We start from the raw sequence: 72089 nt of genomic DNA, 5'->3' as shown, positions 1-72089 counted from the left end.
AGAAATGGAGATTTTATAGCGAAAAAAAAAATGTTTAATTGTCATTGCATAGCTGGTGATATAAGTACGTAGTGCTTGTAGTTGAAACAAACGGAAGGTGGAGTTATCACGAGTATTTTTTATAGTAAAGTCAATGAAAAAAAAACAAAAGGACGAAGTTGAATCATATTAGTATTATGATAGTAAATTCAATAAAAACAAAGTAGAATAATAGTCGGTTGGCAAAATTTATGTAAGGTGGTTAGTGCAGTGGTAGATACATATTGGAAAAATGGAGGAGCATGACCACTACTAGTAAAGACTTCATCTATCATAAAACTACATTAGAAGAGAACACCAAAAGTCAATGATATTAATTGGAGCTAAATCACATTGGTATTTTGATAGTAAATTCAATGAAAATAAAATGGAGTACTTCCTCCGTCCCATAGTAGTCGTGTCATTTTGTTATTTTGATACGTTCTATAGTTAGAGTGACTCATAATATGGGACGGATGTAGTATTATTTCTGAATTAACAATGACATCGTTTTATCTATTAGATCTTTAATTTCTATATAGTCTAAATTTGAGAAAAGTCAAAAAACCGACCATACACGACGCTCAATTATTGATATATATGCACGAAGGACCAACGGTTATCCCGAAATGATCTGCAACATCAATAGAAGGGTACACCTAAGGTGTAAAACCAATTTTTTTAAGACAATTATAAATGACCAAATATGGATTTTAGTCTAATTTAAATGACAAAATTTTATTCAAAGTCTGATAAGATATTTTGGTGATGTTTGAAGCCATTTCACAAGAATTAATATTTTTATTTTCCTTTCTTTTCTTTTCATTACTATTTTACAAAGCAACGTAATTTTGGACATAATTAACTAAATGATATATTGTTTTATAGGGGTGTACTAGTATAACAACTAATTTTAAAGTTACAACGTACATCCAACCACGATGCTGCCACATGGCACTGAAAAATGCAATATTGTATTAGAAAAATGCAATACGCATTTGTAGAAGCTATAAATGAATTTCGCGGATTGCATTTTTGTTATATGCATATTGCATTTTTTATCATTGAGTTTTGCATTTTTGATATTGATTGTTTAATTTGCATTTTATATATAGACGAATTGCATTTTTATATGTGAAAATGCAAAACTTAACAATAAAAAATGCAATTTATGTGAAAATGCAAAACTCAACACTATAAAATGCAATTTACATACAACTAAAATGCAATCGTGAAAATGCATATACAACTAGATTGCATTTTTGTGTTTAAAATATTGATGTTTTGTGCACATAGCTAGACAGATTGGATGTACGTTAGACTCTAAATAAGGGGGCACTCTAGTGCTCCCCTATATTGTTTTATACACAAATGAGCGAGTACAAAAATTAAATGTCAACATTTAATGTTTCATTTTCAAATCTCAACTCAATGGCTAGAAATTAACCAAATTGCATAATTTAAATGAGTAACATAAAAGTAAAGTAGCACCATTGTTAATCAACCTAACATCTCAGGACCTAGCACTTTAACCATTATAATCTTCAAAAAATTAATCATAATCACTATCACTATCACTATTCTGCTTCCAATAGCTGAAATCAAAGACGTCGACCATCCTAGAATTTGATAATAATTCATCCCAATCCACATCATCACATTCAAATGGATTGGTGGTAAGCCAATCCAAATCAATGGTAGAGTCAGAAGGGAGCCTCAAATCTTTCATTTGCTTAGAACATCTTTTGCCTAGACAATCCCATTCTTGCAGTTCAAGGCCAGAGCATTGCCGAAGATCGAGTGATTTAAGATGGGGGCAGCCATCGAGGATCGCTTCTAGTCCCTTATTGTTCATCCGCTGATCCAAAATTCGAGACAACGCAAATTAGGCATGGTTTTTCCAATTACTACACCAAGCTCATTGGGGATAGTGTTATCATAATCCCACAAATCTTCGAAGATATCTGGAGTCACACGCCGAGGTTCATTATACGTAAACGATTTCAACATGGGGCAAGAGATGCCAATTATTTCAATATCTTCGGGGCCAATGAATATAGTCCCGATAAGGTGCAACTCTTCCAATTGTGGCAGTTTTTTCATCACCTCGACAAAAGATTCTCCGAATATAGCATAGTCCACAAGTGTAAGGCGTCGAAGCTTACTCGATCTATCAAAAGAGTAGAAGAAAATAAGTAGAAGACATAACAAAAACCAGAAATAGCCATTTCCTTTAGCCACATGAAATTCTTTGTTAACATATTCAACAAGATAAAAACACAAGTGCTATTAATAAGAAAATATCGGATCAAGTATATAGCCTTTTCTTGTGATAGGCATGTTCGAATAAACAAACTCAATAAACGAATTTATATATAGATCTATAACCATAGGAAAAGATTGATCAATATTTATTCCAGAGGATATACAAGATTAACTATACAACCACATCAATTCAAGAAAATAAGTACTCTGCTTCCTTGCGCGCAGAACGAGATTTTATTCAGTTTTATTTTGTATGTTAAGGGGAGAGAATAACTTAAAAGAGATTAAAAAATTTCTATTTTTAATAATGAGTTACCGGACAAACTAAAAAGAAAAACGAGACATTTTCGGTGGTGGATGGAGAGAGTATATACTACCTCCGTATTTTAAAAATAACAACTCTTTCCATTTTCATACGTCTCTTAAAAATATAAACTTTAGAATCTTTCTATTTATATATGTAAACCCACAATCCACTACTTTCACTAATTTTTCTCTTCCTCTCTCTAACTTTATTCAATTTTTTTTCATTCTCTTTCTTACTATACCAATTTTTCATCCACAACCCACAACCCAGATTTCGTAACAGAACAAAATAAATAGTACTATCAAATGCAAAGGAAAGAATATACCGGTCGGCTACGTAGTTTAGCAGCCTATCCTCTCCAAAAGCGGTAACCGTTAACTCGACCAATTGTCCCTGGCTGCGATCTACCGCGCAACGGCAAATGGTCTCAAATTTGCGGTGCGCGGAATCATAATATCGATAATTCAAATCAGCACGCGCACGTGGCGGATCCTTGCAGACTCTCCGCCACGTGGTGCACACTATCTGCGCACTCTCGAATATCTCTTTAGGATCCAGCCGTTGGAGGATATTCGCCGTCAAATCATCGGGCAAATCGATCCACGGCGCCGGCGGAGGGACCGGGGATGAAGTAACCACCGCCGGCGCCGGAAGCTTTCTCCTTTTCTTCGTCCCATGCCGACTTTACTATCGAGGAGAAGTGCGTATGACTGTATATATAATGTTGATTCAAATAATTTGAACACAACAATAAATAAAAAAATGTAACCATCAAAGAGTTTCATAATACCACACGAATAGGGTTCCCAAACGACGCCGTAATCGGGACGCGAAGAAAAACTTATGAAGGGTTAATCATTTATCTTCGAGAATACAGAGAGATATCTGCATGTGTCCGTTGTATTTTTTTAATTTATTTTTTTACATTTTTGAATTGCACGTCCATTTAATTTGATAATCAAAAGAATTTACTCACTCCTGTCCTCATTAATCGACTGCTATTTTTATTTGGTCATTGTATCTTTTTTTAATTTTTATTTTAGTTGAGGAATTATATGCTACATATCTTATATGGGCTCTTTATGTGAACAACTACTCGCTTTGACATACTTTTAGCATTGTTCGTTTTCAATTTATCTATTTAGTTTAATTCTATTACATTAAAAAATGTTATTGAAATTTTTAATTTCACAAAATTCATAAAAATCAAAGCTCTACTGAAAATATAGTCTAGTCCATAGAAATATAGTTTAGGTTATCTTTGGTTGTCGGATTCTATATGGGAAAGTACTTTGATTTCTTAAATTTTACTACCTCCCGTCCCTTAAATATTGACACACTTTGATCCGACACGGTTTTAAGAAATGTAATGAAAAGTGAATTGAAAAAGTCAGGATGTGGGTCCTACTTTTAAAGTATTAGTTTTATGATAAAATGTGAGTAGAAATGAGTTAGTGGAATATGGGGTCCACTACCAAAAATGGTAAAAAGTGAAGTGTGTCAAACTTTGAGGGACGAACCGAAATGGTAAACCTGTCAAACTTTCAGTGACTGGAGGTAGTAAAATATTATGTTTGTTTTGGTTTTTAATCAAACTAATCGAATCCGAGTCAAAGAAAGTTAGTACTTTCCGAATTTAAATCCCAATTTTTCTAGGTATTCTTTTTCAAAATTTTAGGATTCTTACATATTTAATGCAATGTAAGTATAGTTACATATGTCAAGTGGGCGGGCCGCCGGCTCGGGCCCGTGAGCCAGCCTATATTGAGGCCGCCCGTGCCCAGGCCCATGTCTGAGCTCCGGTTGGGCCGGCTTTTTCTAATTTTGCTAAGCTCGCACGGGCCCCGGCCCACTTGCCACATGGGCCCGGACTAGGATGGGCTTTGTTTAAATTTTTGTTTAAGTATTTTAAAGATATCCTAAATGTATTATATGCAAAAATAAAACATATAACTTGTATTTTTATATCACATTAACTAAATCTAAATTTAATAATGTGTAAGTTCATCTATTGACTTTAAGTCAACAATATTTTTCATGTTCTTTATTCTATTTTAAAGTTAGTGTATAACTAAAGGAATAAACAACATTGTTAGTTTTGTTTTATTAGTAGATGATGACATATGGGTAGATGTTGTATTTTTAAAGCTACGAAAATATAAACGTACATCAATTCTACGTACATAATACCCTTTATTTTTTAATTGGACCGAACCGGTTTTATTATTAATTATATTGTTTAATTACTAAATTACCCTTTAATATATTTTAAATCTTAAAAAACTTTAACTGTAGTCATTAAATATCTCATCAAATTATATTCCATATCTAAAGAGTTGAAATGCTGCCCCTCACATCAAAATCTTATCCAGATTTTTTCTTTAATTTTCTTTTCTTCTACCATTCTCTATCCTAGCTATTTTTAATTAAGAATATATATCCAATCGTATCACACTGCTGTTTACTCCATCCCTCCCCCGAATATTCTCTTCAAACTTTTTTGCTAGCTACGGCCTCATAAATTTATTTGTTGATTTCTCATCACCATATTTATTAAATCTCACACTTCATTCTATCAATTATCATTCACACCAAGAACGTGCACAACAGTTCTTCCTTTAATAATAATAAATAAATATATAAATTATCGTACGTAGATGGACCCAGTCAAAGGATTTCCTGTAATTTGATTCAGATAGTGATTTAGCTCCTAAACATCATTTAAAAATATATAAACATGACCTTTTAAGAGAACAAGTAACGACTAATTCTAAGCATGATGTATGATGACGCCGAGCAGTGTTGCAAGTGTAATTAATTTGAAAGTGTAATTAATTAACTAATGGAGTAGTAAGCTTCACCTCATCTATAATTAATTCCAATCATATGTAAATTTATAACTCACTGTAACATCGTCACAAGTGTTAATTCGTAAGAAAACCACAATTTCATGTTTTCAACTTTTAGTTGAAAGTTATGAATTTCATATACTCTTATATGTACACAAGATATATATAATTAAAATTATACATATATTATTGAAATTCACAAAAAGAAAAACAGATGACGAAATTGCACATTTCATTGTTTAGAAAATAAAAAAAATGAAAAAAAGGAGCAAAAATCAGGAACTGTTCAAGAGCGCGTCTGCATGTTCTTAAACGATTTTCCAAACCAAGATGACGTGTCTGTTGCATGTATATCTTCCCCGATTCGATTTTTATGGTTTGAATTTCAATTTTTCCAGTTCAATTTAGTAAAAAATCGAACCCAAACTGAATATTAAACCTTAAGCATAGTAGCTCTATCAACAATACTAAATGATAGGAGTAATAAACAGTTAAAGTAGAGAATTGGTAAAGTAAGAGAGAGTATCTCGCTAACTTTATCATTTTTCTATTTTAACTATTTATTATCTTTTTTTATAAAACGAGTGGATAAACGTGACCGAATTTTAAAGTGGTACAAAAGGAGTATCAAATTAACACTTCTTATCTATCAAATGAGAAATCAAAGATGTCGAAATTAAATATCCAGAATTTAATTGCAATTCATGGTAATCCCAATGATCATTAGATTCAAATGGATTGATAATTCGATCCAGACAAGTGATAGAGTCGAAGAAGAGCATTGCTCAGGACATCGTTCGCCTAGACCCTCATACCACAATCTATGTCGAATTTATACAACTTTTTTTTCTTATTTATCTAAAATCTAAAGCTTATACTGCTGAAATGATTAATAAGATTAATATCTGTTGAACTTTTCTAGTACTAATTTTAAGTGCTCAAATTTGTGTAATTTAAAAATATTTATAAATTAGTCAAATATAAAGTTATCATTGAATTTAAACGAGTTACACCCTAGTTTTATACATTGAACTAACTTCCTGGGAGAAAAATCGTGGCTCCCGACACCTACTTGCACTTCATAAGGTATATGTGAGAAAATGTAAATATTTAAATAAATAAAAATGCCCCCTCAATAAATCGACAGTATTTCGTTTGTTCAAACTTATTTTGTTTTTTATCTTGTTGTTTGCATGCCCACCTTTGTTTGAAGGTCTATAAGTACCATCCTTTAAAAATAACCACCCGGTCTTTTAAAATTATGCAATTTCTACTTTAGGAAACTTTTAATCAACATAAACACCACTAATGATGTGAATCTCACAATCCACTAATACTATATCTGTTTTTTATTCTTTTTTTATCTTTTGCTTTACCAATTATACATTAAAGCTATGTTTTTTCGAAGTTGCTATTTTTAAAAGGTCGGATGTGTTATATTTTAGATCGATTGCATTGTATCCTAATTAAGTCACGATATCGGTGTATAAAGTACATAGAAATAAATGCACAATCCCTTAGACAATAGCACTCCATATATAGAAATTGACACAACTTGCACCACCTCAAAAAAGGCAGTTATAAAATACATGAGAAATAAATGCACAATCCCTTAGACAATATAGAAATTGACACAACTTGCCCCAACCCAAGAAAGGCAGTTATCACACAGCTTTGCAAGTGAGCATTGTGCTATGCAACTTCCATAATTGGGGTACAAATGACAATCCTACAAAACATTATTGAAACTTAAATAACAAGAAATCAATGGAAGCCATTGATTTGATCATTTAGCCACACAGCAGGGTGTGAGATGTAATCTTCCTGGAGCAAGCATCGAGAAGCATATTAAGAAAAGTGTGAAAATTGGGGTGATTGCGCCAAACGCTGGTCTTGAGGGCGGTGCAGAGGCATATGGTCACTTCAAGATCGTCCAGCTGTTCGAATAGGGAGCAACATGGAGTTACTGGGGGAGTTCCGACTGTGGTATTAAGTAATCCATCAAGCAAATTAATACAAAGACCAAGGTTTTCGGTATCACCAATGCAAGCAAGTGGTAAAGAAGCACTAGACAGAGTGAAAAATAAAAGGTTTAGCACTATGAAAAGAGCAAAAGGTATTGTGGTTTTGGAACCCATTATACCTCTTAAGTGAAAATATTTGGCAGAAGAAGTTAGTTGGTGAATTTTGGGTGTGTGAATTTGATGCAAGAAATGGAGATTTTATAGCCAAAAAATAGGTGCTTAATTGTCATTGCCTAGCTGGTGATACAGGCACGTATTGCTTGTAGTTGAATCTTTATAATTTGATAATACTTCAATATTAACACACGGAAGGTGGCAGTGTGTTTTTATTGTAAAGGATCAATGAAAAATGAAGTTGTAGACTTGTAGTATTATGATAGAAAATTCAGTATAAACAAAATAGAATAATAGTCGATTGGCAAAATTTGTGTAAGGTGGAATATATTGTTTTACTTTATTCCCTCTTCATCTCTCTATCTTTTTCATTTTCTATTTTATTCTTTCTTTAATTAATTCACTTAATAATTTTTAAAATCGTATGCCGAAAAAACATCTCCACTTTGCAGAATGGATGGAGTAATACATTGTAATGTTGCTATGTCTAACGGTTGGTGCAGTGACGGATACAAATTCGAATGTGATGAAGAAGAACGACTACCACTAGTATAAACTTCATCTATATATAGTTCTTATTTGTTATAGAACTACATTAGGAAAAAACATTAAATCACAATGTGGGTCATTTTTCAATATATATTACTAGCGGGTAGTGATAAAATGCAAATTTATATATTTCAAGCTCAAAACTCATCAACACGTTTCAATACAATATCAACACGATTGTAAAATTTCAAGATTTAATGTCAACCGATATAACACGTTCATTCTTGTTAATGTTTTTTGTAATCTAGTGACATTTTTCAATGATCTAGATCATAATTTTAAGTTTGTACAATATTTAGAATTTTTTATTTGATCACATCACTATTACTGTCCTGGGTGAACTTCGGCAACTCATTTTAGCACGAAAAAAGATGTTAAGTTAGGTCAGTTAAATTTAGAAAAAATAAAATAAGAAAAATGATAGAATGAAGTAGTTGAAATATAAAAGGACACGAGAAAAGAGAATCAATTATTTTGCCAAATTCAACTAGCTTGAAATGACCCAAAACTAAAATATACCAATTAATTAACTTGACACCGATTAAGTATATTATTTTATTTGAGTCTCGTGTTTATCATGATTAGAATATTTTTATTGCAATTATTAAAAAAGCATCATAAGTCATTGACACTAGGCGCAAATAGGGTCGTGCTATGATAAATACTCTATATTTTATATTTTTACCCGAGGGTCCTATTCGATGATTATAACACCCTAAAATAAAATTAAGACTAAATCTCTACTCTTGGATTTTAAAATGAGTGGATAAGATTAAAGCTCACAAAGCTCAATAAATAGTAGACAAAATATCAACAAAAGGGTAATATCGTCATTATGTTATCATATAATAATTTTAGTGAGTGTTTTTTTATATCACATTGGTATTACAATATCAACATATGACATTAGAATATCAATACAAGGACACGAAAATATCAACACATTTTTATTGAGATTGACATGCTAATATTGAGATTTTCTACAATATATTGAGATTTTTTGTTGCGATTTGTTGATAAAAGCTAACTATCACTGTAAAATTGAAATATAATTTATCAAATTTCATCATCCGAACATCGTCGGAACATATGCAATTGAGATCTCGTTGAAATCCTTATTAAATTATCTTTAATTTGATATATTTTTTGCGAAAAAAAAATTTAAATTGAGAGAGTTACGTAAATTTAAAGATTTGAGATGATTTTGAGAGGAGAAAAGTAGTTAGTTATAATTACTACATATAGGATTTTGACATTAATACCCTTTTAATTTAATTAATAATTATTTAAATTTAAAATATATTACACTTGACATTATATACACTTGGTAATTAGTTAGCAATTGATTACATCCATTTACCCAGATACTACATGAAATAATTAGACATAATTATGTCTAATATAGAGCTGTATATAAATTAAATATATACAAAATCTTTATATTTATAACTCAGTAATATAGAGCAGTACATAAGTAACATGATTAATTATCATAAAATAGAACATACGCAATAATAAATTATTTTAAGATCTAAATATTAATACATATCATGTCAACAATTGCATAAAAAGTTTGCAATTAATTCTACGTATAATAAGGATTTCACTTATAATCGGTGCTCGGATGGTTGCAAATGTCCGAGCACTTGTAATGCTTGGAAATATGTGCTTGCTATTGGACATTTTGGAAATATGTGCTTGCTATTGGACATTTTTTTTGTAGTGTATAGTAATACTACTAATTTATATTATTGAGGAATAGATCTATAGATCCATTTAAATAAAATACAGACTCCTTTTATAATACTATATGCAAATTCTTTCTGTTCAATAAATACATATTCAATTTGCTAGTATATTATAGATTTGCTTTTAAAAACACGGAATGTCACATATGCATTTTGAAGGCGTTAGATCTTAAAATTTTGCTTAGCTTTTCAAACTTAATCATGCCGATGTATTAGCGACCTATATTTTCTAGGTTATGTTGCTTTTGTCATGAACTGATCTGTTTATATTGTATTTTATTTGCTTTGTCGTAGTGAACAAGTTGTACTGGTTTGAAACTGGTGTTTTCCCTTGGCGGGTTCTAGCTTTCAGGGACAGCTCCACATCCTCATTATCAAACTGAGGGATGAACAGATTGGAATATCCACGGTACATATTCTGCTCCTCGTTTGCTCCATATCTATATTCAGGCTACTCCATTACTTGATTTACCACTCCCTTATCTGATCTCATCACGATATGTTTTGTTTCGTCTTGTCATTTGAAGCATAGAGTTTCTTGAACACAGGATGCAAATGTTGCAAAGCTTTTCCCCAAATTTTCAGAGCAAACGAAACTTAGTATGGTCTTAAATAGCAACTTGTCATGAGCTATAAAGAGATAATTTCTTGTGTGTGAGTTGACCTAGTGGTAGTGCGGTAATGCCCGAGGCTAAAGGTCTGATGATTGAAGCTTTAATCTACCAAGAAACTTATGTGCTATGGTACTAAACAATTGTTTATTGCATCTTAATAATCATAATGAGTAACTAGTTTTCCAGATTGCATCTCTTGAAAGATTGCATCTACTTGCTGCAAATTTCAACTGTTTACTTGTAGGATTAACCGTGGAGATTTGGGGATATCAAAGTATATTGCCGTTTGAAAGTTTATTGTGTGTATTAATTTTGCAGGAGTCATAGTAACTAAAGAATCTACCCCAACAATCAAGTCACTCCTGATGTTAATGATGACGATGATGATGATGCTACTAGCTAGAATTTATGATGATGCTGCTGCTGCTGCTGCTAGTTATTAGAATTGATGTCTCACAAAGTAACTTCTAAACTTGATACACTATGCTTCCTTTTGATTCGTACAATATTGGTTATGTTTTGGCAAAGAATCCCGAAGTTTATCTTTTGTGATTGTTATTTTGTTGGTCATTATTTATTTAATTATATAGCTAGAAACATGATATTGTGTATAGGCATGATGAAAAGTGAAATGGTGCTGTATAAAATTTCTGGTAATTCTCCAAACCATAATCATCAGTTACCCTTGGTATAAAAAATTTGCGAAAATGTACACAAATTATTAAGATGTCTTGACAAACATATAATGCCATAAAAATATACTGGAACTAGCAAAATCATCATGATCCATTAGTAAAAACAAAGTTCCCGAATCTAACACAATACTTAACACAAAAAAAAATTTCAAAATCAGAAATAGTTGAAACCATCAGAATCATAATCACAGAAGTAGTCTGATTTCAAGTCCTCCCATGTAATAACATATTCAGGTGGTTTGAACTTGGCGACTGAAATCACTGGTACAGTAAATAGGGAGCTTCAGATCTTTTATACGCTTACATCTTTTAACTAAATCCCATTGCAGAACAAGACCGCGGCATTGCAGGAGATTAAGTGATTCGAGGTGGGGGCAGCCATTGAGGATTGCTTCCAGACCCTCATTCGTCATCTTAAGTCCCCAAGGTTGGAGATGGCGTAAATTAGGCATGCTTTTCCAATGGCTACACCATACTCTTCATCAGCGTCCTCAAATTCTGAGACGATCCTCATTCCAATATTGATTTTCTGCATGTAGACGAGCCTCATCCCAATATTTAATATATTGAAATGATTTCAACGTGGGGCAAGAGATGCCAATGTTCGCAACCTCTTCGGGACTGACGCTGACCACATGATAAGGTGCAGCTCTTCTAACTGTGGGAGTTTTTTTATAGCCTTAGCCAAATCAGTTGCCTTATAATTACAATCCACAAGTGTAAGGCGTAGAAGCTTGCTCGATCTGTCAAAAGAGTAGAATGAAATAGACCAGTTAAGTGATTCTGGGAAAAAATATCTACCCAAAAAGTAGAGGTTACTTCTAAAAGAAAGAACTAATTCACCAAGTGTATTAAGGTTGTACAAAGAGCATTCACATTGAGAGCACATGATCAGGATGATAAACAGAATATCAAAATTCAGTATTGTTAAAGAATAATGATACGCGTTGGAAGGTGTACAACCGCGAAAGCAGGGAAGTTGAATAGAGGAAGGAGTCAAGCCTATAAATATTGAGATCTCCAGAGGCAGAAATCATCTTGGGAACTCGATCTTTTGGGCGTTCTAGCGCAGGCCTCCTGGTGAGGATTTATTTTTCATTCACCTGTTCGTTTATATCGATCAAATAAAGCCGAGCCATTTTCCTCTTATTTACCATATCCATTGTGTTCTTAATTTTCAGCAATTGAGTAATCTATCCTAAGTAATTTCCAGAGCACCTCTTGTGCTCCTCACTTCCACTTGCCTTTACTCTATCAAATAACTACATGATACACACAAGCACTTATCCTAAAATGAGCATAGTACTATCACAGAAACAGTTGTGGGGTTTTTTGTACCAATAACCAAGATGAATATGAGCATAGGTAAGCAGAAAACATAACAAAACAGTAGTGCTACACATATGAGCTCGTAACTGCACTGGCCACAGATTTGTAAAACGTCGACTTTCTACCAAGGCTGTCTGTTACACTTCCGTACCACAACTTCAAATATTGAAAACAGTCATTAATCGACCCAAAATTAGTTCAAACACTACTTCTCAAAGCAAATTTTTTCCAAGTTCCCCCATTCAAGGGATATTTAAATCACACACAATAAATACTAAAGTTTCATTCACATACTTAAGTTATTTCCATTCAAGGAAAAGTAATTACTGAGTTTTCAGTCATTCTCAATCTCATCAATCATCCCTCAAAAAAAATCAATCAATCTCCCCAAGCTCTACAAAACTCAGCATCAACAAAATTAAAAAAAACCAATCACCAGCCTCCATAAAAAAAGTTAAATTACTGCCACATAAAGCGAAGCAATCAATTTGGTGCTAGGACAAATTAAAACACAGAGAACAGAGGATTATGGCAGCAAAGGAAGGTATACCTCTTGACTACGTAGTCTGCAAATCCTTCTTTCTATAACAATATACCTTTAGGTCGGTTTTTCCCCTGACTACGATCAACTGCGCGAGTGTAAAACCTTTTAAAATGGCTGCCGCCGTAACGAGAATACCCAACTCAAGCACGCGCCCTGGGAAGATTCTTGGAACTCTCCACCATGTATGCCATTCCGCCTCTCTCCAGTATATCTTCAGCGCTCAGCCTTTGCAGGATATTCGCCGTCAATGCAGGGGAGGTCGATCCATGGCGGAGGCGTCGGCGCGGCGTGGGGGGTTCTTTCCTGAATTTTCTTTTTCCCTTTCCCTGTTCGATTTCTAGGGCTCCGTTGTGAAATGAAATGAGACGCGATTTGGGTGGAATTCTAAAAGGGGGTGATAATATAGTCTAGTCAATAGAAATAATTGTTTAGTGTTAAAATTTAAACAGTTGTTATTTGTTGATTCTTGAAGGTGGTGATAGATGTCGAAGTGATGGTGGTTTAAAAAACTTTGTTGCGCAATCAATTCTTTGCTATTTAAAAATGCAATAATGTTCAATTATAAAGAATTGACGTCATTCGTTTTCCCGGAAAACAAGTTTCGCCGTCGCGTTTTTATCGGCAATAAAGTGGAAGGATTATAGCCCCTAAACATTTACTTCTTTTTTGTATTTATATTTTTATGTTTACAAATGTAAATAAAAATAAAAAAAAAAAGCCAATTAAAGGGAAATTCTAAATTTTTTTAAAAAAAAGAAAAGGTTACAAAATGAGAAATAAAAAAGCCTAAATACAAAAAAAATAGTTAGAGTAGCCCCAATTTCAGATGAGGATCGATCACCCTTTTGGATCCCGATTTGGGGGGTTGGTCTTTTGGCGAGGGCGGTATGCGCCCCCAAAAACGTCTGTAGTCGGAGGAGACCCCCAAATCCGGTAGGTATGGGCCGGGTCAAAGTGGGACGGGTGGGGCGGGTCCCGGGGTTTCCCGGGCGGCGTGGCGGAGGTGGATGGCCTTCCCCTTTCCCCCCGGGGCCCCGCGCGGGGCGGGAAGGACATCGGTTCGGGAACTCCCCCTGGAACAGGTGTTGAGGTCCATTGGAGGAAACCCCGTATGCTTGATTCGCAAAAGGTGCGGGGCCGCCCTCCCCCTCGCCGCCGTCGTTTGGGGGAATCCCAAAACCCAACCCGGGCTTGTCCCTAAAGCCCCCGGGGGGTAGTGCGAAATCGTCGTCTGAAATTTTTTGGCCCGTTGTCCGCATCCGGACTCCCCCCGCCTTTTCCCTCTCGGACTTCCGTACCCCCCGGAACAAATTTACCTCTTAACATCCCGGTCTTGGGGTTTCCTGGCGCTTTCGTGTCGCGGGTTTGGGCCGCGTTGTATTTCAGCGTGCGCCCCCTGCCAATCCCCTTTTGGTTGTTGGCGTACACCGGATCCCGAAACATCAATCCAACTCTGGTAAAACGATGGATTCGGGGTCGGGTGCGTCCTTCTAGAGCGAACTCTTCACACACCTCCGTTGTAGACAATTTTTGGGCTCTGCCTGCTTCTTCTTGGTGGGGGATGCGGAGGGAACGCGGGGGCGCGGCGGGCCCCGGGTGCGCGGGCGGAGGGGGGGGGGGGAAAGGGGCTCCATGCGGACACCCGCGGCGGTCGGGGCGGGTCTCCGGCGTTGGTGTCGAATGGCCCGGGATTTGTCGGGTTTATCCCGGGCCCGTGCACCACCAAACATCGGCTATTGATTTGGGGTTTCCGGAATCCATTTCTTGAAATGTAGAAAAGTAGTTGAATTTGAGAGTGAAGAGAGTGAAAAATGAAGTGAAAAATGAGAGGTATATATAGGTTTTTAAAATTTAATAAAATTAAAAAAACGGAAACGTGTCGCATCGTCCCCGTCGTACGTGGCGGACGATCCCGGGAGGGGATGGGGATCCCCCCGCATCGTCCGGGGGCATCTTGAGAGTTAACCCATTTTCCCCACCATTGCGGATGCCCAACAATCGAATCAACACGACATGTTATAGATCAAAATGTAGATTACATAATGTAGATGTGATTGTGGTTGTGTTGCGAGATTCTTGGATTTGTATATCAAACCAAAATTTTTAAAAATTTTGAAAATCTATGATAAGTATCTCTGTCCAGATTTGTAGGTTTTTATTTGGTCCGTCCATAATTTTCCCCCTTTTCCTTTTTTCTTTTTTTTTGGTAGTGGGCCCATATTTTCTTCATTCCCACTCACTTTCAACCCCTTTTTTTACAATTCTTAAAATCCATCTCGTCAAAGTAAGTTACAGACGGAGGGGAAAAATAAATTTAATCAAACGTTGACAAATATATAATGCCAAAAATTCTGGAACCAGCAAAATCATCATGCTCCATTAGTAAAAACAAAATTCACCAATCTAACACAACACATACAAAAGTTTAAGACCCTTGTCTTGAAATCTTAGGCCTCACAAAATTTTCAAGGCCAGAAATAGTTGAAACGATCAGAATCAGAATCAGGATAACTGAAGTAGTCTGCTTTCAAGTCCTCCCATGTAATATCAGCATCAGGTGGTTTAAACGAGCGCCGATATCACGGGTACAATCAGAAGGAGCCTCAGATCTTTTATACGCTCAGAACATCTTTTCCCCAAAGCCCCTTCCAGATCAAGACCAAAGCATAGCCGGAGATCAAGTGATTCGAGGTGGGGGCAGCCATTGAGGATTGCTTCCAGTCCCTCATTCGTCAGCTTAACTGCCCAAAGTTGGAGATGGCGTAAATTAGGCATGCTTTTTCCAATTGCTACACCATAATCATTGGCTCATTAGAAAATTCTTCTTCGGAGGCCTCATAAGCGTCCTCATCAGAGTCCTCATAAGAGTCCTCGTCGGTGTCCTCAAATTCCTCAAATTCTGGGCGATAGTCCCAACATACTTTATATGTAACGATTTCAGCGCAGGGCAAGAGATGCCAATGGTTGCAAATCCTTTGGGAGTGAGTATTGACATGATAAGGTGCAACTCTTCCAACAGTTGAAGTTTTTATTACCTTAGGCAAATCATTTCCCCGGAAACTCCGCAATTTTAAGGCGTAGAAGCTTGCTCGATCTGTCAAAAGAGCATAAGACCAGGAAGTGATTCTGGGAAAAGAGTGGGAAAGAATATCTACTCAAAAAGTAGAGGAAACTTCTACAAGAAAGAACTTATATCAAGGTTGTACGCGTTCACATTGAGAGCAAATGATCAAGATGATAAACTGAATATCAAAATTCGATGTTCCCAGAATAACCACATGATACACACTAAATACTTATCCTAAAATGAGCATAATACTATCGTACACAATCTGGGATTTTCTCATAAACAGTGGTGAGCTTTTTGTAAGGCTAATCTTCACCTCTGCCATTTTGTATGAATAACCAGGAATATGAGCATAGAGGAAGCAGAAACCATAACAAAACAGTAGTGCTATGGATAAGAACCCATAACTGCACCAATCACAGATTTGTACTAGCCACATAAACTATCCATATTCATCAAACAACATAAAACACAAGTGCTATGAATAAGAAAATCATTGATCAAGTATAGCCCTTTCTCATTATAGGACAACACATCCTATAACTAGATCCATTGCCTCACAAGATGAAAATAAAAATTCCACCACCAAATTTCCAATGTTTAGCAGCACAACACTCTAGTACTCCATCGATATGACTTTCTACAAAGGCTGTCTGGTACACGTGTCACTACTTCAAAAATTGAAAACACAATCCTTACTAGTCATCAATCGAGCCAAAATTAGTTCAAACACTACTTCTCAAAGCTAATTTTGCACATACTTGCAAGTTCTTCCCACTCAAAGGATTTCAAATCATACACAACTAATTAGTAAAGTTTCATTCACATACTTGCAAGTTCTTTCCAATCAAGGAAAAGTAATTACTGAGTTTTCAGTCATTCGCAGTCTCATTAATCATCCCTCTAAAATCACTTCACTTCAACATTAAATTTAAAATTAATCAATCTCCGGAAGCTCTACAAAACTCAGCATCAACAAAATTAATAAAAAACAATCACCAGCCTCAATAAAAACCAGATAAATTACTTTCACATAAAGCAGAAGTAATCCAATTTGGGGCTGAACAAATCAAAGCACATAGAACAGAGAATCATGCCAGCAAAGGAAGGAATTATACCGCTCGACTACGTAGTCTAGCATATCCTCATATTTGGTACAATATGTCCTGTTCAGGTCGGTCAATTCTCCCTGGCTGCGATTAATTGCGCAGGTGTAAAACATTTCAAAATCGTTGCCGCCGTAACGATCAATATCCAACTCAAGCACGCGCCACGTGGGGAGAGTCTTGGAGATTCTCCACCATGTAGTACACACTTCCTGCGCAGTCTCCAGTATCTCTTCGGCGCTCAGCCTTTGCAGGATATTCGCTGTCAATTCATCGGGGAGCTCGATCCATGGCGGAGAGCGTCGGCGCGGCCGTGGAAATCGGAGGTTCAGTTTCGCTTATCGGCTCGCTGGATTTGGCTTTTGCTTCCATTTTCGATTTTCTAGGGTTCCGTTGTGAAATGAAATGAGGCGCGAATTGGATGGAATTCAAAAGGCTTGATTTATCTATACTTTAATATCGACTGAAAATATAATCTAGTATATAATAATAATAATAATAATAATAATAATAATAATAATAATAATAATATGGATATTGACACCCACGAACTTTGAAATTGACAAATAATATTATAATATCACAAACTTTACCCCGAGTTTGTTATTTCCACCATGAAAATTTTTGGTGTATTAATGATTGAAGAACAAATTTGGAGGGTGTGCTTCAAGAAAACTATTCTCAAATATTGAAAATCTTGAAACTCTCGAAGTTGTTATAGAGAAATTACGAAAAAAATTATTTTATTTTGTCGGAATTTTTCATTGGAAAATAATAAACTCGGGTAAAGTTCGTGATATTATTTGAAAGTTCATGATATTAGATGTCAATTGATATTAATATGATATCCAATTAATCCGATCCAAACTCGGTCCAAAAATGATCCATCGATAAAACTTGGACTAATCATGCTTACTTTTCATTAATCAAGCATATCGAGAGGTGTTGATTCTACGCAAAACATTATATGGTTAGAACCTAATGAAAGTTATGATAAAAGTATAAGGACCTACCAAAAACGAAAAATTGTACGAAGACCTGATGAAAATATTGTGAAAAGTATAAGACCTATTAAAACGAAACAATTGTATAAATAACTAATGAACATTTTGATAAAATATAATGCCTAAGAATGTGTTTTGCCAATAATTTTTGTATTTCATTTGAAAAAATGAAAACCACGCAAAAGTGCAACCCATTAGAGCCTCCCACATACACACTCCCAACAATTTCGTGGAATAGTAACCACCCAACAATTCAACCGCTCTTCCTCCCTTCCTTCCGACAATTAAATAACAAACAAGAAAGAGAAGAAAGAGAGTCACAGAGAGGGAGAGGGACAGAACGAGAGGGCTTGGCATGCCAAGCGCTCTTTAACTGCATTTCACTAAAAGATAAAATCAAAAAATAATCTCTTTTGTCAAACCACATTCTCCTTCATCACCCTATCGCGTTTTCGTATTCAAATAGAGAAAATGAGAAACCAGGATCGGTCAAATTCAGTACCTGATATCCCCCAAATGATAGACGAACAGCAACACGATGATTCTAGTTTAGATGGTAAGAAAATTTACATATTGTCTCGCTATAAATTAGATTGATTTGATGGAGATGTATTTGTGTGGTGCAGGAGCAGCAGCGCCTATAAAGCTGTTGCTAAAGCTTATCCAAGATCACAAAGACGCCTGCGGGAAAGGCCACGACAGCAGGAGGATGCTCAGGGTGGCTACCATGGTCACAATCTTGGACACTGTCAAGACAAGAATCCAAAAATGCCAGTCCTTTGGCAATAAGACCACCAAAGCCACCCTGCGCCGCTGCAACACCGGCCTCAGCCAGCCGCCTAAGGACAAGAAGGGCAGGGTCGAGGCTGCGGGGGATGAGAAGGAGAAGCTGAGGGAGAGAGCTCACCGCGTGCACTGCTGCCAGGAAGCGGCTCGAGCTCATGTGCTCGAGCCTGGGGAAGGAGAAGGAGATCATGGCTGCTGAGCTCTCTAGGAAGGCGCATGAGTTGTCCGAGATGGAGGATCTCATGCACGGCCTCAAGGCGCAGAATGAGAAGCTGGTGAGGAAAGTGCAGGAATGTGTGGGAGGAGAATCGCAGGGAAGGGAGTTCGAAGAGCAGAACAAGCTCCTTAGGGAGATGCTCGTGAGGTCGCACGATGGGTACCAGACAATGAAGGAGAGGCTCAATGAGGAACGGGGAAGAACATGGTGCTGTGTAGCACGATAGATGAGATGAGGGAGAAGATTGAGTCGAGCTGTGGCAATGTAAGGAGATTACAGGAACGCACTGTTGATGTTGATGAAGATATGGAGAGTTTGGAGAATATGTTTGAGCGTTTCCAGACAATGCTTGAAAAGCATGATAAGATGCAACAAGGGTTCTCTACAGTTCAAGTGGCACAAGAAGAAGATGAAGAAGGAACGAGTTAGGACAAGGAGAGGATGGGATGGAATACTATGATGTTTCTCTTCAGTTCTCTCAGAACTTGGACTGGCTTTGTTTGATTTTGCTATAAATAGCAGTGTCATTATGAGATGTAAAACAGGTGGAAAAAGGTTACCTTAGAGGAGACTTCTTGAACGTAGCTTTCGCAACTAGAGAGATACATGGCTAAGAACCTGTAACCAATGTGAATATGATACTGCATTTTTGGCAAGGATTGTATTCTGTTTTTGCAACTTTTTCTTATGTATAATGATCGTGTACCAAAGTTCACAACGGAATATGGAGGCAACGATGGTGCATAAATAAACCTATTTTTGTCACAATCACAAGTGGGAAAGGCGATGAGACACAACTATTTACTATATTTACTAACCGTTTGCAGTTTGCAACCTGCAATAGAATTCATAATCCATGAATTGCTCGCTACCATGGCTCCGGCAGAAGAGGCTAAAGCTTCTGCACATGCACGTCTCTGGCCCATGACTGAACTTTCATTGGATGGCTTGCACTGTTGAGGAAGCTCGACACTGTAAATGATGAAGGTTGTCTTGGAGCTTCCATTAGATGCAGTTGTCTGGTCTCCTGCAACGGGCTTCCTGTTCAGAACTTTTCCCCCAGCAGCAATCACAAGATCGTGAAGATATCCTCTGTATGAAGGAGCAAAATCTCCCATGAAAAAGAATGTGTAACCATCAAATAGTTTTGGTTGCTGCAAAATCACAGGAAGTGGGAATCAAATCATGTGAATAACTACGAAAGAAGAAACAGTGAAGAATCTACATCAGAAGCAAAGATTAACCTTGTTTAAAAGTCTTAATCTTCCAAGCTTTGGTCCATCCCTGATTCCATGAATGTCGACTGAGATCTCAAACTGTTCCTCATCAGCTATATCTCCAGCTTCAATGCAAGCTTTAATCCCTGAATCAGTAGAAACATATTAATGGCATGAAATATATAAACAAATAGATTGAAGCTTGAACATAGAAATATTTGAAATAACTTCATACAAAGAATTTGGAGTCAATTCAAATTCATTTGTACATAGAAAATTACTCACACTGAACATTCAAAACCCATTTTCCTTCCAAGACAGCCATTAAAAATTTGAGTGTACGTCGGCACACGCCATTCTCATCTGTCGAAGCTATTACATGGGTGACAGTCGGATCCTAGTTCTTCAGAATTGTTACTCCAAACAAGTTCTCAAATTCAGCAACAGTTTCCTGAATTTACACCATAGTGGTGATTTATAAAATTATTATCTCCTTATTTCACACGGCATATTAAATAAAGTAATTACTGGTTTATTTACTTTCTCGGTATTGGTGAGAGCTGAACAGCAGAACACCAAATTCTTGAACCTCTTCTGGGACTTCCACTGTAAGGGTGATCTGTCTTTGCATTCTTCATTCGTTTTCACTTTATGTGGATGGAGGCAAGACTTTCTGGAGGAAGTAAAAATGGAAAAGAAAGTCGTGATATAAACCATGCTAAAATATGAATTGTCAATCTGGAAGCTGCACAATGTCCATGTAAATATTGCTGGAAAGTGCAACAAACCTTTCAGCAGAAAGTTTACTTTCTTCCTTGATTGAGATTGAGGAAAATCAGTTGGCAGTTGAGATGATTTATGAATTGGACATAGCATAACAAAGTTTTCCTGTCACGTGTTGAAAACCACAATATTAATCTCAGTGTTTTCTCCATGTTCAGAAATAACTGCTAGTTTATACTTACAGAATCCCATCGACATTCTGGAGTCAACGTAGCACAAGGAACATGAAAGCTTTTGCGACAACTCTTATCATAACACCCGAGAGCCGCTCCCTTGATGCCACAACAACTGCACCTAATTCTTCGACTTCTGTACAATTCATTGTCAAGGTTGACAACGGTATCATCTTCAAAATACACATTAGGTGCCCTACAAAAGATGAACAGACTTTATTTTGCTATAGATTACAATGAAAATTACAAAATTGATACTATTTGTTTGATGACCACCCTAATAAAGCACAAAAAGTAGATAGTAGCATGTGACAGCAACATAATGAAGCAAACTAGATAAATTTGATTAATCTACCACCAGCGAAGTCGGCATGCTAGAAAAATGTGCAGATATTGTTGCAAATGTCATACCATTCTGCACATTTCTTGTGAACATGTATAGCATCCTTTCTTGCGTCATCTATCACAACTTCCCACTGACGTAGTGAACCATGATCCCTGAAGCCTGAACTTTTGAATTTCAGTAATAAACCACATACACAAAATCATTCCTTTCTTGGACAATCAACAAATTTGTAGCATAAATAATAAAAAACATAAGCTATATTTTAAAAGGGATGTACCTCAGACTCTTCAGATGATTGGCAGAAAGCACAATGAATTGTACTGGGAGATGTATTACATTTTAGCAAAGCATGCCCGCCAAGGGAGGAAGGTAGTTTATCAACTTTTGATGGAGTTTTTATGTCTGATCGATCCCTTTCAAAGACTGATCTCTGGTTGCATCCTTTTCATTAGCACCTAAAGCTTTAGAATCATAGTTGTCCTTGCACATGCTCTTAACAGATAATTTAACTGTATTTCCAGAACTTGGTGCCTTTCTACATACATTTACATACTTTCTTTTGACACATCTATCCGAAATTTCTTCATGCATTCCTGGTGAATGCAGATTAGTAAGCATCTGGAAACTGACCCCCTTTGTTTTGTTCAGTATCTAAGAACTTTTTTCCAATTTCAGATTTTCAGTTTCTTCTTTACTGCCAGATTTTGGTAGCTGAGTTGGTTTCTTAGAGTGTTTATCACCATCACCCATGTTTCCTTAACTTTGTACGCCCTTCATTGCTTTTCCACAATTTTCTGATGCTGAAACTTGAGTGAACTCCTCACCCTTGTCGTCTGCTGGAGGCTTTACCTCATCAGATAAAGTTAAAACATTTTTCTCTAGAACACTGGCCAGGACCTTTCTGCCTTTTCTGGATTTTCCTTTATAACCAATGGAGTGTCTTTATTGCCCTCTTGCAAATCTTGATAGATTACATTGCCAAATTCTGCACGGCCTGTGGTTACAGTAGAAATCCTTCTAGCTTTCTTGTCTTTTTCAGGCTCATTTGTGTTGACTTTCTTATTAGAATTTCTCATTCTGCATTTGCCTTCAGAGGTTTCTTCCCTCAATACGCTTGCCTCCTGTGCTAGTAGATCCGTTCTTTGGAACAGCAGCTTCTGTTGAGTTCGCTTCACACTTTTAAGGCCACATCCTCTTCAGCAGTATGATCTTCAATCTACACCAACATAATTAGATCAAACATGGTAAATAATGGATTGTTGAAATATTAAAAAATGTTATGCACCTGTATTGTTGGACTTGAACAGAGTTCAGGAGAGCAAGGCCTTTGAGTCCATTCAAACATTTCACTATCAATGAAATTTGCATTGTTCGATAAGTTACCAGCTCCTATCTGCATAAAAAAAACAAATGAAATTTAAATTATTGTGTTGCCAAGAAAAGTAATTGCATCAATTATCACTCAGGAAATAATTAATGAACTCTATAATCCTAAATTCTGTAGCATTAGTTCATAATCAATGACATTAGAAGCTTTATCTGAGGAGAACAAACCCCATCATCCGAGTCTTTGATGTCGCTGAAGCAAGGAGCTTCTGGCGGTGTATCATGACCAGACTGTCAGCCGTCTGCTGAGTTGATTTCTCCATGTCCTCTTCATCTCTCAACCAGAAAAAGGAGGTAACTTGGCTCCCCCTTTTCAGATGTAGAAGGCATGTCATTTTACAAAAGTAGGACTGCTTTTAGTTTCATTTCTGTTGATTTCAGCAGCTCCATCTTCAGCTTTTCTCGCTCCATTTCAGTCCTTGTATATGGTTGTATCTGAATCCTCTTCTTTGGGGAAAAACTGATGCACTTTTTGATCCTCTCCTACGATGCTGTCTCTGATTCCCAATGTCTGAAGCTTCTAGTTTCATTTGGCCATTATTTTGGACTGCACACACATTATAATTGTGGCAAACAATGAGTTTGTGGCAAGACAACATATAAATTATAAAGCATGTTTGTTTGCCTAATGAAAAATATGGAGGATTGTCAAACACCACACAACAAAGCAATCATTACCAGAAGGGCCAGTTGATGCTTCAGTTTGAGTGACAAAAATATTGACTCCAGATGCTACTTCCATGCTTTTGTAAACACTAACCAAATTATCCATATGAGGCGCAGGCCGAATTTCTGCGAAATGAAAATGAAAAAAATTACAAAATGAAAGCAATCGATATACAAGTCATGAATTCCACAAGTTCGTAATCTATGTGTATAGCAAAAACATATATACCTCTTCGCCTGTATGGAACTTTACAAACAGGACAATTCGATGCTGCTTTCATGGATTTCTCGATACACAAACTGCATCAAAATAATAGGCAGCAAAAACGGGTTGAAATCAGCCCTAAATACACAAACCGTATACGAATCATTTCACTAAAATGCTTACTTGCAAAAGACATGATTGCAGGTGAGCGAAACGGCTGAATTAAATAGACTCAAACTGTTTGACAGACAAATTAATCAATTAATGATATGAAATTCCAGCAATTGAAAAAAGGGAAAGGAATACAATTGCATTTGAGAACAGAATCATTACCATATAGGACACTTGAGCTCCTTCCCATTCTCTCCAGAGTGATGCATCCGCCATTACTCTCCCTCTTCACGAAGCTCTTCTGATTCTCTGTGTGAGTTGTGCTTGTTTTCGAATTGGAGATTTCTGAGCCGCGCGAAATTAAATATTTCGAATAATTGGAGTTTCCCGCTGCCGCTAAATTCCATAAAAAAAATGTGATTTTACTAAACTTTAATTTATTTAAGATGAAATACTGCCATTGATAATGACCTAATTCGCCATTCTCACCCTTCAGCTCTCTTGACTTCTCACACTCACACAGTCCGACTCTCTTCTCTCTTTATCATTCTCTTTCGGGCCACAATACATCTCTGGCTCTCTTCCATTTTCTGATTTCGTATTCTGATTTTAGAATTTTAGGTGTTTTAGCTGAATTGAAAGCTGATTCGCTGAAATAAAACAGCTTCTGTAGCTGTTTCCAATCGAATTTTGGGTAACTCTCCTGCTTTATTTCTCGAATTTGTTATCTATTGAAGCATTTCTGATTTTATGGTATTTGCTTTTGCTTGCAATGATGCTTTATTTCAAATTGCGAGAGATGATTTGCTTCATGTCATTTTATGAAAAGAGTAAGTGGGGTTTCCCAAAATGGGGAATTAGAAAGTAAACAATTGCTAATGGCTAAATTAAATTACAGATGTTGATGAGACTTGAATGGTATGCTTGCGGGTGGTTTCTTGGTGATGATCGAATCAACAAATATGGCTAAAGTTGAGACTTTGTCTGAAATTTGATTCAAAACTATGATATGAATGATGAGAAGCTAACAGCAGATGATAGGTTTTGCATCTTGTTCACATTTTGCGCTCTTTTTTTCGGAATAAAGTTCCTCACTTGCTTGTTTATCAGTTGATGTTGGATTCTTCTTTTTTTGTTTGCTCTTTTTGTCAAAATGTCAATGCCTGTTCGGCCTTACGGATACCCGCCCGGTAACTGAGTAGTTATCAATGCATTTTTTCAGGTGCGGGTACCCCTAGTTAAACCTTTCATGCCTATATACAACGCCGGGTCTAAGGCAAAGATGGTGGCAGCGTATTTAACTGGTTGCTGGGTATTCACGATGCATTTTCTATTCTTCATTCTTTCCACAAGCGAACTTCCCCCGCTTATTAAGAAGTGAATCACTAGGTATTTAAGCATCAAAAGTCTAGATGCCTCTCCAAATCATCATTTATTGTATGGAACTTAATTGTTTCTATCTATGTGTTTCGATGTTGAATGTTGTTCACTAAGATCATGCTTGTTTAGTTATCTCGACTTTCTTAACTTACATTTTTGATAAATTATTGAAATTATTCACTGTCTATCAGAGCGTCACGATGGTTAAGATTTCTCGTGGGGTTTAAACCAGTGATAAAGAAATACTGGAGTTGTAAAAGATGCTGATCTGAAATGATCAGCTGACAAAATGTCTTATGTAGACATCGACTCAAAAATTTCAGAAATCATTTCCTCCCATTGTTCTAAGTGATAAAATGTTGCCTATAAACCCATTCTGGTTTTAAAAATCAAAATTCTTCTGCAATATCTTAAAGATAGGCATAAAAGATACTAGTACACAAGGTAACTAACAGGAAAGACAACTGAGTGCACACTGCCTCAGGCTTCATTCCTGTCCTGTAGACACAAAATTCATTATTTTCAAAGTTGGAAAGTTCATGGGATTTGGATTATAAGTGTGTGAATTTTTTGTTGCATTCCTTAATTGACAAAAGTTCGGATTCCAGTTGCAGGGGTATAACTCTCTTGGATTTGGATGGTGTTGGTTATTGTGATTCTTATGCTGCCATGATAATGTTTTTAATGCTTTTTGTCGCAAAACTTATATTTCCTCAAGCTTTTCTCAAAATTGAAGATTTAGATGCATATATGTGCAATTTAGTACTAGAATGTTCTAACGATCTTCTTATTCATGATTTTTCAGTGTTGATGCCAACAGTGAAATCCTCGGGCATGGGTACAGCAGGGACTGTTCTGGCCTCATCTCCCTATTTACAATTTAACAAAAGCTAACTGTCCAAGGATAATGCGCGTTGGAGGGTTACCAAGAGCAATTACAAATTTTCAAGCTTCTATTCCATCGCTCCTCCCAATCACCCCACGAGTCAGATTCGTGACTGTGGCAGAAAAAGCTGCTAAGTCAGCAAGCGTATCTGAACTGGGTGACCTACTGGTCGACGCTGCCATTGCCAAAACTCTCGAAACCTGGCGGTATTCATGAGCTGGAGAAGAAAGGAGATGCCATCCCTTTATCAGAAGAGCGTGTGCTTCGAGTGCTCCGTCGCGGCTCTCTTGATTCGTCAAGAAAGTTGGAGTTTTTCGGTGGTGCTCCAACAGGCAAAACTACAAACACTGGCATGACCTACTCACAGGTTTTCAAAGTCCTCTGTTTTTTGACACACCATCATCATGATGACATTCTTGAGCTTGTGGCCACAATGAGCGTGATGGGTGGCTCTGGATTCAGTTACTTTAAAGATGATTCTTGATGGGTTCATCAGGGCTGGCAAGTATGATTCCGCATTGGAAGTTTTGGATTATGTTGAGAGGGAATATATTGGTTCCAGCTGTTTCAGCCCTGATGTATATAGCCCTGTTCTCGTTGCACTCATGAGGAAGAATCAGATTTCGATAGCATTATCGATATTATTGAAGCTTGTGGATTCTGCACTGCTCGCAGCAAATGGTGAAAATGTGGTCATTCCCGATGCCATAGCTTGTAATGAGGTGCTTGTGGGACTCAAGAAGGCAGACATGAGAGATGAATTCAGACAAGTTTATAGTAATTTACGAAAACGAAACTTTATCCTATGGATATATGGGGTTACAACATATGCATTCATGCATTAGGATGTTGGGGTGAGTTGAGCTCTGTGTTGGGTTTGTTTAAAGAGATGAAGGAGAGGAACGGTCCATTTGAACCTGATTTGTGCACGTATAACAGCCTCATACACGTCCTTTGCTTGCTTGGGAAGGTGAAGGATGCCCTTGTGTGTGGGAGGAGCTGAAGGCTTCTCGGGTCATGAGCGGACGAGTTCACTTACCGGATTATGATCCAAGGTTGTGCCAAGTCGTATAGAATCAATGATGCGTTGAGAATCTTTAGTGAGATGCAGTACAACGGCATACGAGCAGGTACTGTTGTTTACAACTCCCTTCTTGATGGTTTGATGAAGTCAAGGAAGTTGATGGAAGCCTGCAATCTGTTTGAGAAAATGGTAGATGATGATGGTGTGAGGGCCTCGTGCTGGACGTATAACATACTTATAGCTGGTTTGTACAAGACGGAAGAGAAGAAGCTGCTTATTCCATGTTTTGTGACTTAAAAGAAAGGGTAATAGTTTTGTGGATGGAATTACATACAGCATTGTCATTTTGCATCTATGTCGGGAAAACCGGGTTGAGGAAGCATTGCAGCTGGTTGAGGAGATGGAGGGAGGGGCTTTAAAGTTGATTTGGTTACTATAACTTCACTAGTGATCGCTTTACAGACGTGGTCAGTGGGATTCAATCGAGGGCTCCTGAGGCATATTAGAGATGGGAATTTAGTCCCTTCTCTTATCAAGTGGAAATCAGCCATGGAAGTTTCAATGAGTAGTCCACAGAGCAAGAAGAGGGACTATACACCAATGTTTCCTTCCATACGTGATGTAGCTGAAGTTTTGCATCTGACAAATCCGGATGGCGAAGGTGCAGAGCGACGCCAAGCAGTTCAGTGCGAAGTGGATGAGTGGTCATCTTCTCCATACATGGATTCACTTGCAAATCAATTTGCCTCTGACAGCAGCCGTGGTCCACCACCTTTCTCGCTGTCGAGAGGAGTTCGAGTTTTGGCAAAGGGTGAAGATTCTTTTGATGTTGACATGGTGAATACCTACTTATCCATCTTCTTGGCCAAGGGAAGCTGAGTTTGGCGTGTAAATTGTTCGAGATTCTGACCAATATGCGCGTGAACCCAAGTAGCTACACTTACAACTCCATCATGAGCTCCTTCGTCAAGAAAGGGTATTTCAAGGAAGCATGGGGAGTCCTCCACCGATGGGGGGCGGTCACCCCTTCGGACATAGCAACGTACAATGTGGTGATCCAAGGTCTCGGGAAGATGGGGAGGGCGGATCTTGCAAAGGCTGTTCTTGACAAGCTGAACAATGAAGGTGGGTACCTCGACATTGTCATGTACAACACCTTGATCAATGCCCTCGGGAAGGCTGGGCGGTTTGGTGAAGCGGTCGAGCTGTTCCAGCAGATGAAGAGCAGCGGGATAAACCCGGATGTGTTCACCTACAACACCTAATCGAGGTGCACAGCAAGGCCGAGGCTGCTCAAGGAAGCGTATGAGTTCTTGAAGATTTTTTTTTTTTTTTCAGAAACGAACTAAATAAATCAAGCTACATAATTATGCAGGAATCAAAGTTGAAATACTATTGGTATATTTTAGTGTTAATATTTCTAATAATCATAATTAAACTGTAGAGACCCCTAATTAACCACTGATTAATTAATTAATTAAAATTTTAATTATTATATGCTGATCTAGTGACCCATTGTGCCACTAATGGGCTATTGGCCCGCTTTTATCACAAACACATTTTATAATTTTTCTCAACTAGATTGGGACCTATTTAGAGATTTACTGTAACAAAAATAAATCATTATAATGTAATCATAGGGAAAATTATATTTTTACACCCGAAGTTTTACTTCATTTCAACGATTAGAACACATTCCTGTTTTTGGCCTTTCCTATTCAGTGCTTATATGTTAATTTTGAAAATGTGTTCAAATCTGAAAAAAAAAAAAAAAAAAAAAAAAAAACTCTTTAGATTATATTCTTAAAAGAAGTGCTTTTATGGTAAAATATTGGATATAGAAATATGATGAAATTAAAGTAATTAGTCAGTGAACATGTTTATATAGTTAAGGATCTAGCGTTTAATCCAACCAAAGTGCATACTTGAACTCAAGTATGACAATGATGTGCAAAGTCATAATGGTAATGGAAAAAATGAAGTTTGGTCTAATTGCAATAGATAAATACTAATTAATTACTATCCTTTCAAAATATTTTATACTACTTATATATTATTGTGCGCTAATGGATATTTACTTAGCATATCCCAGTTCAGCAGCCTTAGTCCACTAAACCAAATGCACTTGCAAATTTAATCATAAATTTTATTTATAGAGAATAAATAAATAGATTTAGGAAGCAACTGAAACATGTTTCAAAGTAATTTTAATAGTCGATCCTCACTTTTTCATGATGATTGTAACTAGTGCACGAGAAAAGGTGATTTAGGTTATCCCATGCATAATGCTAACAAATAGAAACTATATTAAACAATTGAACTTATATAGTACTAATACATAACTTTTTAGCTTTATTTACTTTATCTTCCATAGATGCGATTATCTTGATTCTTTATTTTAATAAAACGTCATTACGTTACAATGTTATCAGTGAATAAATGTGGTTAAATGCATTTGGTTGCTTCTCCATGAATTGTACTTTAAATTACGATGAATGACTACAAAGTGGGTTGGTACCAAAAAGGAAAAACTATTTATGTAAATATATTAAGACACATGTTAGAAACTATAAAGAAGTAAATTCCAACTTGAATAGTTGAGGTAAAGGTGTTGGTTGCATTATGAGACCGATGATAGTTCCAACGGTTAAATTTAATGGAGTTTCTCAGTCCTTAATACCAACATTGAAAATCGATCGAACCCCAAGTCTAGTGAGAATTGCTAAGAAATATGTATTGTGGTCGATACTCTGGTTGTTGAATCCACTAGGAAACGTGCAACGTGGGATTGATGAGAGCTTCAAAGGCCGTATTTGGTGAAATTTTGTAGCTGATCTTGTAGAAACTGTGACGGGGTTGGTTGACCACGAGCACCTTGGATCAAAAAAATATATTCATTCATCATATGAAACATTTGATTTTCGATACGAGATTTTATGCGATGTTGTTTTTGTGAGTTATTGAAAAGATAATAATGTATGAGAGAAGAAAAGATAAAGATGGTATTTTTTCATTTTAGGAAATGTTTCATTTTTAATGGATTAAGCATAACGAAACGTTTTTTTAATGGGATAGAGGAAGTAGTTTTTCTTTTCCTCGTTGTGCGATGGCAAAGTTATCGCTAGCTACTACAGAACTAAGCCGTTTTAGCTGAATTATACTTCATCCTTCCCATAAAAGATGTCTCATTTTCCTTCTTAGTTTGTCCAATTAATGATATCAAATTTTAGAAAAAGTTTTCTCTCACAATAATATATATGTTCTATTTTCTCTTTCCACCACACACAAAATAAAACTTTTGAAAATCTCGCTTGGTCGCAATGTTACTTTTTTTTTTGGGACGGAGGGAGTAGAATGTTTGGTGGTGGTTTGACTATCGTTATGCCAGTTGCTCACGTGCCACGTGTGTACATGGAAACTGTTATCACGTGCTTAATTACATATTTTTTCTTTGTTGGTAGATTTCAATAGGATTTACTTTTTCTTGTTACTGGTGGTTCTTTAATGATTACACAATCAACTCATTTAATTGAGTTCTTTTTCTAAGATATTTTGCCGACGTCGATATATTAGATTATTCAGATTTGAGATTATTATGGTGCATAATTTTTGAGTTGATGGTTTGTGGAACTAATTAACTGAGCTAATATAAATGAAGTGTTAAGCATAGATTGGGTGAGAAAGAATTAATAATTATATATTTCCACCGCTTTATAAGATTATAATAACTGCAAGAATTGAAGGGTAAATCCCACTAGGAACAAGAAATTAGTATACTTTTCGGATGTAGTGAAGTTCATAACAATTTCATTAAATTTATACTATATCATTGTTCTCATGAAAATGTATTTTTCGCGATAATCCATCTTGTCATGTACGCCATTATTTATTGTATGAGTATATTAATTTGTCTATTGAAAAAGAAGATCGACTTATGAAACTAACCAAGTAGTACTCTACTATTTAAGATTACTATGATGATAATTAAATCTTGTTATTCTAGCTAGTGTAAGAGCACAATTTTTAATTTTTAGAATATGTATGCATTTGTAACGGAATTTAAGAGACATAATATATTAGAATTTATAATGGAGTAATGAAGAATATAACATACACATATGAACGCTTAAATCATGCCATCATTGAACAAAAATTCATTGTTATCTTTCTTGAAGAGAGAATTTTGGTGCTATGATTATATTACTAAAACAGAATGTCAAAAATTATACAAAGCATTTTAGGTTGGTAGTGGTACATATTCAGTCAGAAACATCTTGGAAAGGGAATCATTCCATATTTCAACTTCAAAAATAATTACATATTTTATTCAATTCACCAACTTAATATTGACCTAGTTGGTGTATCACTTAAATTGAATTGACTAATTGCTTATAAACATTTCTAATGGAAATTGGATTTGACAACATTTGTCGACGGTTCTACCAAAGGATTTCATTGTCGTCGCAGTGATTGTTTTGTATATGTGAAAATAAGGTCACCTTTCAAGTTTAGCTGCTAATTGAATATTGCCAAATTTTAATGTTATATATTCATGTCAATGAAAATGGTCCCTCGAAATTAGTAGTTGTGCTAACAAAATTAATAGGAACATCTTAACTCCCAAATGATGATGAACTTTTTATGTCTCTTAATCCAATTGATTGACTATGGTTTATTTTGTAATTGTTGAGTATATGAATAACCTACTCAAAAGAGTTGTTACCCTATAGAATTAGCTTTAAAGTCTAAAGGCATTGTGACGTTTCCACTGCAATTAATTGTCATTATTTTTGTGGGAGTTTGGTAGAGTAGCCATGACTTAGGGTAAATACTCCACGCGTGACATTTTATTTTATTGGCAATTTATATCCAAATTAAGAATATTAATAAGATTCAAATCCACAACATATTTTTAACAAGGTCATGTAGTGTACTTACAGTCAGGGGTTTGGATAAAATATTTATTCAAGTAATCTTGTTTTCAGTTGCAGATTCAGAAATCGAAACTCGTAAGTCCAAACTTATAAATATACTCAAGATAAATTGATATGTATCTTGACAATATTTTAAACAGCTAGCACATTAAATAACGATATTGAACGACAACTTACACCTTGCTTTATAAAACAAGCATGTTTGACTCATTTTTTTACATTTCGTCTCAAACATCTACGCTAGGTCATAAGTTTTCGAAATTGTGCTTTGGAGGTAGGTGTGTATGTGAAATCGGAGGCTGTAAAACTTGCTTGACCCCACACTATCGGTCTTTGCTTGTATGTTGTCTCTATAGGTGCGAACGTGCGTGTCCATTTACTAATCGATTTTCAACGCATCTCAACAACATGATTACATAATTGAAAATCTAGTTGGGGTTGAGGACTTTGTGGGCTCAACCGACCACATTGCTGGCCCACATGGGACCGAAAAACTCCATTAAATTCAGTCTTGAGTTGTCGTAGATCCCACATTGAGACAATTCCACTCTAATCCTCCGGGGTTGGATTTCCCTTCATTCTTCTTCTGCAACTCATTGCCGCCAACAACCTTCATCACTGTATCTAATCCCATATACTCCTATAAGTTTCATTTTTGCGGATATATGGCATATGAAAACTACAATTTCATTTAATTGGCTTATACTATTCCCTATCGGGACGAAATCTTTGTAACATTACATATCCTTTAGTCAAATATTGAGCCAAAAGTCTAAATGAAAAAGAATAAATAATGAAAACAAAATCAATGGGGCAACGACTAGAGAAACTTCCAAGAGTTGGTGATTGATTAAGTACTACGGATCGAGTTTACTCGTTCATATTTAAGTAAATCCAAACTTAGAACAATAACAAAATTCATATATTTATATCCCCAGTTGCTAATTTTATATATTTATGTATACAAAGATTTAAACGAAATTGTAGTTTACTAGTAATATAATTGGGTACAACTGCTTGGAAATTATGCTCGGTTAATTCGAGAGGAATTAGTCTTTTCCAATATATAAATAATAAGTGAATGATTTGTCATTTCCCTATCAACCGTAGTGCAATGCGTCACGCATGTTATTTTTAATGCAATATTGACGAAGTATTTATCATTATTTTAGTTTCTTTAAATCTTTGAAAGTGTTACAATATGTAGGAGAGTTTACGAGTTCTTCTCTATGAAAATTCTTAATCCCAAGTTTTTAGAAATCTTTCTTTATAGAAACCTTTCTATATTATAGTGGTTTTATTAACCTTTTAAATATGAATGAGATCATACGCGTCTCTAAAAAAATTTGTAGAGATCATAAAATGAAAGTTTTTTGCAACAACCTTATTCACCATCTGCAACAACCTTATTCACCATGTCCGACTCTACGTACTCTCTTTCCTAAATTTGTAATTGACTATACAAGTTTATATGCCATAGTGGCACTAATTAACTAACAAAAATATGTGCACTCAACTTAAAAAGTATTTTTGGTGGATTTTGAACTCGAATATATCGTTTCATCACCATTCATGATTTATCTTCATTTATATTTTTTAAATATCTTATCGTAAATATGAGAATGTGACAAAGTGGTTCAGTCTATTCGTATATAAAAAGGGTTAACAATTGAAAATCAAGTTATTCTTGTGGCTAAATATCGAAATTATGCCCACGTATTAAGACGTATTGCATCGCTCATCATCGATGCAAATATATCCATATGTATATTACACATTAATTTGAATATTTCTTCGACGAAAATTAGTTTGGAATTTTGATTAGGCAAGCACGACTTTTTCCAAAAATTACATTTTAATTCACGAGTTAGTTGAGCCATCCCCAAAAAAGATTGAGACTATCGACTCTCAACACTTGTTTTTTATCAACCGAAACTCCAAAACAATTTAATTTTTATATCTATGGATTTCTAAAAGGGTATGGATATAGCTCAACTAACGCTAGTTATTAAAATTTTGTTTATTTAGGCTTTCCTTTTATCTTTATCTTCATCTTCATCTCTTGACTAAGATAAAAGCACAGTGAAATGCGACAGGGTTTGACCGTTCTTAACGATAATTATCAATTGAATGTATTAAAAATATGAACATAATGATCTTGAAATGTCAATATAAACTTAAGTTTAGCAAATTTAAGAAAAGTTAGCATTTTAACACACTCCAAGGTGAACATCACACGTTATTTATAAAATTCGTAACTTATAATTTATGTGAAGAAAATCAAGAATATTCTCGGTTTAAATTAGGTAATGGGCACGTAGTATGCTGACATTTATTACATTTATAGGATAAAGTCAAACATCGAGTTGGTGGTCCTTTTCATACCACAATATATTCTTGTGAGGTTGTTAGCATATAAACCTCATTATATAAAAATACTGATGATTAGATGTCCTCTAAATTGACAAGCGATATCGGAGTATGAGGTAAATCTTTGTGCTGACTATTTTAACTATCTGAATTTGCATACTTCTCTTGGTCTATGAGTTAAATCTTTGTGCTGACTATTTAATTTTAGAGTCAAGAACAACCATTGAAACTTTCCACGAAAACAAATTTTCTTTCCGCAAAACACGTGTTTTTTTATTAGCGAAAACACATGCTCAAGTCTGAACGTAAACCTAGAAACATCAAACCCAAAACCAACAAGAGAAAAGTTACCTAAACTTAAGCAACTAAAAGAAGCCCTCGTGATCAATACACGAGCAGACACAATCCTTTTGTTTCGATAAGTCATTTTACATTTTTTTAGTTTTAATAGCTACTTTATACTCCTATTATGTATTTTTAAATTATAAAAAAACGATTGAAATCAACGCCATTAAGTTTCAGCCTTTTTCGCGATAACAATGCTCGAGTCCTAATCACTAGATTTGAAGGGTGAGAGGGTTGGAAAGAAATTACAAAGACAAGAAGAGAAAAGTGTGTGTGAGAGTTAGTCTAGCCAGTGGTATTGGTAAATGCTTGAGGTCAAAGATCTTGCGTACGAGTTCATCGTAACACGCTTTTAAATTTATATTATAGGTATGTTATGGAAAAGTTATTCATAATACTTACTAGTATTACTTTTATTAGTTTTCCTTTTTTCCGAAATTGTCAATCTTGATATCATCGAGATTTCTCTCCAAATTGAACAACCACCTTTTTGTATGCACTTGAGCTTCTCGACGCCATTAAATTAATTCATAATAGTATTATTTAATTTAATTTTCTAATTATCAGCTCATACATGAATATGAGTTTGAAAAAAATGCAAGAGAGATAATGAAATAAAATGCTTATTTGTTTTCCAAATTTCTGATCAATTCATGACGTGGACTTCATCTAAATAATTGATGATATATGTGAAATTTAAATAACGGAATAGTTAATTGATTTAGTAAATTCGTTAAAAAATATTTAGTTATGTGAAATATACAAATAAAAGGATTTATTCAAAACAAATGATACTTAAAACTTATCGAAATAGTAACATAAAATTACCACTCTAAGCAACAAAAAAAAACGTTAATAAAATAGGACGCTTGGGTTTGGTGACATTTGACTTTGAAGATTATTTGTCTAATTAATTACACACACACGCGTAAATATACTAACGACGTCATCAAAACTAATTTGCGCCTCAAAATTTAAAAGGAGTTAGGTATTTAATTTATAGTAATGAGAGTCCACAAATATTACTCCGCTTCTAAAAAGTATGAACTATACTCTCTTCATCTCGAAATAAGAGTCCTATTTAGTTATAACCGGGTTAAGAAATGCAGAAAAGTGAGTTGAATAAGTTAGTGGGATTTGGGTCTCACTTATAATATCTCCCTCCGTCCCAAAGAATATGCCTTGACTGACGACATATTTTAATGTAAAATTGATAAAGTAGGAGAGATGTAGAGAGAAAAGTAAGTAAAGTATTGTTTATGGAGAATGGGTCCCACCTCATTAGAGAGAAGAGACTTCTAAAATTAGAAAGTCATATTATGTGACGGACTAAAAGGAGAGAATGCTATTCTTGTGGGACAGAAGGAGTATTAGTTTTATAACAAAATGTGGGTGGAATAAGTTGGTGGAATGTGGTGAAATATGATCTATTGAGGAGGAGCGAAATGCCAAAACGGGACTCTTATTGTGGGATATTTCTTTATTAGTTTGTTTTTAAAAATGCTACTAAATTTCTAAATTTAAAATAGTTAAACAACACATTACCTCTACGTATTTTATTTACAACTTATACATTCACTAAACTCCAATGATGTGGATCTCACTCTCCACTAAATCTTACACTACTCTTTGTCTCTCTCTACTTCACCAATTACACATTAAAACTTATATAAACCAAATGGTTAGACGGGCGGAGGGAGTAATAATTTGTGAAATTTTGTAGGCGACCTTGCCATGTGCTCTATAATTAATACTCCATTGTCCATCCACGAAAAATAGTCTCGTTTATCATTTTGGGATGTTAAAAAAAGTAGTCCTAATTCTAAAATGAAAGTTTATTTCTCATACTTTCTCATCTTCTCCTCGTGTCTCTCGTGCTTTATCCATTTTTTCTCATATCTCTTATTTTACCTATCTTTTCTCCTTCTCTTACACTTTACCAATGTATCATTAAAACTCGCGACGTTCACAAATTGGGCTATTTTTTATGGACGATAGAATTATAAATTTTAACTAAGTAAGTATATTTAAGTTTAATACTCCGTCCTACAAAATAATTGAATATACATTAATTATAGGTATTTAATATATATTCAAACATAGTATTGAAATATTATCATATAAAAAAAATATCTCAATCAAATGTATCATACGGAGTAGTAGTATTTATCCCATGTTGCATTAGGCAACTCCATTAACTTTTTTTTTATGTGAAATTACAGATATAATATGAATTTACAATAAACTTTGTTAACTACGGAACGTTAATCCATGTTTTAGCCTTTAGACGTACTTATCCACAAACGTTACGTATTTACGCACTAAATATAAGCATTAGTATTTTATTTGAATAAAAAATTAAGCATGATGAATGTATAGATAATATTGTGTGCTGATCATACCAAAACCAATCCAAATAGTACAACTTTTTTGCTTTATGCACTTAGTTTATTATTATTTGATATTATATGTATTGCCAATTACAAATCCTCAAAAAAACAACTTTTTAACAAAATTTACATTCAAGTATTGAGTAAATGATTATATAGAAATATAAATCGATTTTAGAGTAAGATCGATCTGGATTTCTTCTCATTAAATATACTGCTATACGTGGGGGGACTTGGGCACATGTTCCATGACTCGTGTGCATTTTTCATTGCCCTATGAAGATTCGTTATCGTTACTCATTTTAGTAGAAAAATTCGTACTATTTTTATTTCTCCAAAGTTTGTTACATTTTTAAAAAAATTAATTATAGAAGTCTTATTTTTATATATTACTTTTATATAAAAATAAAAATATAATTTTAAATGAGTTAATAGAATATGAGGACCAGATTAAAAATAAAAAAAATAAAATTAACGTGATAAATTTTATAAGATGGATGAAAATGAAAATATGTAACAAACTTTATAGGATGAAAAAATAATATTAAATTTGATATTTAAAGTTGTCTGTCACTCTATGGTCAATAGTTTCACCATAGTCTCAAGGGTTGAGTATAACTTAATTATTTACACGATGAAGCTTAAAATGATGTTACTTTCACCTTAATTTTCAAAAAAAAATTAGTAAGTACTTATTATATTTGTTATAAATTTTTATTATATTCGATCCAGCGAGTTCGATTTTCTTTCAATTGATTAATACAAAGAATCCAAATAGAAAGTAGGTTCGACCACCTCATATATATTAGTGTTTCTAAACTAATACAATTTCGTGAAAAAGTTATAATATTATCATCTTACACTTAATCCATATATTGTATGCGGGTTAGGAAACAGACACACACAATCATTTCTAAATTCTACAAAAGCTCATAAGAAATTATAAGTAAAGAACTGGATAATATAATCTGATCAGATGTAAGAATTTGATTATCCTAAAACATACTCCTATTTTATTAAAAAATACTTATATAGTAGTAGTATATAACTCTGAATGACTCGCCTCATTAAAAATGAAACATTTTTTTGGTTAAATAGAAACAACACTATGCCTATTTTTGACTCTCTCTCTCTCTATTAATTTACAAAAACATACACTATATAAAATCTTACTAAAATCAAATATTTTATATTTATTAGTACGGAGGAAGTATATATTATTTTGTCGACCATGATGAAAGCATACATCTGAGGCAGCTGCCACCCACAATACGACACTCACCAAAAACAACAAAAATAAGAAAGAATTTGCAAACTATTTATGTGTTATTGGTGGTGCAGTTCAATTCTTCAAATAATATCTCTATCAACTACTCCTGGATTAAATAACGACTATATATGGTTGGAATTTGGAAATAAGCATTAAAATTTATATCTAATTAAGTAGTATGTATAACTCTCACTCGATTATACATGAATTAATCATTCATAGCTAGCTACCCTCATAAATTTATTTGTTGAATTCTCATCACCATATTTATTAAATCTCACACAATCCATCATATCATTGACACCAAGAACATGCACAGCAGTTCTTCTCTGGCAACCAACAATAATAAATAAATATATAAATTATCCTAGATGGACCCAGTCAAAGGATTTCCTGTAATTTGATAGTTCAGATAGTGATTTAGCTCCTAAACATCATTTAAAAAATATAAACATGACCTTTTAAGAGAACAAGTAACGACTAATTCTAAGCAGGATGACGCCTAGCAGTGTTGCAATGTCTCACCTAATTCACGTAAATTTAAAAGTGTAATTAATTAATAGAGTAGTATGCCTCACTTCATCTATAATTAATTCCAATCATATGTAAATTATCACTCACTGTAACATCGTCACAAGTGTTAATTCGTAAGAAAACCACTATTTTTCAACTTTTAGTTGAAAAATATTAACTTCATATACTCCATTAATACATATATATACACAAGATAATATATAATTTTAATTATATATATTATTCAAATTCAAAAAAAAAAAAAAAAAAAAAAAAAAAAAAAAAACAGATGACTGGAATTGCACATTTCATTGTTAAGAAATAAAAATAAAAATGAAAAAAAAAATGAGCAAAAATCAGGAACTGTTCAAGAGCGCGTTTGCATGTTCTTGAACGATTTTCCAAGCCAAGATGACGTGTCTGTTCTCCGTCAAGGTAGCTCCGACGGCAAACCGCATCACATAAACTCCTCCGATCACCGCATGCGTCATGTAAATCTTCCCCGATTCGTTTATCGTTTCTAGTAATTTCGCTTATATTGTTCGCCGCCTCCTCCTTCGACACGATTTGGTGATTTCCGCTGATCTCGATCGGCGAAATGCGAAGCACACGGTGGCAGTTTCTCGCACCACCACCTCAAATCGCTTATCCATTCCGATCAATCCTTCGAAATTCTTCGCCATTTTGATGTGGCTTCGCAGAAATTTCCTCAGATTCGCCACGCCGTAGCTCCGGATCACGAGCCAGAGTTTCAGAGATCTGAATCGACGGCTCAGAGTGATCTGCCAATCCTTGTAATCGATCACCGATTTCTCATCGGAAGCTTTGTTTCTTAGATATTCCGGATAAGTCGAGAGAGCTTTTACCAACGCGCTCGGATCCTTCACCCACATACAGCAGCAATCGAGCGTTGTGAGGAACCATTTGTGCGCGTTGAAGCTGAATGAGTCGGCGTTTTCGACGCCGTCGAGGAAATGGCGGTATTCCGGGCAGATGCAGGCGCTTCCGGCGTAGGCGGCGTCGACGTGCACCCAAATGTTGAACTCCTTCGCCACAGAGCAGAGCGGGCCGAGCGGATCTACTGCGGTAGACGACGTCGTTCCAATCGTTGCGCACAGAAACAGAGGAACCAGGCCCGATTCCACGTCAGATTCGACTTGAGCCCGAAATGCCTCTGCTGTGAGGCCGAATGCGTTCGATTTAGACGTCGCTATGGCGCGAAAATTACTCGGATTGATTCCGGCAATCTGAGCTGCTTTCTGGATCGCGGAATGCGTCTGATCCGATCCGTAAACCACCAATTTGTTGATGTTTTCCCTCCCAATCCTCTTCAGGACTCGATCCCTGGCGGCGACCATTGTGCAGAGTATGGCCTCGCAGGTGGTCCCCTGCAACACGCCGCCGCCGCCGCCGGAGAATAAAAACTCCGACGGAAGCTTGAGCATCTTCCCGAGCCAGTCCATGACGATGCTCTCGAGCTCGGTGGCGGCCGGAGACGACATCCAGTTGAAACCGACGACGTTGAATCCCGTGCTCAGCATTTCCCCGAGGAATCCGGCAATGCTCCCGCTCGAGGAGTAGGCGAAGTAGTTAGGGCTCTGCCAGTGTGTGATGCCGGGGACGATGTCGTTCTGGACGTCCCGAGGATTTTCTCGATCGGCTCCGCATCGTGAGGAGCCGATTCGGGTAACCGCTTCTTCAGGTAGCCCGGCTCGACCTGGCTGCGAACCGGTATTTATCGACGTTCTTGTAGAATCCGAAGAAAGTCGATGACTAGATGCCCGTCTCCCGAACTTCGGGTCTAGGGGCTTGATGACACCGGAGAATCCGGTGTCAAGTTTTTGATTGGGTAAACTGCCCATGAATTTGATATTTTTGTGGAAATGAGAGTTTCACCTTGTGAGCTAATTTGGAGTTGGAAACGCAGCCAAAAATTAAATTTGGGGGGTTTCCTGAATTGAATGAGAGACAATATGGTAGGTATATATAGAAATAGAGAGAGGAGGGAAGGGCAAGTTGAGGATTTCTTTTTGGTCGTAAAATCGAGTGGGGTTGTTGGACAGCATTACTAGTCTTATAAATTATTTTTCTTTTTTCTTTTTTATTTCTTTTGCATGTTTAATTGTGAGTAGAACTTAGAACTGTTCAAGGTTCACACAGGGTCAGGGTATTTGGTATTCAATTTGGTTTTTGCTCAGAAAATAATAGGGGATGTAATGATAAAATGAGTAGTGGGGTTATTGTAGGAAGGATCCATTCTCCTTCAACGATTTAAGGGTATATGGCTAGTTGTGCGGAGACAAAGTAGTCATATTTTTTTTTGGACGTTCGCTAAAAGGGAAGTCATTTCTTTTTAGATAAAATCATCTCTTTTACTTTATTCTCTACATATTTTATTATTTCCTCCATCCCACAAATATTGTTCATTTTGACCAACCAGTTTTAAAATGTAATAAAAAATGAGTCGAAAAGGTTAATGAATGTGAGTCCTACTTTTATATACTCCCCCGTCGATAATAGATGACACACTGGTAATGACACAAGATTTTAGGAGATTTTGTTTTGTGTTTGAGCATGAGAAAATAGTATATTTATATTAATGTGAGAGAATTTTTTCAAAAAAAAAAATATGACATCTCTTGTGAGACAATCTAAAAAAAAAATGTGACATCTATTATGGGACGGAGGGAGTACTAGTTTTATAAAAAAATGAGTTAGGTAATATGAATCACTACCAAAAATGATAAAAAGTGAAATGAGACAAATTTTGTGGATGACATAAATGGAAAATGGAACAATCTTTATGGACGGGAGTATTTTTTACTTCTCTTTTTTTCTCTCTCTCATACTTTACGTATTTTTCTTTAAATATCAATTTCTTAAATCTCTAAAAAAAATGCTTCAGATATTTCGGGATGGAGGGATACATTTTTTCTTATCATATAGTAAGTGTTCAAGAGTCGGCTATAAATGGCTATATACTGTATTATATTGGCAATTGGGCACAAAGTTTGATGTACATATTGCTATAAATGGCGCATACAAATCTACAAATAAAAAAGAATAAACAATGAAAAATCATACCAAAATTTTAACATGGAAAAATTTAAGAGAAAAATACTGACAAATTTGGGGGTAAGAAAAAAAACTTAACCATAATTCGTTGCACTTCCGGAGCAACCTCAACTAGGGGATAAGAATCATTAATTAACCCCTATGTATGCTTTTTATTAATGAAAAATTAATTTTCTATTCACTTAGATATATGTATGATTTTTTAATGTTTGTAAAGATTAAAATCTAGTATTTTGTATATTAATTGTACTCATTATAAGTCTTATGTACCCTCTCTGTCGCTAGTATTTGTCTCACTATTTTTAATGCGCCCATCATTATTTATCTTATTTTATGCTATAAGTATAGTAAATAAATAAAATTATATATTCCATTAATAGTCTACAAATATTATAAAATTGGGAGTCGCTATTATACTAATTTTTGTATAATTCTTCATATTTTTCCAAACCATGCCCACTAATGTAACCAGTATTATTAATACTATGAAAGAAATGAAGTGAAACAGAACTATAAAATAAAACGTGAAGGATAGGAAACAAATAGAAGAGGCCGATACTTGCAGCAGCGGGCATCTCGTATAGCTGTACTTTTCTTTATATAATTAAAGAGTAAACAAATTATTTTATAGCTGGCATAGAAACAAGAAACATGTTTAACGACTACTAATATTGAGGCTCTCTCGTGGCAGTAAAAATAATAATAATAATAATAATAATACAATAATAATAATAATAATGCTCTAGATCTACTTCTTGATTTGATGAATAATTGAGCATAACAATGTCTCAGTAGATGGAATCTTGATAATTTTATTTTTTCACTATTTTGCATTAACTAATTAAATAATTTGATTCTAATAACCAATAAAACCCGTTTATGGTAGTTGATGATGTAGTTGGCTGCTGTGTGTCAGTATATATTCTTTTGAAATTTGAAAAGAAATTTCGTTAATTCATGCTTTTTGTCCCGATAGCAGAAGTATATACTTTAGTTTAGATATCAATTATTTCCCTCAACATCAACATAGGGATGTGCATGTGCAAATGAATTAAATGTGCGTGATGTGACACAAGTACGACAAATTCTTTAGTGTTAATTATTTTCAACCGAAACTAATTAGCCGCTTAGAAATTGTTTTCTGATATTGTTACCTCAAAACTACATATTCAGTTTCATTTAAATTGGCCAAGTTTTTGAATTACACTCGTATTTTTAAGGGTTCGATTGGTTGCCTACTATGAAAAATGTAAGAAAGCAAATACTATCACTTTGTTTATAATACGTTCCTACTTTTCATTTAGGATAAGTAACTCTTTCATTGTTTGGTTGCAGTTTAAAATTTTGCAGCCACATTTTCTTTGATTTTATTAAAATAACAAAATAATAGAATATGCAACCAAAAGACCACTATGTCCCTTGAATTAATTTGTAAACCCCATGTTACCTTTAAACTCTAATTTAGCGGTAAAATAGGGGCAAAATTTCAGATTCCTAATTTAGCGGTAAAAATAGGTGACATAGCCTTCCAAAAGTGTTCCCGTCCATTCGAGATTATCAATGCATGCCCTTCTGTAAGCCTAACCATTATGTTGATATGGCATACTTGTTTAGGCCTTTTGTTTATCAAACTATAACTCGACATTGGCCGAGCACGTCCTTCCTTTGGATTTGCCTCTAATTAAGGAACCACGATGCGAAGAAGAAGCAAGTTTATTTTGTAATTACTGAACAATTTCCTCTAACACTAACATGTATTCAGTCTTTTTCTTCCGGACGAAGCATCCTATGATTTGGAATGAAGTAATTTGCATAATCAGTGTCAATGTCACAAACCTCGTAATTCAACAATGCAACGCAATAAGTAAAACAACGCAAATGAAGTAATTAGCATATTCATTCATCACCCTACAAATCAACATCTCAACAATTCCTTCCAAAAGATACACAAAGACACTTCAACAATGCAAAGCAAAACATAAAAAAATAGCAAAAATGGAGTAAATAGCATATGCATTCATCGATGTCACAAATCAGAAATTCAACACAAAAGTTAAAAATAGTGATTTTCGTAAACACCTACTAATAAAAAATAAATCAATCATTTGCTCTAATTTGTTAATGGGTCGAAAGCATATAACAAGAATTTTGTGAATGGAGAACAAAATCATACTTAATTTTGTGGATGGAGATAACCCATCATAAATCCAGACATTGTATTCATTCCTCCACCAAAACAAACCTAGTTCGAAAAGTAATTAGGATTGTGAAGAAATCGATACCTTCCGAATCAAGTCCGCATCAGACACGCTTGAAGCCTATCGCGTCGTCCCGTCAAGGGAGCACAACGACGCGAGTGGTTTCTTCTTTCCCAAATCAGATTTGCCCCAATTTCTGCTTGCCCCTAATTGGGCGTGAGATTTAGGCCCCCTCTCAATTGAAGCGTTTAAGCAATTTTGTGAAGTGGATGAGGAGAAGTTGGTAAAATCTAATTTAGCATTAATTATTGCAACCATAGATACAACTAATCGCAGGGTGGAGGGAGGTAGAGATAGCTCAAAAAATTGGTTTACTATCCCAAAATTGAGACGGGTCGTTTATCTTCCGGGTCAACAACCCTTTCCCAAAGGTGAACCAAACAGAGGAAAATGGGTGAAAACATTCCACTAACCTATAGTTTCAAGGCAACCAATCGAACCCAAGTGGGATAGTTGAATATGATTAGGTAGAGTAAAGGTTGTGAATGAATATTTTAATAGATAGAGAAGAGAGAAATATTTATTTTAAAGTATAGAAGGACATCTGCATCGAGACAAACAAAAAAGAAAGGTGATATCTTTGTTTTGGGAGTACATCGCTAATTTTCATGAAAGACGAAAAAAGTGCACCTTTTTTCTTGTAAACTACATACTCCTTTCATTCCAAGAATAGAGTCATTTCATTTGTAGCACTTTTTAGAAAAATGATATTTAAATTGAGAAAATGTAAAGAAGAGAAGAATATAATAATGTAGAGAAGAAAATGAAATGAGTGCTCAAAATGAAATGACTCTCCACTTTAATTATTCTCTACATTATTCTCTCTTGTCTTACTCTCCACTTTAATTATTTTTCAAAATGAGTGCTGAAAAAGAAATGACTCTACTATTGTGGAATGGAGTGAGTAGTTAACAAGAGATTTTGAATTCAAACTTCACTGTTTTCGGTCCCAAATAGAAAATTTGCTGCCTTCATCCCACGTCACTTGAGTTATTTTTTTTGCACTGCTTTTAGAAAAATAATACTCCACTTTATTCTATTTTTAGTTTACTTCTATACTATTTTAACTATTTATTATATTATTTTTTTAAACGAGTGAAAAAAAATGACTCAAGAACGAGATAGTATAGAATATCAATTTTTTTCTTCAAAAACAACTAAATTAGTGTCTTTCTCACATGGCTCGAAAGTTCGCCCAAAGGCATTGATAAGAAAATCTTGATCACAATGTTGTACGTATGTCATTTTGTGGCGTACTTTTCTTTATATAATTAAAAAGCGAACAAATTATTTTATAGCTGGCATAGAAACAAGCAACTGGCGAAAGATAGAACTATATCATGATTAACGACTATTAATATCGAGGCTCTCTCGTGGCAGTAAAAATACTAATACTCTAGATCTTCTTCTTGATTTGATGAATAATTGAGCATAACAATGTCTTAGCAGATGGAATCTTGATATTTTATTTCCCACAATTTTGCGTTAACTAATTAAATAATTTGATTCTAATAACCAATAAACCTGCTCATGGGATAGTTGTAGTTGGGTGTGTGCAGTATATGTTCTTTTGAAAAGAAATTACGTTAATTAATGCTTTTTGTCCCGGTAGCAGAAGTATATACTTGAGTTTAGATATTACTCCATCGTCCGATTAAATAAGCACTTTTCCAGTTTGGTTAGTTACCGATTAAATCATACACGTTTTTCATAAATAGTAAGTAGGTCTCACATTCCACTAACCCAATTCACTCATTTTATTATAAAACAATATAAAAAAATGGTCCATATTCCATTAACTTTTATAAAACTAACTCTTTACTTTAAACTGTTACCATCAAAGTGTGTGTAATTCTAATGGGAGGCAGTGCATAATTATTTGTGTGCATGTGCAAATGAATTAAATGTGCGTGATGTGACACAAGTAGACAAATTCTTTAGGGTTAATTATTTTCAACCGAAACTTAGCCGCTTAGAAATTGTCTTCTGATGCCATTATCTCAAAACTCAGTTTAATTCAATATGGTTCTTGAATAACACAGAATTTTAAATGGAATAATTGAATATGATTAACTTGAGTAAAAATATGAATTAATATTTTAATGAAAAAGAGGAGAAAAATATTTATTTTAAAGTGTAGAAAATGGACATCTAGAGTGAGAAATGAAGGTGGACATCTTGAAAGACAAAGGGAGTAACATCGCTAATTTTCATGAAAGAAGAAAAAAAGTGCTCCTTTTGTCTTGTAAACAACATGCTCTCTTTCACGATAAGAGTCATTTCATTTGTAGCTTTTTAAAAAATGGTACTCCCTTTGTTCCTCCTAGTAGATGCGTTCTTTTCGGCATGGAATTTAAGAAATTGTGTTAAAAGTGATTTAAGTGAAGAAAGAATAAAGTAGGGAAGGAAAAATGTAGACAGGTGATGAGAGAATAAAATAAGAGAGATTATAAAGTAAGAGAGAAGAAAAAGTTAGTGTTTTTTACCAAAATAAGAAATGCTGATTCTGTAGGGACAACCAAAAAGATACTGACTCAACTACAAAGGACAGAGAGACTTAAAGTGGAGAAAGAGTAAGAGTAAGTAGAATAATGTAGAAAGAAAATGAAATGATTCTCCACTTTAATTATTTTCTACATTATTCTTCTTATATTACTCACCACTTTATTTTTTCAAAATGAGTGTTAAAAATGAAATGACTCTACTACTATGGAATATAGAGAGTAGTTAACAAGAGATTTTGAACTCAAACTTCATGTTTTCAGTCCCAAATAGAAAATTTGCTTAGAAAAAATTTGCTCCCTTCATTCCACGTCACTGAAGTTCTTCTTTTTCGACTCGTTTTGAAAAATAATACTCCACTTTATTTTGTCTTTCTTTCTCTTCTCATTTCTAACTATTTATTACATCATTTTTTCAAAGATGCAAGAAAGAACTAACTCAAGTATCGTGAGGCAGATGAAATATCATTTTTGCTTCAGAAACAACTAAATTAATGTCTTCTCACATGGCTCGATAGTTCGCCCAAAGGCATTGATAAGAAAATTTTGATCACAATGTTGTATGTCATTTCGTGGTGTATTTGGAACTTATATAATAAAATGTACTCCAATATAAATGTATCCATTCCATTCCATAACATGGTCAAACACGTTTAATTTGGCCCAAGGGGGTGGAACTTGAATTGTTCAGGGTGTTTGCGGCATTTTATTTGGATTTGCACAGAGATAATAATAGATATAAATTAATGATAGAATGAGATGGGGAGTATTGCAGAATGGATCCAGTCTCCTTCACACAAATTTAGGGCAGCATAATTGTCCAATATATTTGTCCACTTGTATGGTATGCTATTTTTGAATCTTAGGATACGTGCTCAAGAAAATAAGAAGTGCTATTCATTATACAACTTCTAATTAATATATGTATGTATACATATTCAATTTATTTTAATATAAGTATTTATTTAATGTTTATCAAGATTAAGACTTATCTATTTCATAATATTAACTGTTTTCATAAGTTTTATGAACTACCTACCTCTCTATCTGCCATTTTCAGTCTCATTTGGGATTTGGGATCCTTCTGTGGCAAAATGCACTATGAGGATCTTGTGTAGATCAAAGCCACTCATTTATGCAAAAAAGAAAATAATCTAACTTAATAAAAATCAGTGGAGCGATATGATTTGCACAGCATCCCTCCTATGCATTTTGCCACAGGGGATCAAGTCCCTCATTTGTCGATTCGGTTTATCCATCATTATTTATCTTTTTAATTTTTATTATTTGATAAGTTTGTTCTACATTCAATTAATTCACCATTGATATTTTATTAGTAGTATAAAATAAACATTCTATTTATCTCAACAAGTGATCAACTTCTTTCTTTTTTGCACAAAATTAAAAAAAATAATTATCGAAATTAAGTAGAGAAGTAAAAATAGAATAAAGAAAATAAGAAAAGTGATAATGAAAGTGTTGTTTTCACTAGAAAATGTAATTGATTCTTGTAATGGGACAATAAAAAGGAATATCAATCTCTTGTAGTAAGACAGTGTAATTGATGATTGAGGACACTTGTTAATTATCATAGTAAATGCATATATAACTAATTGTCAAATTTTAATAGTACTACTAAAGAAGTGTAACAATTTCGATATTTTTGTACGAAAGAAAGGAAAGGAAAACGAGTGAAATTATGAACTATAGCTGCAAATATACAATGGGTATGTATACCATATTAAATATGGTCATTGTTTACGAGGTCCCATTTGTTACTATATGTACCACATAAAATGTAACCATTGATTATGAGGTCTCCTTAGTTGTTTCTCATATGTGGGCACGGAAATGTTTCTTTTTCGCTTTTAAGACAGTTGATATTGAAAGGTTTCCGACGACCTATATGTATTAATTGTGCAAGACCTTTATCCTAGAGTCAATATTGTTGTCTTTGTGAAGACATATATTAGTCCTCATGTATTCAATCAATCTGTACATATGGATATTGTTTTTATTAATCATATTAGACATTTTATGATTCGTGATATTATGATATAAGTGTTCAGTGTTGTACTATAGGGGGAGTGATCAATTGTTAACTTATCATTTAATTGCTAACTACAAGTAATTTAAGACCATAGGATTTTAGAAAACGTGTGGTCTATAATTTGCCAGTGTAATTTTCATTTTTATTAATTAAATCAAAAAGATAAAAAAACTCTAAATTATGGTTTTGATAAAATGTCAATATAGTGTTCGAAAATATCAACTAACTTTGGAATGTCAACACAATGCTTTAAGAATGTTACCCATTCTTTATATTGACATTCTACATGTTTTATATCGACATATTTTATATAAGATATTGACAATTACGTTTGATGAAAAATTAAAAAAATTTGAATTTTTTTTCAAATTTTAACGTCGGAACATAGCATGTATGATATTGTTGGAATCCTTATGAAATCATCTTTAATTTGATATACGTTATATGAATTTAAAGTTTTGGGATTTCTTTAAAAGTTAGTTATAAATAAACATGTAGTTAATTGACATTAATACTCCTATTGATTTTTTTGGAATTAATCATATGGCCTTATTGACGCTTTTCCGTTGATAGTATTGACATTTAGGGATTAATGATCTAAGCCATTAATTTGAATATCTAATGCTAATATTTAGTTGTAGTTAGATATAACACTCCACTCGTACTATAGTCTATATATATGTATATGTGATATATATGTATCTTAATATTGTGAAAATATTCCTACTCCAAAATACACAATAATTGGAGCCGGACAGAAGGGAGGGATGTGCGATACATCAACGTTGGTGTACGGAGTTGTTTATGTGTAGTAATAAACCTGGTCTCGACTCTCAAGTTTATTCGATACCCTAGTATTTGTCAATTTTTCCGATTCCGTTGAAAAGGAAAAGTTCGAGACCCAACTAATCGTGTCCGTGCCTAGGCAATGCACCGGCATCAACATTCCAACCTATGACACAGTCAAACGCGTTTAATTTGGCTCAGTCAAAAGTAATTTCACCTTATTTAATTATTTCATTTGAGTAAATTCGATTAGGTCAAGTTAAATTAATATGAAATGCTTATTCAACGCCAAATTAATTTTGACTTGGGAGGCTTCCACGCGTTATTTTAAGGTGAACAGCATTTCCACCAAAATTTACTGTTAGATGAGTAAATTTCTTTGTACAAATTAAATTCTATTTTTCTATAAACTATTTTCCGCATCTATTAACTATCCATCAAAAACAATAATGCAGTAGTTTATAAAACAAGTTAGTTATTTTTATAAATAAATGAGCCACCCAAACCAAGTGAGCATTTTGGAAGCTGGTTGCTATTAAATAATTTCTTTAATGTATATTAAAAATATTTATTGCGATTACATCTATAGCCTTTCTAGAAAACGAACGTGCGGCATTAGTCAACTATATATATGTTGCGTATGTTTATATTATGAGTATTAGATTTTATTTCGAATATTACATGTATATCAGTCATTCAGTCTCGACTATATAAATCCCATTTGAAATAAATAGCCCTTAATGATGCATAAAATACTTTTTAATTAAAAGATCATGCAAGCTAGTACTATAGAAAGATAAATAATATACAAGAAGAATTTGAAGTATCAGCACATAGATTTGTTCTCTCCCACTACTGAAATTTGTAAGGAATATTGTATCGACATTGATACATTCAATGATTCAAGTCACTACAAACAATTATGAAAATAATGGACTAATAATTAAATACAGTATGTAACTTTAACTAGTTCAAGTCACATGTTCTCCTGCACTATCAACAATCATTGAGTATTGATATTTGAAATACTCCATTATACTTATCTCTAAATCATTGAGTAATGATTTGTTTTAAAATGTCTAGTTTCGCCAAGCCCACCGAAAAGCCCAAAGTTAATGGTCCACCAAATATACCAATTAAGATTGAGCCCACTATTATTCGAATAAGAATCTTAAAACAAAAATATTATTTTCCTTCCAAAATTAATTATGAATAGGACTTACATTTCTACAAATTAAAATGCACATTAAATTAAATAAACCAATATGGAGTAAAATTTAAGAAGAATTTTCCAAGCCAAGATGACGTGTCTTCTCCATCAAGGTAGCTCGACGGCAAACCGCATCACATAACCCCTCCGATCACTGCATGCGTCATGTAAATCTTCCCGATTCGTTTTATCGTTTCCAGTATTCGCGTTTATATTGTTCCCCGCCTCCTCCTTTGACACGATCCGGTGATTTCCGCGATCTCGATCGGTGAAATGCGGAAGCACACGGTGGCGAAGTTTCTCGGCACCACCACCTCGAATCGCTTGTTCATTCCGATCAATCCTTTGAAAATTAAAATTAAAATTTGAAGATAATTTATAATAGAAATATTTAGGAATAAATAGAATATATGAGAAAAAGTAGAGAATTCTAGAAGAGAAAAAAATAGGATGAAAACTTTAGAACAAATACATATGTGGCCTATATATGCTTATGGAAAATATTTTGTAGATGTTAAGTTTCCAAGTTTAGTTTTTTTTAAGTTTTCAAATACGAGTGATAAAGTGATATATTAAATTAGTTTTCAGTAAATTAATTGGACCGTGCATCACGCGAGTAGATACTGTGACAATAATATACAACAAGAATTCGAAGTGTGAGCCCATAGATTTGTTCTCTCCCACTACTGAAATTTGTAAGGAATATTAGATCGACATTGATACATTCAGTGATTCAAGTCACCAAACAATTACAAAAATAATGGACTAATAATTAAATAAAGCATGTAACTTTAACTAATTCAAGTCACATGTTCTTCTGCACCTATCAAAAATTATTGAGTATTGATTTCTGAAAGTACTCTTATCTCTAAATTATTGAGTATTGATTTCTTTAGAAATGTCTAGTTTTCTCAAGCCCATCGAAAACCCCAAAGTTAATGGTCCACCAAATATACCAACTAAGATTGAGCCCACTAGTTCTTTGAATACGAATCTTAAAACAAAAATATTATTTTCCTTCCAAAATTTATTATGAATAGGACTTACATTTCTACAAATTAAAATGCACATTAAATTAAATAAACCAATATGCTAAAATTTAAGAGGAATTTAAGAGGGCGTTTGCATGTTCTTGAACAACTTTCCAAGCCAAGATGACGTGTCTGTTCTCCGTCAAGGTGGCTCCGACGGTAAACCGCATCACATAAACTCCTCCGATCACCGATCGCCATGTAAATCTTCCCGATTCGTTTATCGTTTCCAGTAATTTCGCGTTTATATTGTTCCGCCAACTCCTTTGACACGATCTGGTGATTTCCGCTGATCTCGATCGGCGAAATGCGGAAGCACACGGTGGCGAAGTTTCTCGCACCACCACCTCGAATCGCTTGTCCATTCCGATCAATCCTTCGAAATTCTTCGCCATTTTGATGTGGCTCCGGAAATTTCCTCAGATTCGCGACGCCGTAGTCGGATCACGAGCCATAGTTTCAGAGATCTGAATCGGCGGCTCAGAGTGATCTGCCAATCCTTGTAATCGATCACCGATTTCTCATCAGAAGCTTTGTTTCTTAGATATTCCGGATATGTCGAGAGCGCTTTCACCAGCGCGCTTGGATCCTTCACCCACAGACAGCAGCAATCGAGCGTTGTGAGAAACCATTTGTGCGCGTTGAAGCTGAAGGAATCGGCGTTTTCAACGCCGTCGAGGAAATGGCGGTATTCCGGGCAGATGCAGGCACTTCCGGCGTAGGCGGCGTCGACGTGCACCCAAATGTTGAACTCCTTCGCCACAGAGCAGAGCGGGCCGAGCGGATCTACTGCGGTAGACGACGTCGTTCCGATCGTTGCGCACAGAAACAGAGGAACCAGGCCTGATTCCACGTCAGATTCGACTTGAGCCCGAAATGCCTCTGCTGTGAGCCCGAATTCGGTGGCTCTCGACGTCGCCACGGCGGAAATTGCTAGGGTTGATTCCGGCAATCTGAGCTGCTTTCTGCAAAGCAGAGTGCGTCTGATCCGATCCGTACACAACCAATTTGTTGATGTTCTCTCTCCCAATCTTCTTCAGGACTCGATCCCTGGCGGCGACCATTGTGCAGAGTATGGCCTCGCAGGTGGTCCCCTGCAACAGCCGCCGCCGCCGCCGGAGAAGAGCTCCGACGGAAGCGGGAAAGCATCTCCGAGCCAGTCCATCACGATGTCTCGGGGCTCGGTGGGGGCCCGGAGAGCGACATCCAGTTGAATCCGACCACGTTGAATCCCGTGCTCAGCATTTCCCGAGGAATCCAGCGATGCTTCGCTCGAGGAAGTAGCGAAGTAGTTAGGCTCTGCCAGTGTGTTAGACCAGGGACGATGTCGTTCTGAGCGTCCGTGGAGGATTTGTTCGATCGGTTCCGGTTCGTTTGGGGCCGAGTTAGGTAGCCGGTCCCAGGTATCCGGCTCAACTTGGCTGCGGACTGAGTACTTATCGAGCGTTCTTGTAGTAATCTACTGAGAAAGTCGACGATTAATGCCTTTCTCGAACTCCTCTGGTCTAGGGGTTTCATTGTGGCGATATCAGGTTTTATTTCCGATTGTACATGTTAGTCATTAGATAAGAATTTGGAATTGAATTACAAACTTGAGAAATTGAAAGAATAATTTGGGAGTGGTAGATGAATGAGGATTGTGTTTTTTTATGGTTTGTGTATATGAAGGAAGGAATATGGCTAATGCATATATATACATAGTGAGTGAAAGAAAAGGTCGTGGACGTGTTATGGTAGTAGATGGGGAAGTTGAGATATCTAATTTAATTTGAAATTTCACTTTTTTTAATAATAGAGTGTGTTGCTGGACGGCATTATATAATTTTTTGCATTGTATTTTAATTAATTAACCGAGTTAATTTGTTAGTATGTCACGTAAATTTGAATTGAACTCGTCTCTAGCTCTCTTTACTCAGTCCAAGTTATCATGTTTTAATCTAGTTTTATTTTTTGATGTGGCCTATGCGGCCATAGGATTTCATCGACAGAGAAAAATCAAACCTAGTAATATAATGATTGTGTTTTGCTACTTTTATAATGAATTATATTTGCGACACAATTTTTTTTATCTTAGGAAGTTAAGTTACACAGAAGGTTTTGGGGTGTCAACTCACAACTGCCAAGTCAACAATCGGAAACATTAATTGTGGTAGTGTGTAAACAAACTATAAATGGAACGAAGTCGCACTTTAAAATTCAAAAATATTAATAAAATGTAGTATAATAAATATGACAATAAGTTTTAGATATACTTAAATCCAAACATGGTGAAATTTTACCAACTAAGCCTGAATCTACTAGCTTAATTTACACGCGATTGGTGAAGAAGGTCGCCATTGGAATTGGAAATAGACAAATAGTGCATACATGGGTCAATATTATAATTTACTTCAGTAGGTATTTATTGCTATAAATTTTGAGTTTGAAATTTTGAAATAATAACGTGCATATATATTTTATATACGAGAATTTAAAATAAATTTAAAATATATAAATGCAGGGGAGTGTTGATTATTCATTGAGTCGGCACATGATAAATAAAAATATATCGTGAAAGAGCTAGAGATTTCTGGAGAGAATATGATGCATGTTTATATTATTTGCTTTAGTAATTTTAAATTTTAAAATACACATGCATATCTCTTTTAATAATTTCATTTGTTGTATATTTTCTCTTATTTTATTCTCTATTCACCTAACTTTTTAATATTATTTTTTAAATTTCATGTCCAAGAGAAGTTTTCGGCAAGACAGAGGAAGTATATGTTTGAGGCAAAAAATTTTTAAAACAGAACTTGCAATTTGTCCTCTGAGTTGTGTTTATTTAGTATTGAAATTTAAACGTTTTTGCTTATAAAAAAAAGTTAAAAGTCGCATTATAGTGGATTTATATATGAGCCTTTAGCCTTGGTATTAACGATATTATCACTAAGCCAACACAAATACATGAGCTTTAGGGTTCGATATTAATTCTACTATGTAAAGACATAGAACTACCTCCATCCCATAAAAGTTGATACAAATTTTTTGGGCATGAAAATTAAGAATTTATATTAAATTAATAAGAGAGATGAAAAAAGTAGGAAATATTTTAGAGTAAAGTAAATGATGAAATAAAGTAAGAGTGATTAGATGTTTTTCTTTTTTAAAAATGAAATGATTCAATTTTATTGGACGATAAAAGGAATATCACTAACTTTTCGACGAGAGAAGACAAAACAACAAGAATAAATCACTTCATGAAATGAGATGGGTCTTGCAATTGAGTTGGACTTAAAGTTTAAAACGTGCTTATTAAAAATTATAGCCCAAATTTTGTTATGCTAACTTTTAAGCCCAAATCTGAATATACTAATAATGGAGAGTGTTATATTGTTAACTCAATGCTTAATTGCTAACTACAACTCAATAATAGTCATTAGATATTTAAATTAAAGGCTCTAGATCATTACCACAAAACGTCAATACGATCAACAAAAACATCAATAAAGTATATGATTAATTCCAATAAAAATCAATTGGGGTATTAATGTCAAGTTAGTTATAACTAACTTTTAAAAGAAATCCCAAAACTTTAAATTCATATAACATGTATCAAATTAAAGATAATTTTATAAGGATTCCAATGATATACTACATGCATGTGTTCGACGTTAAAATTTGAAAAAAAAATCTAGAATTTTCATATTTTTCGTATACAGAATGCATACGATCAAGATAATAGTCAATATAAAGCATATACAATGTCAATCCTAAATTTGTGTTGACATTCTCAAAGCATTGTGTTAATATTTTAAACACTATATTGACATTTTCATCCAAAACCCTAATTTGGCGTTTTTTTTTTTAATTTTTTCGATTTAATTAATAAAAACGAAAATTACACGTAAATTATAGACCACAGCGTTTTTTAAAATCATGGCCTTAAATTAGTTATAGTTAGCAATTAAATAATGAGTTAGCAATTGATCACTCCCTACTAATAATACGGTCGATACTGCTTTCCGTTATTCAGACAATAGTCCGACTCACAATTTTCCGAATAATTTTATACCAAAATCATTATTTGTTCAATATAATTTGTGTTTTGCGTCTTTATTGAAGATACGTCAATTTAAGTAGATCAAAAGTTATGACTGATTATTTATTGAGTGAAGAAAGAAAAATAGATGCTATAAATTTATAATATTTTTAAACTTAGACAAAAGGGTAATCATGAAATCAAATTTTATTAGAACTACAATTTAAGAATAATCATTTACGTAATTAACTCCTGTAACAAACTCCTGTAACAAAGACTAAAAGTTATGGTGTTACAAAATCAGCAAAGAGTAGCAAGAACGAAATACAATTGCAGTGAAGCAAAGAAAATGTAACAGTAAAGTAGAATGGAGTAACAGTGAATTGGACAGAACGAATACACTCGTGAATTTTTAACTAATTCAAGTAGAAGAAGTATATGTAGAGAAGTGAATACAAGTAACTGCGTTCAACAAACTATTGAGCTACACTAAAGACTCACAACTAACAATAACCAAAAGGAGGTTATGACATACCGTACACCGAAAAAAATCTATTATATCCAAAATATTCAAAAATAATTCTAGTGTTCAACTACTTCAAAAGTCCAAAACAATTAAACTTCACCACAATCAAATCTTGTTCATACAATCATTCTTTTTAAATTTTAGTATAAATAACATAAATATATATGAACGTTAAGGTCCTACTACCTCCTTAGAATTAAGCATCAAACAGATCACAACTCATGGATCATTGGATTGGATGGTTGTGATAAACTACATATTAGACTAAAATTCTACATTATTAGTCAAGTTACATTATTACACTTTTATGCTACATTATTTTACTAAAATATTACATTATTAGCTAAGTTTCATTATTAGACTAATAATCTACTCCATTAAAATAGACTTTTTTGACATTGCAAATTTGTAATATGAGACTTTGACAAAATTTAGAAGTAAATTAAGATTCTTCTATTGTGTCAAAGTTTAAAAGTAAATTACAATTTCTTCTATTATTAATTAAAAATATAATAAAAATTAAAATTGTTTATGGTTTAACTTTAACTTGTTATCTACTTTTATTCTTATTATTATACTCCTATTTACAAGTAATACATATATTGTTTAGGCTCTTTAATAGACTTAAACTTCAAATGATCTAAAATTTGATAACCTTTCTCTAATAATAAGTAAAAGATTATCTTATTTTTAAAATAGTAGTATTGCTTAATCACTTGTTAACTTTAAGAGATCTTATTTTTAAAAATATATTTAGAAACTTTATTGAATTTGAGATAATTTAGTATTAATTAGCCGATTTAATTTGTTAGTATGTCACGTAAATTTGAATTGAACTCGTCTCTAGCTCTCATTACTCAGTCCAAGTTATCATATTTTATTATCTAATTTTATTTTTTTTGATGTGGCCTATGCGGCCATAGGAGTTCATCGACAGAGAAAAATTCAAACCTAGTAATATAATGATTGTATTTTGCTACTTTTATAATGAATTATATTTGCGACACAATTTATCTTACGAAGTTAAGTTACGCAGAAGGTTTTGGGGTGCCAAGTCAACAATCGGAAACAATAATAAACCTTATTATGATAGTCTGTAAATTAAGAAACCTTATTGTGATAGTGTGCATACAATGTAGTACTATAAATGAAATAAAAGTCGCACTTATAAATTCAAAAATATAAAAAGATTGGCGTGTTGATATGATCCTACATCACAGGATTTATTTATTTTTTGATTCATCATATTTTTCCCATAGATTGTTTTCTTATTAGATAAATTATGATAGTAATATTCTAGTATTATAAATAGGTTGTCGATCAATGAATAACAAGTTTGTGTTATAGATTTCTCAAACCATAAAACCTTTTCACACAAAGTCCGACGGGAAGATTCCCGTGGGCTGCGCATGAAGAAACCCTACCCCAAGCTGCTCGACGGGAAGACTATCTCGCGCACAGGTACCAAACACCTTCCGCCGACCCCTCTAATAAGGTGCTGGGCTTCAGAAAACGTCCTGTTGAGAAGATTTGGTATTCATTCAAAATTGTTCACTGGTCATTACAATATTCACGCCTTTTAATAGGCTTAGAGAAGGATAATACATGTTAAGATTTGCTCTAATTACACAATAGGAAAATATATCAATTCCCTTAATTATGCGATCTCAATCAATCTTGTTCTCTTTTAATTGATTCATTCCAACGCTCCCCTCAAGTTAAGTAATGGGATCACTCATTCTTAACTTGCCCAATACTTCACGGAAGCTCCTAGCATCAACGGCTTTTGTAAGAATACCCGCCAACGGTCTTCGAGTCTTCGGACCTCACAAAAGGAAGTTCTACCGTCTTGGATTCTATGTTGTCCTTGATGAAATGTCGATCCACCTCGACATGCTTAGTACGATCATCTGGATTGGATTCTCGGATATGTTAATTGCCGCCTTATTATCACAAAACAACTTACACGATTTATGTGAGTTCAAATCCAGCTCTATCATCAACTTCTTCAACCATAAAATCTTGTCAATCCACTCTTGATTCCTCGAACTCTACTTAGCTCGATAGTGTTACCACCTTTTGTTTCTTGCTCATGCTGTGACAAGATTTCCTCCTACAAAGGTGAAATAACCGCTTGATTTTCCGTCATTTGAATTTCGCCTATCAAGATCTCGTAAACCCATGAATCTCCAAATGTCCATAATTCTCGAACAAAATTCCATGGCCCGAGTCCCCTTTAGTATCGAACGATCCTCGTGGTGCTTCCCATTGAGTTACTTGAGGCGCATGCATGAACGACCGACTACTCCAACGCATAAGCTATGACGGGTCCGTGTGGGATAGGTATATCGTTTCCCAACCGACGCCGATATCGAGTGCGGTGAGTAGCTCGCTCCTTCTACTATCTCGGACCGTGATTCAACCATAGGAGTGTCACGGCTTGCATTCCAGTAGCCCGTTTCAGCCTAAATCAAGAACATACTTCTTCGACGATAAAGATCCATTTTTTCGATCTCAGCACTTCTATACCTAGAAAGTACTTCACCAGTCCTAAGTCCTTCATTTCAAATTCGTGAATAAACTCTTCTTTAGTCGATCCATCTCCTCTTCGTCATCACCGTGAGGATCATATCATCTACATAGATGATTAGACATGTGATTTTTCCTTCTCTCTTCTTTAGAAACATGTGTGATCGAATTGTTTTGCTTGTACCCACACTTCTTCATCACCTCTGTAAACCTTCCAAACCAAGCTCTAGACGAGTTTTAGCCCATACAGTGTTCACTTCAGCTTGCAAATCTTCTCTCCTTTAAATTCCTCAGCAAATCCAGATTTATAATTAACTCCTGTCACAAGGACTAAAAGTTAGAGAATTGTGGTCCTTGTGGAGTTGGTGTGCACGTAAATGAAATACATGTATGAGTTTTTAATATTATCATCACGTAAATGAAATACTTGTTATTTGGTTCTTTTGTACCTTTGTTCATGACATATCTACAAGACTACAACCGATTTCTCATCATCACAAAAATGGGATTTCTTGAATATATAGATATCGGGTTTTATAGGGTTGTCATTACTAAAAATGACATTTTAATAGTATTTCCTTACTATGAGAAGGGGAACGTGAAGAAATTATTATTAGATAGATAACTAAATCAGAAGACATAATAATTGTTCATTGTCGTGGATTATTTATATGAAGATGAAGATTGGGTACACGAAATCAAACATATAAATCATATATATACGTGAATCTTGTGATGAGTCGGAAGGATATAAAAAACTAAGTATTTCGTCATCAACAATAGCCATTATTTTTGTTTGTTTTCATAAAAAATATACCACCTACTCATCATCCTAACTCTCGAATTTTTTTATTTTCAAAAATATGAACTTGGAAAAAAACAGTTTTCCATAATTTACACAAATTTTATAAAGTAAAAAGAGTGTAAAAACTGAACTTTTTTGTTACGGTATAAGAGTAAAGGTCAATTTTGATTCTAAACATATAACCAAAATATGAATTTGATAAAAATATTCACTTTTTGAAAAACAGATCCATAAGTACATAACAAATGAAAATGTTGCGAAGTAGTCCTTTTTTAACGGTTCCGTCAAAAAACTAACGGCCAAAGCGAATTGCACGTGGCATGACCGTTAGTTTTTGCGGAACGTAAAAAAACCACTCGACAAGGATTTCATTTGTTATGGACTGTTTTCAAAAAGTGAATATTTTAGACTAAATTCATATTTTGACCATATATTTAGGACTAAAATTGACTTTTACTCTGTAAAAAATATATATACACAATTCTATAATGATTTATTAGCTTTCTCTATGGAAGAGTTGTAACTAGAATTGTTTGTGCATTAAACTGACACACAAAAATACCAAAAATAGGGATTCACGTGTAGAATTCGATCAAACTAATAAAATGGATTATGTAACAAGTATTTCTGCTGTCATGTAATTTATTGTTGGGAAATTGGTCTCTAAAATTATGAACTTTGCCTAAAATTTGGTATTTCCCATGAACTTTGAAATTGGTATATAATATCACGAACTTTGCATTTTGTTTGGTATTTCCAAACTCACTCAAATAAGATATTTTCATCAAAATCTTATTTAATATAGGCAACCTTGATATGTTTTATAATATTTGAAACCACTTTTAATATAACATGTAAAGTACATAAAAGGTCAAAACTACGCTGATGAATTAAAGGCTGCGATGTATAAAAAGTTCACAATAAGTTAGTCAAATATAGCAATAAACATGCCGTGGGAAATACCAACAAAATGCAAAGTTCGTGATATTATATACCAATTTCAAAGTTCATGGGAAATACCAAATTTTAAGCAAAGTTCATGATTTTAGAGACCAATTTCCTTTATTGTTCAACGAGGTAACTTAATTATGAATCGTGTTTGATATGACGTACTCCTCCGTCCACGAAAATTCGTCCGGGTTTGACCGGTACGGGTTTAAAGAAATGTAATAGAAAGTGAATTGAAAAAGTTAGTGGAATGTGAGTCATACTTCATATAGTATTATTTTTATAGTAAAATGTGAATAAAAATAAGTTAGTGGAATATAGGAATTAAAAATTTATCGAAAATCTTAAAGAGTGAAATGAGACCGAAATTTTGGAGGATGGACGGAAATAGAAAAAAATGGGATAAATTTTGGTGTACGGAGGAGTATTATATAATTTTAACGTACCATAAAATGGTGATAAGAATTTCTAACAAGAGGTAGTGACAAAGTAAAGTGAAATGAATATTAATTTATGGGCACATTGTGCAACATACTATTGATTACTTAAACCTATTTTTGGGAAATAAAAGTTTAAGCTAAATGAAATAATAAAGTAAATCAGGAAAACAGTCTACACACTGCATGTTTTGGGCCCCAATATAATTTAGAGTCAACAACTTAGTTGGCTTAATAAATGTGTGATGTCGCATGCAATTTCCGTCCAAATTTGTCAAAATATTTGTCAAAAACCCCACAAGAGAGAGACAAAAAGTCGAAAAATTCGCAGGAAAAATAGGATTAAGGACAACGCTAAAAATATAGCAATGTGATTTTTTGTTCAAATTTTGTACGGTTTTATATTATTTCGTGTGAATATAAATCTAAATCAGAGTCAAAAAAATTACTAATAGGGTGTGAGTCAAAAAAATTAGTTTCCGTCCAAATTCATAGATTTCAATTTAGTAATTAATAGGTTCAAATATATTACCAAAATCATCAAAACATTAAGGGGATGTTCGGTTTGCATGATTGTATCCGAGATTAAATTTGTAGCTCAACAAGTATTTCGCCATCAAGAAAGAACTTCGCTTTTCTCCCTATAAATTTGAATAACTTGTGTATATATGTTGATTGTTATGGATTAAAAGTCTAATCGTCTAAAAAATCACAAAGTTTAATTCGCTATCACACAAGTATCTATTTAGTAATCATATTAAGATCATAATTGATGTCACTTGTCAATGAGTTAAATAATGCCATCAAATTCATGAAAAAAAAGTTATTGTTTGGTCCAAAAACATCAATAATATATTGCATGTAGTTAATTGCATTGTTTTGTCAAGGAGAATAAATCGAACTTCAACTCATAGTTTTTCTAGATGATTTATAAATTCACGAACGAAACGAAATTTGATCAAATTTTAAGATATTTTACGTAACTTGGACCGGATCGAATTAGTCGATCGATAGAATGTTACATTTGGACATGTCAAAACAGTATATTATCTATTCATCAAATAGTCTTTTAAATTTTCAAGGTTCATATACCAAGTTACTCTTATTTTTTTATCAAAACATCTATATATATGTATAAAAACATAAATGTGAAAAGTTTAAGCCACTCCATAAACCAACTGAGATATATTCCTTCATCATATACAAAACTCAGTTATCTAAATCATACTACTTCTAATCAAATACTAAATCAAACTCATAACAATTTAGAACTATATTCAACACTAATATTATTTGCATATGATTCGTTGGTCGGTGATGGTATATCTTCCGGATCTCTCTCGGTTTGACCCATCTCCCATGTTGGTTTTGGACCAACCCTTTATTGGCCAATTGATACCAATTAGGTGGGATTCTCAATTCATCCACTAGCATGTCACAATCCTTGTTCACCAACGCCACGTCTCTCTTCGAATCGACCGAAAATCCGAATTACTACTGTGGTATCCGTCCACTAAATGCAGATACGTCTCTAACATATGAAACCCTATCAAATTCAATCCCTTCTTAAGGTACGGCGACGACCGGGCGTCGACCTTCAGCTCGACCCTACGTGCGTGTACACCCACTCCAACGTGCCCGTGATGTCGTCGAACCGCTGCAAGCCCTCGTTGAACACGATCCCGGGCATCCGTGGCACCACGTCCTGCTTTAGTGTCACGCGGAGGGTCTTTACCCCCATTTGGTACAGCTCGTCGCGGAGCGATGTTCCGGCGCGGGACGCAAGGCACGGCGATGGGCGCTGGGAATCTTCGCGGCCTCGTGACGTTTAGTAGGCCCAATGCGCCGCCAGGCTGTGGCCCGTGATGGTTAGGCTTACTTTTTGCCCTAATTTATTGTAGTGGTTAATTAGTCTTTTCACTTCGGTCATGACTTGTTCCGAGGCGCTTGACTTGTTGTACCTCGAGGTATCACACTTTGAAGCGTAGATGCTGAGGAAGCCATGCTCGACCTTGGCGTCGGCCTGGCCGATCGGCTCGAGGTCCTGCTGCATATTGTCGTACCACTCCGCCGGCGCCACCGTGCCGCGCCACGACACGACGATGTCGCGGCGGCCGATCCGATCCGATTCGGCGTCGTCGCTGACGGCGACGAATCCGATCCAATTGGAATCGGAGCTCCACGAATTGACCAATCGCGATGTCTCGAGCCATTGGGGGAGATCGATCTGAGACATGGCGTAGATGTATTTGGTGACGGAGTAGCCGCGGGAGGTGAGGCCGAGCTTGTCGAAGAGGCGGCTGGGGCTGTAGCGGCAGCTGCCGTAGTATTCGGAGTAGAAATCGAAGTCGAAGGCGTCGTAGTTGGCCTGGGCGAACTCGCCGTACTTGACGATCTCGCGGCGGAGCCAGGGGTGGAGGGGATCGAGGAGGCCGTCCCAGTCGCCGGAGCCGTGGATCTCGCGCCAGATCGAGGAGATGTTCTCCTTGGGGGAGGTGGTGGGGGTGTCGTGCTTCTCCTTGAAGCTGGAGACGTTTGCGTTCGAGGTCTCGATCGATTTCTGGATCGTCTTCTCGATCTGGTGATTCAGCATGTGCGAGATCGATTCCGCTAGCTTGACGGCGCGTTTTGAGGCCGGATCCTTGCCGATTTTGAAATCCTGGAAGGAGGCGAAGGCGGCGGGGGATGGGCGGTGGGAATTTTGGGCGGTGCGGAGGTGGTTGTGGTGGGGAAGAAATGAATTGGTGGTAGCCATCTTTTTCTTCTAATTTGAGGTTTTGAGAGTGAAGAAATGGGGATTGTGTATATATATAAGGGTGGGATTTGTTAATTGGTTTTTTTTTGACTTGTGAAAAATATTTGAAATAAACTAATCTGTACTATTCCATAATGCATTAAACGTTTGATGGTTTGACCAATCAACGCGGTTGGGTCCCACCTCCTCCCTCGTGGGCTCCGTCTACGAAACTGACCAAAAATGAGGAACTCAATAAAACAGTTGAATACTCCTCAGATCGGAATAAGAGTTTCGATTTATCCGAAATGGATTTTAAGAAATGTTAAGAAAAATGGGTTGAAGAAAGTTAGTGGAATATGAGTCTGCTTCGTATATATTAGTTTTAAATGATACTCCTCTTGTCCACGAATAGGAGTCTTATTTGTTTAGGCACGGGTTTTAAGAAAAGTGGATGGAAGAAAGTTAGTGGAATATGGGTCCCACTATATATATTAGTTTTAAATGATATGTGAGTGGAATGAGTTAGTGGAATGTGGGGTCTCTTTACCATTTATGGTAATTATGAGCAGGATTTCCTATTGCGGACGACAAAATGGAAAAGCGGAACTCGTATTCTGCGACGAGAGGGAGTATGTGAGTGGGGTGAGTTAGTGGAATGTGAGGCTCTTTCTCATTTATAGTAATTATGAGGCAGAACTACTATTACGAGATGGATCAAATGGAAAAACAGAACTCTATTCGCGATAGAGAGAGTATATATAAATTGATCAATTCGTTCAAATAGAAGTCCTTTTTTCCAATCCGATAAGATTTTAGGCCAAATCGATAACTTATTGAATTTATCGTGTGAAATTAAATTACTGCATAAAGTAAAAATTAAAGTTAAATGCTTATGATTGGCTGAATTAAAATTTTTAGGTGCCATCAATAAAATAATTAAACCATATATAGCAATAATAGAATACTGAAAGCAAGTAGACCAACTCCCGTAACGTAATAAAAAATCTTAAAATAAATATACATGTCGAGTGTTGTACTTTTTTACTACGTAATATAAACGTTTTCCTCACTATCCATAAAAATTTCCGACTTTGATAGTAAAATAAATAATCCAAAATGAAAATGTATATTTAACGGTCATACGTCTCTTTCTAACCTCTGCTGCCAAAAGTCAAATAGTTCAGCTGCTAAATCAAGGACAAACTAATAAACAGGGAAAGGTAGACATGCTTAACCGGCCAGTTTCAGTTCTATCTGGCCCGTTTGACCGAGTATTGATTTACAAATTTTCACGATCGAATCGGAATTGCAGGTACTTCACGGCCAATTCGATTACGAACCGGATCTAATTTGTAGTTTTAATTTTAATTTTTTTGAATAATTCAACATCTCAATTTGTACCTAAAAATTGAGAGAAACACAAAAATACAAATCAATAACCTAAAAACAATATTTCAATAAAAAAGTATAACACCTAAAAATTAAAATCAATACTACACACACATCATCATCTTAAACACATACACACAACACCTTAAATTAAACACACACACACACATCAAGTTACACGCGCACACAGCCCCTATAAGATAATGGGATACTAATTATTATCTTATAAATTCTAAAATTGATTTATTATTCGATTCGGGTGACACGGAACCAAAATTTTTTAGAACATTAGAACCGTGCAGGAACTCGGAACAAAACCGTTTCCCAGTTCCTCAATTACTCGGTTCGGTTCTGCTTCGATCCGGTACCAAGAATCGGAGAACCGAATTAAGCGGTCTAGAACCGAATTTTTAAGAACATTAGAACCGACGAACTGGAATCGAAAAACCTGGCTCCCGTCTCAATTACTGTCCGTTCCGGTTCCGATTTCAAGTACCCTAGAATCAGAGAACGAATTAGGCAGGCCTAGGGAAAAAGCATGCATTATTCCACTTCAGGCAACTCAAATCCATTTTATTTTATTTAAAACATTATTTTGAATTTATACGGATTAAATTACTACTGTATAATTTTAGTCAATCATATTAGTCTAGTGGTGCTCTAGTTTGAAGGACTTTGAAAAACAGATTGGGTCTTAGACAATGAAAATCAATATTTGTCACCTATATAAATAAAGTAATTCGCCAACTCAAAAGAAAAAGAGAAAAATAATCGAACCCCACACACGTTAAGATGCTCAATTTTCAAAGATGGGTGTTCAGTGTCCCACAAATTTTGGATGAGCAACAAACTACAGCTTGTATACAACTCAAGCACTTTATTTAAAATTATTATTAATTATAATTCCTTTGAATAACTAATTAAAAATTTAATCTTTTTATGTCGGGCTTAAGCCTTAAAGACTTTCATAAAGGAATATGTGGATAGCTAATTTCTGCAAAACAGAAAAGAGAGGTTATTTCAGAATTGAGACCATAATAATCAGGAGAAAGGGGAACATTTTTTTTCACTAAATTCCACAATCACAATCACAAATACACACCAAATTCTGGCAGAGAAATGACTGAAATCGATAAATAACAAATTTTCTACACTACATTTTACACAGCTTCTCAACAACAAACCTAGTGGAAACAATGAACAAAAGGCTAGAACAACTCTAAGGAGCATAATAAAAAACCTAAGAAATGCTAACATACATCAAACAAATTCACAAAATGATAAAAACATCAAACCACAGAACCTGGTCTTGAAACGTGAACCAAATCATTTACGAACTGAACATCATCGGTCCCCTTCTCCGCGCTCAGGCTACGTGCGAGGTACGACCTGAGCACACCTTCCAAATTGGGAGTGTCCTTCAGTTCCCGGCAGGCAACGTCCAGCGCTGTCACCTGGAAGAAGCGGTAGTACTTCATCGTGCATAAGTAGATGAAGAGGAGGGTCAAAATAGGAAGTGGGATCAGAACCGGGCTGTAGATGAACTGCTTTGCCTGAAGTAACCGATCATTGTGGCTTGATACAAGAGCAACGATGCTGCGATGCGGTTGTACATGTGGGGCCACATCCGGCCGTAGGTCTCGTATGCAGGCACGTAAACTTTGAGCACCTGTTGATGGAAACCAGAGGCAAATGCAGGGTCAGGGGTCGGGTAAACATGAAAATATATATAACCAGAACAGAAGCAAATGCAGGATGAGGAATGAGGAGAATCACCTGATTCCGTAGAATGAGCCATCCCAAACCAAAGTACAACACTCCGAATATAAGGATTATCGGAGCTATGCAAGTAGCAGAGAACGATTGTAAGAATGAGCATGTCATTAGGAAATCTAGTCCCATACTTAAGATCTCCGAGCCCAAGCTTCTTTCACTTCATCTTCAGTCTTGCAGAGATACTTCTTCTTTAGATGATATATTATTAAAGGAATGATGCGTGATAACTCAAGCCCATAGCCGACAAAGAACCTGAAAGAACAAAGTCAGTCGAACATTGAGTCAGTCTACAAATAATCGAGATGAAGATATGTTGTCATGGTGTAGAAATTCATTAAACACAACAGCCCAACTCATAGAAGAGATTATGTCACTAAGGTAATGACAATCAAGTAACAAAACCACAAGTAGTTGAGAAAGGAAAAGGGTTCTTACTTCAAAGCTACAAAAGTCAAGAAGAATGTAGCACTTCCAGGAAGACTTGCTGCTAGTACATCGAATATAGAGTTTGGATCATCCTGAATAGTTTTCAACGAATCGAAAAGCGTGTGGCCAACTGTGACACCAATAAATACGTTCAGCACCGAGAAATAGAAGTACTTCCGGAGGCGCCCTTTCTGCATGACTCAGAGAAGGTATGCCCTCGGCCTTGGAAAGGAACAACAAGAAACTTGGCAACAGTGCCAAGAATATTATAAGAGCAAGCTGAGGCAAGTACGCCCCAAGGACTGTCCTGACTGTAGCCTGATCCAACACTGGTTTTAAGAAAGGGAGCAACTTTTCAAGTTATCTAAAGTAGTCAGTGCTGAAATCAATCCAATTGGTATCATGTAAAAGAAGATGGTGAGAAACACTATGAAATAGACAAGGTATTGCCGAATCAGTCTCTCGTAGAAATTCTTGGAAAGATTGTCCCATAGTAACTGGCGGGCCTCAGGAGCTTCCATGGCGGTCCATTTATCCACCATTGTATCATGCAGACATTGTGCAGCGGATGCTGCAGATACCCTGTTATTGAAGAAAATCACAGCTGCAGGTTGCTGTTTGTCTTTCATGGCAATCTTTTGCTCGGATTCTAACTTCGGAACCAACTCCTTATCTTCTCATTATAGTACTCTATTGCATCAACCTTGTCACCTACAAGCCCCATAAAGCCAGTTTTTGTAGTCGGCCTCGTTCCTTCAGGGTAGCAGTCCCTTTAGACCCGGCATATATGGCTTCTGAACGCGCAAGCTTCTTTCTGTATCCTTCCAACTCCGCAAATATTTTGTTGGGCTGAACAAAAAGATGACAAGTTACAATATGTGATATGAACACACACCTACGCAAATGAATCAAAACATTGATGGAGAGATGCAAAAGAGAGTCAAAGTAAGTACCACTTTGTTGTCCGTGATCACCATTGACTTGTAATACGAATCTGGATAGATTGCCTTAAAATACGAGTCCACCTGTTCGTTCCTGGTTTGACTGTTTTGGAGAGGGGAATGTCCGAACAAGAACAGCAAACTGCTCGTTCTTGACTTCAGACGACATAAGGGCTTCGGCCCTCATACTGGAAACATGCTTGTATGCGCGCCACAAGAGGTAATACGTGACGAAAGAAACCCAATATGTAGCTGCAACGAATGCCCATAGCCGGTGGCTCTTTTGCTGCAGCCACAAACATAATTCAGAGGCTATTAAGCACACACATCATTCCACAACACATTGATCATCAGTAAATGGAAAGGGAGAGTACTAACTGCAATATGCGCCATGGAAAGCTTGTCAAGTTCATTGAAAGATCCTTCACTAGTGGTTTCATTTGCAGAAATTGTCATCTCAGCAGTATAAGCAACAGGAAGAAGCACAGGTAGAAGGATAACACCAGACAAAACCAGTATTCCCAGTGCTACACCAGATCCAATAAAACTCAACACAATCAGTCTAATTCACAAAGAATTGAAAAAATTAAATAGATCTAGTCTGCAATTACATCCCCAACTACCAAACAATAAGCCTAATTTGAATCTACATTTAGCTCAAACGAAAAAAAAAACCTAAAATTCGATCAAATCCACACTAATGCAGCTTATACAGTAGAGAGAGAGAGAGAGAGATACCGGTGGAGAGGTAGACGAAATAGACGGCGGCATCGACGCCGGAATGCCGGATGACATCAGCCTCAGTGGAGGAGACAGCCTCCTTGATCCAAGTGAACGGGCTGCGGGAGAGGCGGATTCCGTCGTAGGGCTCCAGCCCTCTGATGATCCGATTCGGATAGTAGACGACGTGGTTGCCCGGTTTCGGGAGAGCCAGGTGAAGATGAGCATCAACACCACGAAAATGACAAACGACGTCCCCAGGACGTCAGGAACGAGCTGAAATCCATGGCAGCTCAGTTGAAGAAGAAGCCGTTGAGAGGAAGTAACCGTTGGGAGAGGCAGTTGGCAATAGTGGGTGCTTTATTTATAGCAGAAGAAACAAAGCGGAAAATATCTCATCTGCAAATTGATTGCGTTTCTGTCAATTTCTCTTTTTCTCTTTACCGCCATGTAAAGAAATAGGCTCCTGAAATCTGGATTCGAGGGTTTGAACGAGCTCAGATGAATGATATTTTGTCGTTTTCGAGATTTTACTTTTTATTATTTTATTATTATCTGGTTTTCTCCGACACAAGGAAACTGTGTGTAGTGCGTGTGCGAGATTAGTGAAGGTAAGCCGGATTTAAAGGGAGCAAAGTGAGGAGGATATTTTGAGAGCTTCATGCTTAAGTTTACTAAACTACCCTTTTTGCTAGATTTTACATGGGAGTGAGATTATAATCGCCCCTACAAGTAAATTTTACGGATCGGTTTCAATCGGAATAGGTGGCCTTTTACGGTTTCGTTGAATTTTCATCGATTTTCTAAGGTTTTGCTAGTGATTTTGGGCCAATATCGATAGTTAATCGTCATTTACGGTGTTATATCGAGTCGATGACTACGATTTAACCATACATCCATTCCAGGATATGGTGATATAAAGCAATATAATGAATAAAATGATAATTTGAGTTAGTGCATTAATTCGATATATTATACTGTACTAATATAAAATTTGTAGATATAGAATATTTTGTAGCTACACGATCACCAGTATTAAGTATTACTTCCTCGCCCCACTTGAATCGGTTGAGTTCGATAATTTTAAGAAATATAAAGGAAAGTTTGAAAAAAGATAATGAATGTGAGTCCACTTTTATATATTAGCTTTTATAATAAAATGCGAATTAACGTATTATTACCAATTATTAATATTCCAATCACTAAATCGACACCCAAAAGTAGAAACTACGGGACTCTAAAGCGGATTTGAGAGTAGAGTATTTAATGGAGTTCTAACTCAATGGAATATATAACTACCAAAGTAGCACTGTAGGCTGTAGCACTAGTAAGTATTGTGTGAATGAGAATTAATGAAGGTAGAGATTAGGAAAATTGAGTTGCAAGAAAATTGAGTATATGTAAATAATCATGCTCTAGTGACTTCAAATGTAAAATCCATGTCAACTATTATATGTGATACATCTTGAAATAGTGTGGACAAATCATTATTCAGTGAGGTCACCAAATTGATAGGTACGTGGAATTGATTATTACGTGTCCCATGTGTGTGTATTAGTATATCATACCGTGTGTAGTACTCTATCGGTGTGTTGTTTAACTATTTTATGCATTTTAATGGGATACCTAAATTATGAAAATTTTATTGGGTGTAAAGTAATAAAGCATACTCCTATTAAATTAGCAAAATCATGCAATAATAGTGGATAACCCAATAACATAGTAGTATACTCTATCTCAGATTACTTGAATCACAATTCATTTTTGATTATTTCATTTTACTTGAATAATGGAGTATATATTATTGAAAAAAAAACTTCTATTTTATTTTTCTACTTTATGCTTGTCTATTTTATTAAATATCAATTTCTAAAATCCCGTTAAAAAAATTTCAAGTATATTACTCCTAGTACTAGTTTGTTGTCTAATTAAAGAAAAGATTAGCTTTAATCTTGTAATAAACTAGATTACTAAAAGTAATTATAAAGTAGATTAATTTAAAATGCGCCATCAATATGTCTCGCAACTTGTTTTTTTAGGAGTATCTTTTTTTAATTGCGAAGCATTCAAAGTTACTTTTACTCTTTTTATTAATATACTACTATCAAATTGATTTTCTTTATTTTAAAATTGCTGGTAGCCCTCGCTTTTCACAAAGTCGCCTTGCTTTATGCTTTTATTGATTTAGCACAACATATTTAATTTCACACCATGCATTCATTATGTAAACATATTATTATATTAATAAGCTATAGATATTTTCCCCTTTTATTGATTAAGCTAACTGTCGTGAGACTCCACCACAATCAATAATGCGTGGAACCTAATTGTCCACACATTGATCAGAAATATCTATGATTCTCATATGCCAATATTTGCATATATGGGTCCCACTTGATATCTGATAATAGTATAACTATAAACTATAAAGTATAAACCTACAAGTACAAGCAAGGTTTGAATAATCGGTCTTACATCTGTAAATTCAAATTGTCAAAATATATGAGCATCTGTGAAACGAAAAAAATTTATCAATTCAACCATAAATCGACCAACGATTGAACAAGTTCTTATTACTTGTTCTTTATTGCGCAACATTTTGAATTCATTTCGCAAACCATCATCCCATCATAATAACAATACCAAACAAATATCCCTCCTATTCAACAATTAGCCGTTTCTTTTATG

General features: G+C 35.1%; 2 protein-coding genes and 6 pseudogenes across 2 annotated transcripts; 2 read left to right on the top strand and 6 right to left on the bottom strand.

The window, feature by feature from the left end:
- Nucleotides 1-16101: 16101 nt before the first annotated feature.
- Nucleotides 16102-18612, bottom strand: LOC125199190 (putative F-box/LRR-repeat protein 9). Its single transcript, XM_048097301.1, has 3 exons — nt 18555-18612; nt 17242-17566; nt 16102-16150 (listed from the first exon to the last, which is right to left on the bottom strand). Exons 1-3 carry the CDS (start codon nt 18610-18612, stop codon nt 16102-16104), a joined length of 432 nt encoding a protein of 143 aa, XP_047953258.1.
- LOC125199201 lies at nt 18567-19428 on the top strand. Its single transcript, XM_048097305.1, has 2 exons — nt 18567-18789; nt 18860-19428. Exons 1-2 carry the CDS (start codon nt 18705-18707, stop codon nt 19216-19218), a joined length of 444 nt encoding a protein of 147 aa, XP_047953262.1. The 5' UTR covers nt 18567-18704; the 3' UTR covers nt 19219-19428.
- A 449-nt stretch (nt 19429-19877) lies between these two features.
- Nucleotides 19878-24392, bottom strand: LOC125199189 (annotated as a pseudogene).
- Nucleotides 24393-26314: 1922 nt separating this feature from the next.
- Nucleotides 26315-28762, top strand: LOC125199188 (annotated as a pseudogene).
- A 10774-nt stretch (nt 28763-39536) lies between these two features.
- Nucleotides 39537-41097, bottom strand: LOC125199198 (annotated as a pseudogene).
- A 10957-nt stretch (nt 41098-52054) lies between these two features.
- Nucleotides 52055-53694, bottom strand: LOC125199199 (annotated as a pseudogene).
- Nucleotides 53695-62582: 8888 nt separating this feature from the next.
- Nucleotides 62583-64167, bottom strand: LOC125199197 (annotated as a pseudogene).
- A 2409-nt stretch (nt 64168-66576) lies between these two features.
- Nucleotides 66577-69880, bottom strand: LOC125199196 (annotated as a pseudogene).
- Between the last annotated feature and the right edge of the window lie 2209 nt (nt 69881-72089).

The sequence above is a fragment of the Salvia hispanica genome, unplaced genomic scaffold, assembly GCF_023119035.1.
Source record: "Salvia hispanica cultivar TCC Black 2014 unplaced genomic scaffold, UniMelb_Shisp_WGS_1.0 HiC_scaffold_422, whole genome shotgun sequence".
Taxonomy (NCBI): Eukaryota; Viridiplantae; Streptophyta; class Magnoliopsida; order Lamiales; family Lamiaceae; genus Salvia; species Salvia hispanica.
Note: the sequence above shows the minus strand (reverse complement) of the source record. Positions and strands in the feature narration are given on the sequence as shown.

Coding starts and splice junctions, on each gene's coding strand:
- LOC125199190 (XM_048097301.1), bottom strand. CDS start 18,612: ATGCAGTTAAAGAGCGCTTGGCATGCCAAGCCCTCTCGTTCTGTCCCT. Junction 17,567..18,554: donor TTCTGTCCCTCTCCCTCTCT/GTGACTCTCTTT, acceptor CGAGCCGATAAG/CGAAACTGAACCTCCGATTT. Junction 16,151..17,241: donor CTAGACTACGTAGTCGAGCG/GTATAATTCCTT, acceptor CTCTTTTGACAG/ATCGAGCAAGCTTCTACGCC.
- LOC125199201 (XM_048097305.1), top strand. CDS start 18,705: ATGAGAAACCAGGATCGGTCAAATTCAGTACCTGATATCCCCCAAATG. Junction 18,790..18,859: donor CGATGATTCTAGTTTAGATG/GTAAGAAAATTT, acceptor TGTGTGGTGCAG/GAGCAGCAGCGCCTATAAAG.